The sequence below is a fragment of the Nicotiana tabacum genome, chromosome 8 (assembly GCF_000715075.1).
Source record: "Nicotiana tabacum cultivar K326 chromosome 8, ASM71507v2, whole genome shotgun sequence".
NCBI lineage: Eukaryota > Viridiplantae > Streptophyta > Magnoliopsida > Solanales > Solanaceae > Nicotiana > Nicotiana tabacum.
The window spans coordinates 7478415-7550503 of record NC_134087.1 but is presented as its reverse complement, the minus strand read 5'-3'; the positions used below and the strand labels follow the sequence as shown (position 1 = coordinate 7550503).

The following is a 72089-nucleotide window of genomic DNA, read 5'->3' as shown; positions in this document are numbered from 1 at the left end:
AATGGCCCAGTCCAATTTTCTTCCTATTTTTGTTCTTTTCTTCATTTTCACTAATTAATAAAACCAATTAAAATGCTCATTAATTCCTAATAAGTATTATCACATAATATTAAACACTAATTAGAAGTAATCTCACACAATTAGACATTAAACGCCGAAGAAATTATATAAAAATATAAAAATCCTAAATGCATTTTTGTATATATATATTTTTTATTTTTATTTTATATAAGCCCATGATTAATTAATTCTAAAATGCCACATTAATTCCTAGTTGCATATGCACCTACATTACTATTTTGTTTTTGTATTTTTCCCTATTTAAAATAAAATAAACATGCACAAATAAAATGCCACGAAAAATTCAAAATTGCATACAAAGAAAAATTATTTGTGATTTTTTTTGGAGTAGTTCTTGTGAGGCAAAAATCACGTGCTCACAGCTGCCCTTCTTTGTCCGAAAACACGAAGAGTTTTCGTGCAAAGATAAAGTGAGCGGATACGAGCAATTTTTGCCCGTTTGACTACTCCGTGTGAAGCATTTTTTGAAAATGATTTAACCGAACCTTTGCTTCAAAGGTTTCCTACATATCCCTGACTAAAAGGGAATCAGGTTAGTGTAGTTCGGGAAGTTTTGGTAGCTGGGACTACCATGGAACTGTGATTTTGCCGTTACTGTTGCTGCATATTGTTGCTACTGCTTTTTGATCTCCTTATTACATCGTGCCAAAAGAAAATAAGATGTTAGACTAAACCAGGAATTACAAAATCTTTATCTATCTTCCACTTGCTCTAGTTGCCTTGCTTTCTCGTCGGCCCGTGTTTCCTCTGGTGCTTTTCTTTCGAAAACTGCTGGGGATGACACTGGCCTCTTGCTTTTCTGAACACAAGTTTTATTATTTCGCTCTGTCTGCTGGGGACACTGCTTCCTAAATTAAAGCTTGTTATGTTGGGGATTTATGTTGGACTCCTCCTCATTACTGACTTCTGTTTGATCTTGAAATGTACACCTCTGTTTTGTAGGCGGTCTCCTGACTTCAACAACTTCTTAAATTTTAACGCCTCCATTCTCCAGGCGGGCTCCTGACTTCTTCAACTTCTCAGATTTTAACACCTCCATTCTCCAGGCGGGCTCCTGACTTCAACAACTTTTTAAAATAATTCAGCCTCCATTCTCCAAGCGGGCTCCTGACTTCAACAAACTTTCTCAAAATTTTAACACCTCCATTTTCCAGGCGGGCTCCTGAATTCTCCAACTTTCTCAAAATAATTCAGCCTCCATTCTCCAGGCGGGCTCCTGACTTCTTCATCTTAAATATAACGACCTCCGTTCTACAGGCGGGCTCCTGACTTCAACAACTTCCTCAAAATTTTAACACCTCCATTCTCCAGGCGGGCTCCTGACTTCTCCAACTTTCTCAAAATAATTCAGCCTCCATTCTCCAAGCGGGCTCCTGACTTCTTCAACTTAAATATGACGACCTCCGTTCTACAGGCGGGCTCCTGACTTCTCCAACTTTCTCAAAATAACTCAGCCTCCGTTCTACAGGCGGGCTCCTGACTTCTTCAACTTAAATATAACGACCTTCGTTCTACAGGCGGGCTCCTGACTTCAACAACTTCCTCAAAATTTTAACACCTCCATTTTCCAGACGGGCTCCTGACTTCTCCAACTTTCTCAAAATAATTCAGCCTCCATTCTCCAGGCGAGCTCCTGACTTCTTCATCTTAAATATAACGACCTCCGTTCTACAGGCGGGCTCCTGACTTCTCCAACTTTCTCAAAATAATTCAGCCTCCATTCTCCAGGCGGACTCCTGACTTCTTCAACTTCTCAAATTTTAACACCTCCATTCTCCAGGCGGGCTCCTGACTTCTTCAACAACTTCCTCAAAATTTTAACACCTCCATTTTCCAGACGGGCTCCTGACTTCTCCAACTTTCTCAAAATAATTCAGCCTCCATTCTCCAGGCGGGCTCCTGACTTCTTCATCTTAAATATAACGACCTCCATTCTACAGGCGGGCTCCTGACTTCTCCAACTTTCTCAAAATAATTCAGCCTCCATTCTCCAGGCGGACTCCTGACTTCTTCAACTTCTCAAATTTTAACACCTCCATTCTCCAGGCGGGCTCCTGACTTCTTCAACTTCTTCCTTCAAAATTGGTGTTTTATTCCTCTGAAAATTGCTGTGGATAACACCGATATTTTATTTCATTAATGTGTCATTTTCCTTCTTTAAAGACTATTTCCTTTAAAGTTGGTGCTTTCACTTCCCTGAAACTTGTCGGGAATAACACTGCTGGGGAATTATCTTTCTCCTTTTAATAATGGTGGGGATGATACTGATTCAAAGGTCATTGCTTTTACAACTTTGGGTCATCTTGCTTCTTCCAAGGTTGCTTTTCTCTTAAAACTTGTATCTCCCTTCTCGTATACTGCTGGGGATTTTTCTTCCTTCAACACTTGTGTTGTCTTCTCTCTTTCCCAAATGACTATCTGATTTCAAGAAAATTTTCATAATGAGAGAAAATTTTCTGCCCCAGTTTGATAATCTTCTTTGTGACCCTGTCTTCCTGCGGTCAATAATATTTCCTTTCCCTGTTTCAAATCAAAGAAAAATTTATTAGTTTAAAACGGGGCGAGTGGTCGTGCCACTTCTGCTGATGATGGTTTTTCCCTTTTCTTTTCCTTGCATTGCTACAAAACTTGCTGGGGAGAATATTTATTATTGGGGATGGTTGTCGTTTCTCTTCTTCCCCGCTCCATGTTGTCCGACCATTGTGGAGCTTGATCGAGAATCTGTCGGAGTTGCCTGTATCTCATAAATCTGCTGAGGATCATCTTGGAATTTGATCCATAATTTCCCTTGGAAATTTGGGCCTCTTAGGATCTAGACCCATTCATCATTTGGTCTTGCGACAAACTTCTTTTCGCTTTGTCGCCTTATCTTTGGCTTGTCCTTTTCGCATTTTGCCTTGCACCACTTTGGCAACTGGTAGTAAACTCTGAAAATCCTTTTCAAAAATAAACTGCTGGGGAAATAAAATCTTTTAAACCAAGAAATGAAAAAGTGATAATTTTAAATATAGAAAAAGAAGTCTTTCTGAACAAATGCTGGGGAAAAAGAAAAGAAAAGAACTTATCTGAATGATATAACCAATACCAACGATCATGTCGTGCATTCTGGATTGATCAACCCAGTCTATTTATATAAATCAATCTTTCGGATGGCCTCATCTCGCTGGGGATAAATAAATACTCAACTTTTGCCAAAGGTGGACCTTTTCCGCCAATCTCGCCTTATCGCCTCATAGTGCCCTTCGAGGGGTTTTCACTAATAAGACTCTCTCATTTCTCTCAACTCTCGTCGCCTCGTGGTGCCTGTGAAGGTTTTCACCGATAAGACTCTCTCATTTTATTTTATTTTTCAGCTGGGGATTGGAGCGTTGTCGATATGATGCTCTTTGTTGGGGATTCTTTCGGCTATCAATTCATTTCCAGTTTATGATCCTCTTCTCTACTGGGGATCAGAGTGTTGTTCCCGATTTCCATGAGCATGAACTTGTCACTTGTCGGATACTGATCGGGAGGTCTTTTTTGGACATCAATATGGTTTCTTGTGTATGGATAAAAGGAAAAGGGGTATCAAAAGTTTAAAATAATTTGGAAGGGTGAAACAGTACAACTCTTGGAATCAAACTTTCTTTTCACAACTTTTGCCCCAGTTCTTCTTACTTGGGGATTTTTATTTTTTGGTTACACTATGACCGAGCCGTGAGGCGCCTACGTATCCTTCTTTGAGGAATCAGGTCAAACGTAGTTCCCAATTCCTTTGTTTTTCTTATGATTTTTCTTTTGTCTTTTTTATTGTTTTTCTTTCTTTTTATCTTTTATTTTAATTACTGACTCCAAAAGAGGGATATGAAAGAATAAATAAGGCTCAAAAGGGTAAGTAAAGGTTAAAGTATTTTGATAGAAGAAAGAATTGCCTCCGTCATTTCATTCTCCGATAAATGTCAACCACAAACAAATGACAATTACAATCAAAAGAGATCATACATAATATCTCTTAACTGCGTCGGAATTGATAGCCATGTCGACGCATTTTCCTTCGATATCTGTTAAACATAAAGTGCTATTGGACAATACTCTGGTTACAATGAATGGTCCTTGCCAATTCGGGGCGAACTTGCCCTTTGCTTCTGCTTGGTGTGGCAGGATTCGTTTCAACACTTGTTGCCCCACTTCAAATTTTCTGGGGCGCACCTTCTTGTTGTAGGCTCTCGCCATTCTCCTTTGATACAATTGGCCATGACACACAGCTGCCAATCTCTTTTCATTAATTAAGTTTAACTGCTCCAACAGTGCTTTGACCCATTCGTCATCATCAATCTCAGCCTTAGCGACAATTCGAAGGGATGGAATTTCAACTTCTACCGGTATTACTGCTTCAGTTCCATATACCAGCAAATAAGGAGTTGCACCTACTGAAGTGCGGATAGTAGTGCGATAACCCAATAATGCGAATGGCAACTTCTCATGCCATTGTCTGGATCCTTCAACCATTTTCCTCAATATCTTCTTGATGTTTTTGTTGGCTGCCTCAACCGCTACATTCGCCTTGGGTCGATACGGGGTGGAATTACGATGTGTAATCTTAAATTGTTCACATACTTCTCTCATCAAGTTGCTGTTAAGATTAGCACCATTGTCCGTGATTATCACTTTCGGGATCCCAAATCTACAGATGATATGGGAATGGACAAAATCCACCACTGCCTTCTTGGTTACTGACTTGAAAGTTTTGGCTTCAACCCACTTAGTGAAATAATCAATGGTTACCAGAATAAACCTGTGACCGTTCGAAGCCGCCGGCTCAATAGGCCCAATGACATCCATGCCCCATGCCACAAATGGCCATGGTGCTGACATTGTGTGAAATTTCGTTGGTGGAGAATGAATCAGATCTCCGTGTATCTGACACTGATGGCATTTTCGTACAAAATTGATACAATTATGCTCCATAGTGAGCCAATAATATCCTGCTCGAAGAATCTTCTTCGCTAATACATATCCGCTCATATGTGGCCCACAAACTCCAGCATGTACCTCTGTCATAACTGTCGTGGCTTGACTGGCATCTATACATCTCAGCAATCCCAAATCTGGGGTTCTTTTGTACAACACTCCTCCACTGAGGAAGAAACCGTTTGACAATCGCCGAATGGCTCTTTTTTGATCTCCGGTGGCCTGCTCCGGGTATATATCCATCCTGAGGTACTCTTTGACGTCATAAAACCATGGCTCGCCATCCACTTCTTCCTCTATCATGTTGCAATAGGCATGCTGATCACGAACCTGGATGTGCAACGGGTCAACATGAATTTTGTCTGGGTGGTGCAACATTGATGCTAAAGTGGCCAATGCATCGGCAACCTCATTGTGAACTCTTGGGATGTGTCTGAACTCTACTGATCGAAATCGCTTGCTCAGATCGTGCAAACATTGTCGATATGGTATGATCTTCAAATCCCGTGTTTCCCATTCACCCTGAATCTGATGCACTAGGAGGTCCGAGTCCCCCAAGACCAAGACGTCCTGGACATCCATGTCTGCAGCTAATCGCAAACCCAAAATGCATGCCTCATACTCAGCCATGTTGTTGGTACAATAGAAACGCAGTTGAGCTGTAACAGGATAATGATGTCCTGTTTCAGAAATAAGCACTGCTCTTATTCCAACTCTTTTCGCATTTGCAGCTCCATCAAAGAAAAGCTTCCAACCTGGTTCCTCGGGTAATTCCAACTCATCTATATTCATTACTTCCTCATCAGGAAAATACGTCCTCAATGGCTCATATTCTTCATCAACAGGATTCTCAGCCAAGTGATCTGCCAATGCTTAGGCCTTCATGGCTGTCCTCGTCACATAGACGATGTCAAACTCCGTGAGTAATATTTTTCATTTTTCTAACCTTCCTGTGGGCATAGGTTTTTGGAAAATATACTTTAACGGATCCAAACGGGAAATGAGATAAGTAGTATATGAGGATAAATAATGCTTCAATTTCTGGGCCACCCAAGTTAGGGCGCAACATGTCTTCTCGAGTTGAGTGTACTTAACCTCATATACTGTAAACTTCTTGCTGAGATAATGGATGGCTTGCTCTTTTTTTCCTGTAATGTCGTGTTGCCCCAACACGCAACCAAACAAATTCTCCAAGACCGTTAGATAAAGAATTAATGGTCTTCCTTGCTCAAGGGGAACCAATACAGGTGGATTTGATAAATATTCTTTGATCTGGTCGAATGCCTCCTGGCATTCCGCCGTCCATCCTACCGCGGCATCCTTCTTCAACAGTCGAAAAATGGGTTCACAGGTTGTTGTGAGTTGAGCAATAAATCTGCTGTTGTAATTCAACCTTCCCAACAGACTCATTACTTCTGTCTTGTTCTTCGGCGGTAGCAAATCTTGGATAGATTTGATCTTTGACGGATCCAGTTCAATACCTCGCCGACTGACGATGAATCCCAAAAGCTTCCCAGATGGAACACCAAATGCACATTTGGCCGGGTTGAGCTTAATATCATACCTTCGAAGTCTTTGAAAGAACTTCCTTAGGTCTGCTACGTGGTCTTCCTGATGCTTGGACTTTATGATTACATCGTCTACGTACACTTCAATTTCTTTGTGGATTATGTCATAAAACACAGTGGTCATTGCTCTCATGTACGTTGCCCCAGCGTTCTTTAGACCAAAAGGCATTACCTGGTAGCAATAAGTTCCCCATGGCGTAATGAATGCCGTTTTTTCTGCATCTTCTTCATCCATCAGAATCTGATGATATCCAGCATAGCAATCTACAAATGACCCGATCTCACGTTTGGCACAATTATCGATCAAGATATGGATGTTGGGTAAAGGAAAGTTGTCCTTTGGACTTGCCCTGTTCAGGTTACGGTAATCAATGCATACTCTGATCTTTCCATCTTTCTTTGGCACCGACACCACATTAACCAACCAGTCAGGATATCGAGTGACCCGAATAACCTTCGTCTGCAGTTGCTTGGTTACTTCTTCTTTAATTTTCACACTCATATCCGTTTTGAACTTTCTTAACTTTTGCTTGATGGGAAGGCATGCTGGGTCAGTAGGCAATTTGTGAACCACTAGGTTGGTGCTTAAACCCGGCATGTCATCATATGACCATGCAAAAACATCTTTAAATTCAATGAGCACTTTGATTAGTTCCTCCCTGATGTTTGGCTCAATGTGGATACTTATTTTAGTTTCCCTGATTTCATCTGCATCCCCTAAATTGATGGCTTCTGTGTCATTCAAGTTGGGCTTGGATTTCTCCTCAAACTGGCTTAACTCTCGGTTTATCTCCTCAAAAGCCTCATCCTCATCGTATTCCGACTCATCATCATAATCGGCCTCTTGTGCAATTAATTCAGAATTAGATTGATTATTTAGACTGGGTTGAATATCCATTGTGCATGCCATGTCATTAGAATCAGTATAACGAGAACTGTTCAGAAAGACAAGAAAAGGAAAACAAAATTAAAATGACACAAAATAAGGAAAGAAAATTTTACTTCATAAAAATATGGGATAACAGAGTTTCACACTTTGTCAAATACAAAATAGAACTGGATTACAACTCTGGAATAATCCAAAATAACAAAAAAGAAAACTCAGAGCCCACTACCAAGACTCCCTCCTGGTAGGAAGAGGAGCAGCTATCCAATTGTTGACCTTGACCTTAGGACCCACAAACTGTATGTCTGCCTTACTGGAACACTCTCCAGCTTCTATCATGTTGACGTCGGCAAACAATCTTCCAAAGCTTTCATTCAAATCTCCGTTTGGCCCCATCAGAGGTCCAAGAACTTCCGGGACTGGCAACGTTCTGCACCCTGCTTTGACAAATGATCTGGACAGGCATGGGACTGGTTTAGGAAGGACCCAAACTCTTTTCTTCAATTTGCGGGCTCGCTTCACATCCGCTGCGGTAGGCTTGAATCCTAGCCCAAAAGTTTCCAGGTTCTTGGGCAAAGAAACTGGCTGGATCATTCCCTGCAGATCAACCCCCAGACCTTTTCCCGGTACAAACCCATTATTCAACATTTCTGAGGCTATCATGAAGGTCGCAGATGTGATTCTGGGAAGTGGAAAGCCCCCGCCCTCAGGAATTTTGTCCACTGAGACTGCGTCGAAAACCAGATAAACCCATGGGCCCTTATCATCGTCGGTTTCTATGAAGGGCACAATAGCATCGCTGACGGCATGTGTGCCGTCATCCCTATGTACCACAATCTCTTGTCTATCCCATTCAAACTTGACCATTTGATGCAGTGTAGAAGGCACTGCTTTGGCTACATGGATCCAGGGTCGTCCTAATAAAAGATTGTACGACACCGCCACATCTATTACTTGAAATTCCATGGTGAACTCGACCAGACCAATGGTTAATTCCAGTACGATATCACTCACTGTGTTAGTGCCGCCCCCATCAAAACCTCGGATGCACACACTGTTCTTATGGATCCTATCATCCGCAACCTTTAGTTTGTTCAAAGTGGCCAAAGGGCAGATATTGGCACTTGACCCATTATCAATTAGTGCTCGAGTGACCACCGATTCTTCGCATTTTACCGTAAGATAGAGTGCTCTGTTGTGTTCAGTACCCTCTACTGGTAATTCATCGTCAGAGAATGTCACTCAGTTTACTTCAAAGATCTTGTGCGCTACTTTCTCCAAATGGTTCACTGAGAGCTTGTCCGGGACATAGGACTCATTCAGAATCTTCATTAAGGCCTGACAGTGATCGTTTGAATGGATTAACAAGGATAGCAACGAAATCTGGGCTGGGGTCTTTCTCAATTGCTCTATAATTGAGTAATCTTGTGCCTTCATCTTCTTCAAAAATTCCTCTGCTTCTTCCTCTGTTACTGGTTTCTTTATTGTTTCAGGATTGACCCTTCTCAATTCTGCGGGAGCAAAACACCTTCCCGATCGAGTTAACCCCTGTGCCTCGCAACCGTCTTCCATAACCTCATTCCCCTTATGCGTCACTGTCACTTGACTGTAACTCCACGACACAGCTTTCTCACTTGTTATCGGCAACTGTATGACCGGCTTGATAACAACTGGTTCCACGTGGACCCCTTTTACTACCAACATTGGTTTGTTTGCTACCCCCTGCAACACTGCTCTGACTGACTTTGGCTTCTTCGCAGTAATAGATGATCCTTTCCCTGCTACCACAAAGGGCTTGTCATATACCTTTCCCGACTGTACCACTGTCTTTCCACCGGTCGACTCTTCATTAGCACTGGCGCGAATCATCATTACCATTTGTGAGGGTGTTTTTGGTTTCCCTCCTTCATTCATGTGGGCTTCATGGTGCACCGGTAACGGATTTTCATTGATGTTGGGTGCCTCTGGTGCTTGAACCTCGATCCTATTTGTGTCAATAAGATCTTGTATGGCAGTCTTCAACTTCCAACATTTCTCAGTATCATGCCCGGGAGCACCCGAACAATATTCGCAACTTACTGAATGGTTCAGATTTCTGGGAAGGGGATTTGGCAATTTGGTTTCAACAGGACTTAGTAGGCCTATCTACTTCAACTTGTGAAATAGAGTAGTATAGGTTTCTCCCAACGGAGTGAATGTTCTTGGCTTCTGCATCCTTTCGTTCCTGAAAGCCTGATTTCCGCGGAAGCTTGGCCCTGAAGGATTCCTGTAAGCCCTCGGTGGTGGATATGTGTTTTGTGAAGGTAGATATGTGTTTTGTGGAGGTATATATGTATGTTGGGTAGTAGGTACACGCCATTGCGGACGAGCCGGAGGCTGGGTGTAAGTTTGGGCGTGATGGACGGAAAAATGTTGTTCTTGTGGTGGGTAGTAGGGTTGTGGAGGGTTGTATGGATTGGGTGGGTAGTTTAGATGATGGGGTCTGGGTTGGTAATGAGGGGAAGGACCTTTAGATCTAGACCAATTGCCTGCCTCTATTGTCGTGACCTCCTCTCTCCTTTTCTTTCCGAACACACCTCCCGTGCCGCTCTGAATGGCCTGAGTTGTTGCCTTAATTGCCGAGTAACTCAGGATCTTATTGGACTTAAGTCCCTCTTCTATCATACCTCCCATCTTCACCACTTCATTGAAGGATTTGCCAACTGACGTCACCAAGTGACCGAAGTAAGTCGGCTCTGGAGTTTGTAGAAAGTAATCTACCATTTCTCCCTCTCTCATTGGAGGATCAACTTTGGCTGCCTGTTCTCTCCATCGGAACCCAAATTCCCTGAAGCTCTCTCCGGGTTTCTTCTCAAGCTTTAGCAATGTGAGACGGTCTGGGACTATCTCAAGGTTGTATTGGAAGTGTCCTGCGAAAGCCTGTGCCAAGTCATCCCAGGTGTACCACCTGCTAGGATCTTGTCTTGTATACCACTCCAGTGCCGACCCGCTTAAACTCTAGCCAAAGTAAGCTATCAGTAGCTCATTTTTTCCCCCTGCTCCCCTCATTTTGCTGCAAAAACCCCGCAGATGTGCCATAGGATCGCCATGCCCTTCGTACAAATCGAACTTGGGCATCTTGAACCCTACTGGTAATTGGACATCAGGGAAAGGGCATAGATCCTTGTATGCCACGCTGACCTGGTTTCCTAACCCGTGTATGTTCTTGAAGGACTGCTCCAGGCTTTTAAATTTCCGCATCACCTCATCTTGCTCTGGGCTCTTCGCTGACTTTTCAATCTCCGCCGGGACCTCAAAGTGGGGATTACAGGTATGTGGCTCGGGTGCTTTGAATGTGAGTTCAGGGGGGTAATATTGTGTGTCGTGATCCTGAAACAGCGGCTCACTGGATGATCTGTGCAATGGGGCTGGGGGAGGCGCTACAAAGATGGGAACATTTGGTGGAGGAGGGTTTTGACTGGGTGATGGAGCTTGGGGATCATAGGACTCTCTTCCCTGATAGTAGTGATGGCCTGGGAAACTCGTTGAAGGGCCGGTGGAGGGGTATTCCGGTGTGTTTACTGGTTGGAGGGTAGGAGTAACGGGTAGTTCCTGCCCTTTCTGGGCTCTAGCTAAGGCTATCTGCATTTCATTCATTTCTAGCCTCATTTTTTCCATTTTCTCCAAGGCTTCTTTCAATATTTGATTTGCCGTTTTTTATGAATCCACACTGTTGTCTGAACCAGTCATGCTTTCTGGAACGGGACCCTTCGATCTTGTATGGTAAGGGTAATTTTCCAGGACATTCTAACGAGCTAACTCTTTTTCTTTGATATAGAAAAGAAAACTTGTTAGCGTTAGAATTAACACATATGGTCATTTCACATTTGGAGAATGCAATGTTCCTAGGCAATTTAACCATTTCTAGCATGTGTTTGCTTGGATTGCATGCGTCATTCCGGCTTACCCTTTCCTTTTATTGAATTCTTTTATTTATAACAATTCTTTTAGTGATGGTCGAATCTTATGTGGATTGCCTACGTATCATGTCCCCGCATGAATCAGACCGAGCGTAGTTCTGTGCCATAAGTAAAATAAAGACCCAATTTTACTTTTTATTACCCAACTATGCTATTACAAGCCATCATTTGAAAGAAAAACAAACGAAAATACAGACTCCATACGTTTTAAGAATGTTTGAAGAGAATATAAGGGTAGACAACAGACTCTTGAAGAACAAACAAGTGCAAGATTGAACTAGGGATACATTAAAGCCTTGAATTTTGGTGCCCGCGAGGCATCGTTCGGCCTTTCCGCGGGCTTTGGTGCCAGGCCTCTTTGCAAGCTTTTTAATTCCTCCATGATCTGGTGGACATAACCCATGACTGAGGCAAATAGGATATCACGGGGCATTTCTTCACATGTTAGGCACTTCGTGGTGATGTAGCGCCCAATCTCATTGATCCTACCCCTAATTCTATCCCTTTCTATGCACAACTGTTCTATTCGTTGAGTCTTTAGTCCCAATATTCGAGTATTGTCAATGAGCTGATCTTGGAACTTTTCCATTTGTTCTTCCATTCGGGCTATTGACTCATAGCAGCGTTCCCTATCTGTTCTAGCATCCTGGGCTTGTTTAAGGACCCGATCATTGAGAGTGGAATTCATTTCTCTCAATGTTGTAACACTCATTTCGTAATCCCTTTTCACTTGCCAAAGGTGCTTTTTCCGTGCTGCTGTAACTTTTGCCCACCTGGCCCGCATTCTTGCTATACAATCCTTGGATCTCTCCAAGTCTTCTCGGCTTTTGCTGACTTGATTTCTCAATTCTGCTATCAACCTTTCATCAGAGCGACGTTTCTGTCGGTCGCTATTACTCTTACTGACTTGGAGAATTTGGGCTTTCAGTGCCTGGTTTTCTTTGGCTAATTTGTTCATTTCACCCTGCTCCGAGGCTACTTGCACGTTCTTTTCAAACATAAGCCTTTCAACTTGTCGCTTCAGCTTTCCGATTTCGGCCCGGTAACCTTCCTCTCTCACTAACCAGCCCCACTGTTCCTGCGAATCAATCGTAAATTGTTGGACGTGAGCTCTTTTAGCAGGTCTCTGACGAATCTGGAACCTTTTCCCAAACCAAACATCGTACTTTGGGTCTACCTCACCCTTAGCCAGTTCTCGAACCATAGTCTTGGGCTCAAGGAATCTACATTCGTGCCACAGCTTTCTAATTTTTCCTTCGGGGAACACGACTCCTGAACTCAACTCAATGGCGTGCTTCCTTAGATCCTCATCAGTGGGAATTACCTGAAATCTTCCTAGTTGGCGCAGTACCCGATGAGGAGCATATGGTTGGATACTGCGAACTCCCATCAAAAGAATATGACATTCCTCGGCCTCCATGTATATTACCTCAGTATCAGGCAACCACCCAAATGCCCATTCAATTTGGTCGTCTGTTGTTGTCCTTAATCGTGCAAGCCATGCTTCGACACCTTCAGGGAATACAACGCCTGTCATCCGTTTCTCAAAACCACTGATACAATTTTGTTCGGTCAACCCGTGATTCATGTATCCTACTCGGTGACAAAGGTGTTCTTGCATCCACAGCTGGAGTAACAGATTGCATCCTTGGAAGAAATTGCCTCCTTCTCGGCATATAGTTAAGGCTCGGTAGATTTCGGACAAAATCAAAGGGACCACAGTACTGTTAGTTTTCTTGATTGCAACATCAGCCATCCCTACAAGGCCTATCTCTATTTTCTTATCTTTGCGTGGACAAACCACGACCCCCAGAAATGCTGTTATGAATGCCAAAGTACGTCTCGCCTCCCGCTTGTTCCTGTTTCCAGCATGAGTTAATCCGAGATTCGGCTCTTCAAAACCTCGAGGAACACCATACCGTTGATATAAGAATTGGAGAGCACAACACCCTTTCGACAAGTCATCATTTTGCACCTTCCGACTGATATTTAGCAAATCCAAAAACCCATGCGGAGATATCGGTCTTGGTGAAAGCAAGTATTGCCCCCTTAATTTTCCATTCATTCCCGCATATCCTGCGATTTCTTCTAGCGTAGGTGAAAGTTCAAAGTCGACAAAACAGAATACATTGCGGGTTGGATCCCAGACGGTATTAGAGCCTCGATGATATCTGTCCTTGGCTTGATATTCAACAGATCGACAAAACCTCCCAAAACTCTTTCCACTATCTTTTTACTATCATTTTCCATATCATTCCACCACATGTGGAGTTGCAAAGGGACCTCGCTACAGACTGAGAACGGTTCATTTTGACTTGTGCTCATCCTGCACATTTATTATGGTGATTAAAGAAGGAAAATTTTTTATTTGACTCAAAAACTATCTATATCCTTAATGACTCGGCTTTCAAATAATTTTGAAAACAAAGCATATTAAAATAAAAGACTCATTCCTACACACTTTCTGCTTTTTAGGTAAACAAACAATTTTAAAAATAAAAAAATATATATATTTTTTCAAAATTTCGGCAGTGTTCCGACAGTACTCGGACACTGTTTTTTTCTAAATTAATCATCTAACTCTCCACTTGCTATTTTTCTCTCTTTTTTTATTTTTTTTTTATTTTATTTTATTATTACTTTTTTTTTAACATTCCCGAGATTCAGAAGCCGGTCAACATGCAAGACCGAGCAAATAAATGCACATAAAACAAATAAGATGCATCAGGATGGTCTTTATTTTAGGTTGCTAGTCCTAGACGGACCCAACCCCTGTGTTGAGTCCCCTAAGTCAAAATGCACATGATGCAAATAAGCGTTCCTATTAGGGATCCGGCATGAGGTTGAGTTATTCTAGGTTCAGAACCTGGGTGTTTGTTCTAGACCTGGCTTACCCGAGCGGATAGCTCGAGCCGAGGGGGAGGCAGCGTACCGGGAATACAGAAGCTTCACCGGCTTTGCAACTTATCCAACCTCGTTCTAAATTGGGAATTAGACACTATACAGAAAATAAGTCACACGAGGTGCACCCTTCTTCATGATTTAGAAGACTCAGAGAGGAGATGGGTTTCGGCATAGTTTATATACAGTTCACATTATATCAAAGCGGTAAAAGCAGTCAATTAGCACATTAAGCATAGATCATGTAACAAAATCAGATAAAACCAAATATAACAATTTATATAAGCTCGAATTTCTAACCCTGAACCAGTGGTTCTGGGTTATTTTTCCCCAGCAGAGTCGCCAGAGCTGTCACACCTCCTTTTTCCGCCCCCGCGAGGAGCGTAGGAGTTTTTCCAATTAAAGGACAATCGAAACGAGATTTGTTTGTTTATTTCAGAGTCGCCACTTGGGAGATTTAGGGTGTCCCAAGTCACCAATTTAATCTCGAATCGAGGAAAAGAATGACCCCATATTACGGTCCGCGAACCAGAAATCCGGATAAGGAATTCTGTTAACCCGGGAGAAGGTGTTAGGCATTCCCGAGTTCCGTGTTTCTAGCACGGTCGCTCAACTATCATGTTTAGCTTATTTATCTGATTTTAATACATGGCGTAGCTCATGTGCCGATTTTAACTTTAACCGCTTTTATGAAAATTGAACGTCGTCTGGGACATGTCTTTGGATTGCGCCGCATGAAATGAACCCGCAATCCTGAACACATCTGATTTGACGTTTTGGGATTTGGATTTTGGTCGCATGAAATGCACACCCGATTTTAAGAAGGTGAGATTATTAAGCACGCGCCTAAAGAGACTATCGTGTTATTATTTTGGGGAAAAGGCCATGAAATTCGCTAAGCGGCCGATCCCGAGTTCTAAGTAATTAATATATACATTTGTGAGGGCCCCGCAATTTGTAATTTTTTTTTTGGCGAGGCACGCCTTATTTATTTTAAAGGGTAATTTTAGAGTGACTCCATTCTGCTAATTAAATTTGTCTCTAAAGATGAAAGAGAAAGGTCCTAATTAATTACATGCTTAAACGGGCCGTTGTTTATTATTTACTAACTTACGACCATTGTTGACAAAAAATAAACATCACCAAAATTGAAATTGTAAATAAAGTACAAAATTGACAAGTAGTATTTTTCGAAAGAAACTAAACATCTTATAACTATCCTAAGCCCATTTTTGTTAAATGAACAAACCATGGGTATTAATTACTTACAAATATTGGCAACTAGAATTAATCTTAATTACTAATGCTCTTTTGAAAAAATATTGAACTCCAATATTAGCTCATTATTTACTCGACTCATGCCTATTGAATTAATGTTCTTAGCCTTGCTATATTGATTCACTCTTCAAATATGCTAAACCCGCTAATTCTACAAGTTAAGGATCCCCATGTTTGCCTAAAATTTGCGGGTCTTTGTTACTTAAAGATTCAACAACTACAAAATTGCGAATTACTTCTATTCCTATGTCTGCGAGTTCAAAGCTAGATTTTTGTTAACCGACCAATATCAAATTGATATCCTACATGCATTATTTACCAAAATGATTTCGAACTAAAGTATTTGATAACACGCATTAACAAAACTGACATTATTTAACTATGAAACTCACGCGAGACTTACAAGTTCAAAAAAAAACCTACATCTTACTCAAATTGAACAAACATATTATACTAATTGATGCTCATACCTTTTCAAAGAATTCAGTTCCACAATCTAATGTTACTTATCAATTATTGCTAATAAAATGATCTTATAAAAGAAACAATCCTACTTATACAAATGTCTAACATTTATTTAATAAAAAACACATAATTAAAGTCTATCTAAGATACAAATCTTCTATAACTAATCATGCTAAAATTCTACCATCTCATTTCATCTTCAAAGCGTACATCAAAATGGTTTGTAGAAGTGTACCTGGTATGGACACAAGAAGAAAAGAGGAAGATCAGCAGGAAGTGTGCAACAACAACAATGCAACAGTAACAGTGCAGGAATACACAGAATAGCTCCGTAACAAATAGCAGCAGAAACTCAAGAGCCAGATTCAGATACCAAATAGAAAACTTGAAAACCAAATAGAAACCCAGAAATTCAAACGAAACAACACTCCAACTAAAAGAAAAACCAGGAAAGCCAATCCGAAAATCAGTAGTACCCAATGCAAACAGGAAGCAGTAATAGAATTCTGATTTTCAGCGGTAAAGAAAGGCTTCACTTTTAGTCTTTAACTCTTAAAGAATCAATTTTTAGTTCTGAAAAATCAATTCTTTCTTAATTTAAACTCTGAAAAATTTTCTTTTCTGTTTCAGAATCTTTTCCCTCTAATTCTCTTCTCAAATCAGTTAGCAATCCCCTTTTATATAAATCTGCCCCCCCCCCCCCTCCTTTTTCCAGATTAGTGCCCGACCCTATTCCTTATTTAAATCAGAAGTTTCCACTACAATTCCACTAAGGAAAGATTTTCCTTAATTTCAGCCCCTCCACTCCCTTTGGTTCCCCATTCCCAAATTAATTAATATCCCACTAGTAAAACACTAACACTAAAATATTATTCCAACTGTTTCATTCCTAAATCACCCCTGAAACCCCTTAATATTACTGCCCTCATAACACAAACACTACTTCATTACAGCTTTTAAATCTGAAATTTTGTTTAATCTAATAGTTATCTAAGATTACTTCTGGCCAACAGCTATAACCAATTCAGATTATTCAACTCAAACAACATTTCACACTAGGACTCAAATCAGATTGAGTAGCATCAGAATAGGGATCAAGAAATAGCTATATTGGATTAACTAGAATAACAATTGTCATATATATACAAATCCTAGATACAGAACATTGTAAACACTTTGAATGGAAATATATGCAAAAGATGGTGAATAATTAAGAGAAAAAGGATCAAACACAACACACATGAGACCACTCGGACACTATTATCAACAGGATGCCAAGTGACTCAAATTATATGAACGACCTATTCAATTAATCGATTATATATTACAATTGACACTTAAACAAATCAGTAACAAAGCAACTATCAAACAGTGTTATTGACGAACTTATAGACTAACAGGGAATTAATTAAGCGACGCAATTTAGGACTCGATTTCACAATTTATAACACATACAGTTAAGGCGACTATAAATAATAGACAGAATCAGACCAAATAAAAGGTCCTTTGAATATGAATAGAGTCAATTTGACTAAAAGCAATCAAAATCAACACAGTAAATAAACAGATACGTAAATAATGAAAACAAACACGAAGGAAAGAAAGAAAATACCTCATAATACCCGGACTATACGGACTTAGTCATCGAAATTCTGATTCGGACAATTTGAGGTCGAACAGACCTTAGTCGAAGTGTTCTCAACTGAAAACACTTCGATTAAGGTCGATTAGACCTCAACCTTCTATTCAATTTGGGCAGATTCCATGATTTGGGATTTTTAGGGTTCTTGAAGGTCTAATTTGGGGCTTGATCACTTCTGGTCAGATTCGAACCAAACCAAGTTCGGTTTGGTTACAAGTGAGATCAGGAGAGTGACTGGTGGGATTTTGGGGTACATTAGGGTAGTTTTAGGTTTTGCTCGAATCTTCGAATGAAGATTCGAGCAGTTCCAGGGAGATTCGACCTAAACTACTACCGGATCCATAACGAGGATGGTCAGGAGAAACCATGGTGTTGATTTGAAAGCCATCGGAGAAAGTTGGGTTTTCAGACCAAACTTTGATCGAATATTGGAGATGTTGAGGCCTGATTCGAGGGAAACTAACATCAGATCTGGAAAGAGGATGTCGTGGGGAAGCTATGGTATTAAGATGGGGTCATTTGGACCACCAGAACCGCCGTGAGGCGATTTCCGATGGGCGGTGCACGGTGGCTAACGGTGGAGGTTCATCTGGTCTATAAACCTTAGAGATGAAGGTGGAATTAGGGGTATGGCCTAGGGGGTGTGGGGGTGATGGGTTAGGCTTATATACAAGGGGAAAGATTAAATCCTGGCCGTTTGATCAATTGAGATCAATGGCCTGGATTAATTTATTTAAACAAACGGTGTCGTTTGGTCTCTTTCGAGAGACTGGGTTCACCGAGTAAAGTGGATTGGGTTGTGGAATCGGGTTTGGTCAAAGCTCTGGGAGCCATTGGATCAGAAACAACGAACGGCCCTGATCAAATTCAACCATACGGCGTCGTATTGTTTGTCTTTGAAATTAACTGACCGGGCACCATCAAACGGCATAGTATTTGCCCTATACTACGTCGTTTGATGGTCTTTGGGTTGACAGACCTGGGCCGGGTAAATGCTTTGTTTTGGGCCTGATTTTTTTGTCAATTAAAATGGCCTAGTCCAATTTTCTTCCTATTTTTGTTCTTTTCTTCATTTTCACTAATTAATAAAACCAATTAAAAATTAATTAAAATCCTCATTAATTCCTAATAAGTATTATCACATAATATTAAACACTAATTAGAAGTAATCTCACAATTAGACATTAAACGCCGAAGAAATTATATAAAAATATAAAAATCCTAAATGTATTTTTGTATATATATATATATATTTTTTTTATTTTATATAAGCCCATGATTAATTAATTCTAAAACGCCACATTATTTCCTAGCTGCATATGCACCTACATTACTATTTTTTTTTGTATTTTTCCCTATTTAAAATAAAATAAACATGCACAAATAAAATGCCACGAAAAATTCAAAATTGCATACAAAGAAAAATTATTTGTGATTTCTTTTGGAGTAGTTCTTGTGAGGTAAAAATCACGTGCTCACAGCGCCAAACACAACTTTTCAATTGGCGAATAATTCAACTCGTTAGGTGTCATCATCCTGCTCAAGTAGTACAGAGAGTTTTCTTTCCCCTCACTATTTTCTTGGGTCAACAGTGCTCCAACAGACCTTTACTGCGCCGCAATGTATAGTATCAACGACTTTCCAGGTATAGGAGCTGCTAAAACCGGAGGCTTCATCAAGTAGGTTTTGATACTTTCGAAGGCATTGCTACAAACTTGGTCCCACTTGAAAGGAACGCCTTTCTTCATGAGGCGACTAAACGGTTGGCACCTCCCAGCCAGGTTTGATATGAATCTGATAAGGTATGCTAGCTTTCCTTGCAGACTTTTTAATTCATGGATATTTCGAGGCTCAGGCATTTTCAAAATGGCATCCACTTTGGCTTGATCAATTTCGATCCCTCGATGTCGGACAATGAAACCAAGGAACTTTCTAGAAGTAACTCCAAAGGCACATTTCAACGGATTCATCCTAAGTTGGTACCTCCGGAGCAATTCAAATACCATCCTCAAGTCTTTCATGTGGTCTCCCTTCTCTCTTGATTTCACCACCAAGTCGTCAACATAGCATTCGACATTCTTGTGGAGAAAATCGTTGAAAATATTTTGCATAGCCCTTTGGTAAGTAGCACCAGTATTCTTCAAGCCAAAAGGCATTACCTTGTAGCAATAAATACCCTTGGGGGTGCGAAACGCAGTAAGCTCTTCATCTTTTGGTGCCATGCGAATTTAGTTATAGTCCGACGAACCGTCCATGATAGACATTACCTCGTAACAAGTAGTAGCATCGATCATCAGCTCTGGAATAGGAAGTGGGAATTCATCTTTGGGACATGCATTATTGAGGTCCCTGAAGTCGACGCATACTCGAATCTGGCCATTCTTCTTCCTTACAGGGACAATACTTGAAACCCATGTTGGGTATTTAACTTCCCGAATAAACCCAGCTTCAATGAGCTTGTTAACTTCAGTTTCAATCAGGGGAACCAAGTCCGGCCTAAAACGCCTTTGAGCTTGTTTAACAGGGCGAGCACCATTTCTGACTGCAAGGTGATGGACTGCTACTTTCGGGTCCAAGCCAGGCATCTCTTTGTAACTCCAAGCAAAGACATCCCTGAATTCTTTGAGTAACTCAATATAAGTTCTCTCTTCATCAGCTTCTAGTAAAGCACTTAGGTAGGTGGGTCTTGGTTCCTCATCGGTGCCAAGGTTAACTTCTTTTAAGGCATCAACTGTCGTCTTCACTCCTTCTTCAAGTTCAGGTGGAGCATCTTTTGCATCTTCATCTTCTTGAGGGTCCCCATCATTGAAGGATATGTGATAACACAACGAAACATCCTCCAATTCCACATTATCTTCCATCGAAGACGAAACACCATTCTCGCCTTGTACAGTGATATGATACGAAGAACCTACACTTTTTTCACCTTCGTTACGTTCCTTAGTGTAGACCATGGTATATGGCTTTACCTTCAGTACTTCTTCACATGAAACCATCAGTTTTGTTTGTCACCTCATTCTGGAAGGAACCAAACTTTGGAAATCCTTAGAAATCTCCTGAATTTTGGGTGAAGCGGGTGTTGTTGTATTTCGATGATTTCTCTGGAATTTATTCCCCTTCTTTAATGGACCCAATCTCTCAAATACAGAAGTTCTCACAATTGATTTTCCAAGACGATCAAAGACAGAAGGCCTATTAGAAGCGGCAGATTCGTCTTCTACAGTGATATAATTGCTACTTGCCCTTCTTATTGAGATGCGCACTGGTGACGGTTGCTTGTATCCCAGACCTTCACGGGGTTGCCTCGTTGCAGCTTCTAATGGGAGCTTCCCTAACTTTGACAGCTCATTGAGATTGTATCCAACTTTTACAAATATCTTGTAAGCGTTATGATCAAAATCTTCATCTGTTCGCTTTGTAAGGAGTGCCACATTCTGCAAACGATTATGGGCTACAAACCCTACAAGCGACTTTGAGGGCAAATTTACTGCCTCAATTTGTTTTACCGAAAGAGTTAACTCCCTTAGCGTCTTGGTTTGGATATTATATGATTCGCCCTCGTCTTTCTTCCTTTTAGGGACATATTGGAGCGCGTGACTTACTTTATTTCCATAAGACGCAGTACCCCCTTTATGAGATTTATTCACGTTGGCGGGTATCTCTTCAGTAACAACTTTGGCTTTACCAATAGTCACCTCAGCTCTTTTAGTTATGGGTTCGTCATTCTTGCTTTTCATACCATCATCAACTTTCAGCTCCTTCACAATGCGGTTCTTCAAGTAGAACTTTGCATCGGCGAAGTGTGACTCAGCCTCGGTGAATGGCTCATCATCAGCAACTATCATCTTCTCGACTTCGCCCTCGTAGTATTTCAAACATTGATGGTAGGTAGATGGAACTACTTTATTCTCATGTATCCAAGGCCTCCCAAGCAAAACATTGTATGAAGTCTTCGTGTCGATCACATGCAGCCATGCACTTGATTGCATATCTTCAATAGTGATTCCCAGCCTGATCGCGCCTATGGCTCTTTGCCCCCTTGGTTGAATCCTTGGATCATCACACGACTTTCTGAGAGTTCGTTCATGGGAATACCAAGTTCTTTCACAGTATGGATTGGCAAAATGTTCACTGAGGATCCTCCATCAACCAAAATTCGATTTACCCTTTCATCGCGCATATAGCCAACCAGGTACAATGGGCGGTTATGAGGAGTGTCACCTAGCAAAAGATCGTCATTTGTGAACGTGACTTTTTCCTCACAAGCATTAACTTCTTGAGGAGTGGACTCAATGGGCTTTTCCGAAGGTGGTGCCAACGGTAGGTCATCAATTTTTTCTTCTCCTTTGTCAGCATGGAAACAAGAGGCATCAATGCCCTCACGGGAAATCTTCGTGCGGAACCAACTTGGTAAAAACTCCTCCAATGTCACTGGATTTCGTGGCTTTTGAGGATGGTGCATCTCCACTTTTGCTTTCTTCAAATGCCTAACTAGATTCTTTTTCATAGGTCTTTTTACCATCATCTTCCTTGTTGGTTGTTCTATTGATTCTTTTTTAGGGCTCCTTTTGTGGTGCCTAGGACGAGTCACCAATGTCCAACCTTCATCGTCATCAGGTTGATTGACTTCAGCTTTATCGCTCTCCAGTAATTCTTCATCTTTACTTTCTTTAAAACCACATAAGTCATCCGGACTGAGTGAGCCAAAGGTGATAGAGACTTGGTTTGCGCTTGCTTTCTCATCTTCAAGCACGATCTTCTTTTCGCGAGCCAAGTCCATGACTTTATCCTTTAAGACAAAGCACTTCTCCAGAGGGTGGCTTACAAGTCGGTGATATTTGCAGTAGTTCCGGTCATTTGTTTTCCCAGCTTCATTTGGTCGCTTCATCTCCGGAAGCTCAATGAGATTTAACTCGAGGAGTTCTTCGAAAAGGGCTGGCACATCAAAATCCAGGAATGGGTACTCTTTTTCCTGCATTTCTTTTAGAGTCAACTTCCCACTTGGCTTATCTTGAAACGAAGTGGATTTCATACTCTGCTTCTTGCTCTCCTTCGTCGTGAACTTCACAAGTGATGTATTGACATTCATAGCTTCTTTGCTTTCAGACTTGGGTACGAACTTGCCCCACTTCCTGACTTCTTGCTTGTCATTCACTTTGCGAGGTTCTTAGATGGGTAGCCTTTCATTTCCAGCGGAAGCCATGCTCAATTCCATGTCATGGGCACGAGTTGCAAGTTCTTCAAATGTGCTAGGCTTGATACCTTGCAAAATGTAGCGCAATCCCCAATGCATGCCTTGGATGCACATCTCTATGCCTGAAGCTTCACTAACCTGTATTGCAGTTGAGGCTTGCATTCCTCCAACGATTGATAAAGTCGATAACCGGTTCCCCCTTTCGTTGACGAGTATTTGTGAGCTCTATCATACTCACTGTGCGTCTTGTGCTATAAAAACGATTGAGGAACTCTTGCTCTAGTTGATCCCAACTGTCGATAGATCCAGCCTCGAGGTCCGTGTACCAGTCAAAAGCATTTCCTTTTAGCGAGCGAACAAACTGCTTGATGAGGTAATCTCCATAAGTCCCAGCATTGTTGCACGTCTCAACGAAGTGCGCAATATGTTGCTTTGGGTTACCTTTACCATCAAACTGTTGAAACTTCGGAGGTTGATAGCCAGCAGGCATCTTCAACATATCGACCCTTGCAGTGTACGACTTTGCATATGTAAGGGAGGATTTGGCAGCAACTTCATATTTGTTCTTAATGGTTCCTTCGATGAACTCCTTCAGTTGATCGATTAGAATCATCCCTTCAGATGACACAGGGATAGCCTTAGTGGATGCTGCTTGTCTTGGGGGAGAGTCACTCTCTAGAACTTCTGGGGGCTTGCCGGGTGCATGGGTAGATTCTTCTTCCATCAAGATTCCCACCCTGTGTGTTAGCTTGTCAATTCTAGCCTCTTGATTTTGCATGCATTTGGTCAAGCCAGTGATTGCTTCCATCAAGTTTGCCAACTGCTCCTCCATAGATGAAGTGTTTGTCATCATGGCTTGTATGATTGTCGTCGATGACGGAGAATAGCATGGATTTTCACACAGATTGATCCTTGACTGGGTCACGCTATGTGGTGTAAGTGGGGAGGATCCATCGCTTGAAGCATCATCATCTTCCTTCACAGCAAAGTGCTTGGAGCTGGAGAGGTCAAGCAGAGCAAGAGTTTTCTTGATCTTTTCAGCAACATCGCTTCCTCCTTCAGATGCATTTGTGGATGATCTTGCTCCTTTTGAGGATGAAGATCCGAAAACAGGGGTTGATGCGGACGACACTTGGGGTGCTTGTTGTCCTAAAGAGCTTGCTTTGCTCCTCGTAATTGGTCCGAAGCTTCCAAAGGTGACATCGAGGATGCTTTCCACATCAGCATAGAACCTGGAGTTAGCAGCCTTGGTGGATGTTGATTTGGAGTTGATTTTCTTCGAAGCCATTTCAATGTTCTTGAATTTTGGTGATTGAAAAATTGAGATGAGAGGTAGAGATTGTCCCACTGGGCGTGCCAGAATTTGTAGACAATAAATTTGCATCGAGAAAATAAAATCAAGACCGAAAAATATCACAACAATCATAGTATTTTATTTCGAATATTTGAGTGTAACAATCTCTATGAATCCTCTGATTCTTCTTTTCAATAGTAAATAAATTCAAGGGCCTTTGAGCTTGATCCTGAATATGTATTTGTTGCCTCGAACGATAATCTTGTTCTTGAGCTTGAACTTGATTGCTTGAACTTGACCTTGATTTGTTCTTCGTTCTTGAACTTGCACTTGATTTCTTGAACTTGAACTTGAAGCCTGAAACTTGTGGAGGAATTTGCAGCGTTTGATCCACGAGCTCTTCCTTGCTTCTTGGTATAACTTCTGGTGTCTTTTCTGGGTTATGAAGACTCCTATTTATAGTTGTGGGAGGGAAGAGTTATGATAAGAACAAACTCTTTCCGACCAATCAAATTGAAGTGTGATAAGGCCGCATTTGATTGGCCAGAACATGTCACTTGCACACTTGGCGCGATTTCATTGGCCTTTTAGTGTGACTTGGCATGCCTTGTCATTTTGACATGTGGCATGATCCTATTGGCTCTTCCGTTTGACTTGGCGCGCCACGTCACTTGACACGTGGCACCAAACTGGGCCTCTAGGAAGATGACATCTTGGGCTTAATGAAGCATGCTCATTACTTGTAGCTCAATCAAATGGGCTAGCCCAATAGATTTGGACTTCTTTATTTAACCCATACTTATTGGATTTACATAACTAATCCAATTATATTAGCCCATAATATTTATTTGGCCTAAAATACATTTAATTGAGATTAAATCCAAATTTTATTATGGATTTAAATTCAGTAAAATTTTAATTATCTACAACTCCGTCTCATATTATGTGTCGTGTTTTTCTTTTACACGCCCCTTAAGAAATATTAATTAGGAAAATGATTGAACTATTCTACCCTTAATTATATCTTAAGATATAATCTCTCTTTATTAAATATTTATTCTAGTTATGTGTTATCTTTATTTTCAAAAATAATTATTACTAAGGGTAAAAAAGGAAAAAATAATCAATTTTATTTTGAACTTCTAAAATGACAAATAATTTGAGACAACTTATTTTAGTAACCACAACTCTGTTAATCAATATGAGATGGAGGGAGTACATTATTAAAATGAGAGTGTTAAAACATTTGACATATATTAATTTGGATTAAAGTAAACACCGGTGCAATAAATTTTTACCAGCAAACGCAAATGAGACTAGCCCACCACGAATCCCAATGAAATCAAATACACACTGATAGCTTTACAGCAGTATTTCTCTGCAAAACACTTGGCCATTATAAAAGTTAACCGACTCAAACTTTTATCTTTGCTACAGTAATTTACAACTTGATAACCTTAAGAAAATGAAAAGTGTACTTATTTTTTCCCTAAGAAGTTACCGTAACTAAAGCTTATAAAGCGAGAGCTAGTAGATCATTCTACCAATATTGATTCAATTGACCGAGTAGGGAGCGCTTCCCCCGAATGGATCATACGCGGCGCGAATCCTGATATAATCGAATTCCAATGCGTGTATCGGACATCGGGTGAAAAAAATATATATTGATTCAATTGCGTGAAGACTGATCCAACATTTGAGAAAATCTTTCAATTAAATGAATAAATAAGATGTAAATAAAGGAAAAGGGACAACCACACTAATAAAAAATTTAAAGCACTCAATAAAGCAGAACAACTTGCTTTATGAAGGAATCTAGAGACCTAGTTCCATTGTCAAGTTGTCTTTTAGGACACTTTTGATCTATAGTTTAACTGAGCTTCCCTTTTTTGTCATTTACATCACTTTGCAGAACAATCATTGTTTCTGAGGAATGTTGCTGACTATACCACCATGCCGTTGCATAGCAGCAACTGGTTCACCACATCTGGGGCAACGAAATGATGGAGCTGCAGAACACCTTGTTTGAAGACAGTAGTAGCAGTACCTATAAGATTGAAATAAATAAAACTAAAATTTTCAGAATCACATTTAAGCATAGTAGACTAAGAGGTAGGAACAAGACTGGTAATGCTGTGAAACCTAATGCATGACAAAAGACCCATTAAAGACGGCATCATCATGCGATTTCAAAAAAAAAAAGCTCCTATTTACTACTTACAAAGTTCGAATATTAACGAATATGCACCCATCAGTCCCTCCCTGCCCGCCCCCAAAAAAAACAACAAATAAACATTTGCTTTAACAGCTCCAAATATATATGAATGCCTTGGTTGTCTGTAAAAATAGACAATCATTTTTAAGGGGCAGATGACGCGGCAAGGGCAGTGCAATGATAACTTATTGTGGATATAACCCTGAAGTAATAGTAGTTTCAACTCTCATGTTATGTGAAACCAGTAATATTGGAACTGTACTCAGCACAGAGGTCCAAGGCATATTTCCCTGGAAAGAGCATTAGTAATTAATGGCTACACTAACCTAGGATTGGTCTAGCTGCAATTTCCATGAAGCCAACTTAATCTCTGATAAGGATAATTCTTCGATTAAGTTCCGTAAAAGCATGTTCTTAATAAAGGCATATACACTTATATGAGAATACTTCATTACCAATTTATCGCATAAATGAAAGCAAGTAAACATATATACCTATGCTGACAGGGGATAGCTAGAAATGGAATTGATGGGGTTCCCTGGCAGATGGGGCATAAAGTTTCATCTACTGAAGAATCTGAAGATTTGTCCTTTGAGAATGGACGAAGGAAACTCTTGACAGATGCTGAATTGAGAAGGGGAAGAAGCAAGAGCAGCAGTTCCTGCATATTAGAACATTGCTCAAAATCTAAGTCCCTTCATATTGTGTATTGAAGAACTGAATTGAAAAAGCCTGAAACAAATAGCTTCAATAGTTGAACTGCAAAACAATAAAATTTAAAGCCCACCACCAGAAAGGAAAAAGGGCATGCATATGCGAGATTAAAAGATGATTCTGTTAGCTCTCGGGCAGCATGTAAAACAACTAAAAAACACGTAATACTCTATACTGTTATTGATTCAGACTATCTAGAAGTTTCTCGGCGAGTCCTTTTTTATACTTCCTGAATGTGCATAGGAATTCTGCGAGAAACAGCCAACGGAAGGACAGTTACCGAGAATTCATTCCACACCAACTGACGATTCATGTACTCAAAGCTCACAGCTCGGTTCATATTTGGGCTCCCATAAACAAGCCTAGCTCTTAAAGCTCTCTCAATGAGATTCCTGTACCTGCATGTAGTTGTAATGTGTTAAATTATCGGATAGATCACATGCAGGGGACATTCAGAACAATTAAATGATGCTCTGTTCATATTTGGGCTCCCATACATTTTTGTAGAATCAGCAGTACCAGCCATCTTATGTTCCTACAAAATTAATCATGACGCATGATTCCCTCAATAACTGCGGCAATCAGTCCTCCAAACTAGGAATCACCGTATGTCTGGACGGAGATGCGTGTACTACATTGATGAGAGATATTATGACCATAGCTCACTACAGTTACCAATCAAATCAAGGGAATGATGAAACTTAGAGGCCCGTTTGCTTTTGAGAAGAATAGAAGTCTATCTACATTGTATATTTAAATTACAAATGGGGTTTTTGTTGCAGATTTTCCCGATCCAAGGATGCCCTTTTACTAAAAGTGGAATTTCACACAACGATTGTTCCAAAGAGTTTCTAATAAATAACTGGTTTAAAAAAAAAGAACTTGTAAGTTTCTAACTCGTACTTTTATGTCCTCTTTAAGAACATTCTTCACAGGTTTTTAGGAACTTCACTTCACTAATTTAGTTATTTCCCATTAAAAAATTATCATAAAGCAATACAAGCTCAAATCCGTGCTTCTGTTACCCACGCACCTGTCTGTTGTACTATAGCACAGGTTCAAGCAGTATTACTTACAGCAACTACTTTACGAACTAGATTTTTCCCCTTTCTATTTGGTGGTCATGGCATGCATTAGAAAGAAATAAGAAGCAATTTTGCAGTAAGAGTATACCTTCCTGTGTAAAGAAAGAGAAGTAAATTGCTAAAAGACGCTGCTTTATAGATCCCCTCCATCCGTTGCATTAACAACCATGCTCCACGTGCCAAAGGCCTCTGAAACAAACATAAAATTAACAAGTGACAAACAAATTATATGTCGACACTCTAAAAATCAGTAATATCCAAGTTAGGGGTCTTCGTTTAACTAATACTTCTCCATCCTAGTTCAAAAGACTGTTTGACTGGACAGCAATATCAACATAGGACTTAAAAACCTTACTATTCAAATGCACGTGACGTCCAAACTTAAGATAAACCTATACTTTTTCTCTGACATTGAACTTTCAATGCTTCCTCTCAAGATTCTCAACTCCATATTCCAATTATCCTCGTGAATTAGTTTATGACATTATATTGGACCTAATTGTCCACCTAACTTAATCTTCTGGTCTTACATATTTCCCCATTTAATATTAAGCAATACATTGTTCATCTCACATCTCAATAACCGCAGACACTCAATACAATGTTTATCTAAATAATTGCAGTACCTCAAAAGAGTAACGTGCAGTCCCTACATGTCAACTTATCAATTTCAAATTTTTTATAAGGTCAGTTAAACTCATATTCTAATAAGATAGCTAAAAAGATTCAGTTTAAGGAGAAAAGAGAACTAAATACAAGATAAAATATCAGTATAGTATGAATGTACATGATACCGTTCTATCATATAGTGTATGCAAGTATTTTCCTTTCAAGAAAATACAATTTTGGATGGACAAAAACAGAAAGGCAAAATAATACATTTGGAATATGGATTTCAGACTAGCTCTGCTCTAGTATTTTAAATTGACATTTATCTTTGCTAGTATTCAAGAAAAAAGTTTTCAGAAGTTCTTTAACTATTAAACTGCTCAAGGAAAACTTAGTATTCAGCTTCTTTTTTTATCAGCAAGGAGAAGTAGTTTCATCTGAATATTAGATTTAAAACAAACTGAAAACATTTTCATTTGGTATTCTTTTCGATATGTAGAATATTGTCTGCTGTGGAGAGTCCATGCGATAACAAACCAAGTTTTGTTTGGACATGTTGCTATTGCAAGAATCTCGTTGTTCCTGTCTAAGTGAAAAGTTACTTCTTATTTTCACAAACTGAAAGATCCCATGAAGCATTTCTATTAATATTCTACTCTCTTTTTATAAAAATGGTGGTGTCAGGGCCAGCTTGCATGCACCTCCCACCAGCATATGCATCGGGTAACTCTGTCTACCAAGGCTTAGACTTATAGGAAGAAATCACCTGACTTTTTTTGCCTTTGCGGAAATTTGAACCCTGGTTTGTCATAGTCCATTTAAACTTTATTGACCACAAGGCTACACCCTTGGATGCTTGTTAATACTCTACTCATATCAATGATTAATGTTGATCAGTGATAAATGTCTTTACTGATCTAATTTGAAGCTGCACCTTTTGGAGTTCCAAAGTCAAAAAAAACCTTTCAATTCATATATGCTTAAGCCAAGATAAAATAAAAATAGAAGGAATTCCTGTGCATGGCTAGAAATTGTAATACAAAGTTAGATTTTTAGAGAACTTTGTAACTTATTATCTCTAACAAATGGAGTCAACAACTCTAAAGAATATTATCTATTAGAGAACGAGGAGTATTCTTAGTGAACACAGATTTCTCAAAGTTAACATGGCATGTTAAACAGACAAGTAGAATATGTGAGGCAGAGCGAGTAGTACCTGCTCAGAGTCGCCCCATCTCCGAAAAGCAGAAAAAGATTGTAGACGGGCCCATATATATTGACCACCGACTGTTGCCACGCAGTACCATATCTTTTGAGCAGCAGTAAGTCCGGGTCCCTCTAATCCAGTTCGCACTGAAACAAGCATGGAAAAGGAAAAAGAACTACAACTGAAATTATAGCAGTCGATGCAAGAAACAAGAAATGCAGTTGCATCAAGCTGTCAACATCCGCACTTCAAACACAAAGTACAGACCAACGAGATTTTCCAAGACTCCTCCATCATAGATTGATGTTATACACTTGCTAATTTAGGCATGCCAATCTATAAAACTACAACTGAAATTATAGTGGTTGAGGCAAGAAACAAGAAATGCAATTACATCAAGCTGTCAACCTCTGCACTTCAAAGTTCAAACACAAACTAAGACGAAAGAGATATTTCAAGTCAATCCCACTGGCCCCTCCATCCAAATTGATGTTATATGCACATGCCAATTTAGACTTATCAAACTATAGAATTTAAAACTTTGCGGGGCTCAAGTAACTCAGTTTATCTGTTAGTAATCAAATAGAGCAAGACAAAGAGGATCATCTCACTCAGAGTCAGAGGTACCCTCCAGAAAATCCAAAAGAAACACTTGTTTTCCATATACCACATATCCTCTAAGTGAGCCTTAAGAAGATAAAAGAATTATTATACAGTGATTTCGAGATTAGTTGCCGACTTCTGTAAGAAAAGCAATGTCTGGGAGCCGACAAAGGAAGATGAATAAAGAATATGTCAATATGACGTGCCATTATTTGCACAAAAAATGGCCACATAAAAAAAGGAGGAGGAGAACGAGCATAACGTACAACCGACTTGGCTTCAGAAAAAATGAAGCTAACGCCTCAAAGCTAAACATGAGTACTTAAAAGCTATGTTGCTCAGACTATCCAAAAAAGTTGACGCACCCCTGTCGGATCCTCCAAAAATTCACTACTTTTGGAGGATCCAACACGCACCCAGTGGTATTTTTGAAGAGTCCGAGCAACATAGCTTAAAAGGATATCCAAAGTTCAGAACTAGTATTTTTCACATCCCTAAAGTACAAAACAACATCCACAAATATCCATAGCTTGCAACACGACATGACAATTAAGAACAAATGTCCAAAATTACTGAGATACGGAAAAGGTTGGTATGAGCTACTTATGAAAAGGGAGGAACAAGATTAAGTGAAGATGATTTTCTAACCTTTTCCTCTAATCTCACTTGCACGTTCATCTCTATATCTCAGATTCATGAGAGCATTACCAGGAGTAGGCTTATCAACCCAGATAGAAAATCGCCAGATTAGAAACTCGAGGAAAGCTTCAAGTTCTGGCTCATATTGATATAGCATTCCTGGCTAATCCCAAAAAAAAAAAAACATATCAAACCTGACTGACAAGGTAATCATGAAGACTTGATGAATTCGATGATAAAATAAAAAAGTTGCACGATAGGTACCTTCATCAAAGAAAAGACCTTAACCAACTGCTCCTTTAGCATGGCTGACATTTCAATGTCCAGTCTGCCAGCATCTACCTGATTAACTCTGGATATTGAAATTGGGATCACTGACTGCCAAAAGAAATCATTAACAAGACATTTCAGCAGTTGGGAGCAAAAAAAAACTCAGCAAATAAAACCTCAAAATGCCTAACTCTGTTTTAAACCTTCTCTGAGCCCGACAGATAAAAGATTTGGCTTTTAAGAACTTACAGATAAGGAATGGGAACAGTTTTTGTGTGTTACAATGGAGAAACAAGTAAAATTCAAAGGAGAAAAACACTCTAAAAAACATCAAAGGTTCCTAGAAAATGACTAATCTTTATCTTAAGATGGACTTTTCGTATTTCTAGCCATAATTTATAGTAACAATGAAGCTCCACAATAAAAGATCCTCTCTCTATAATACTTCAAATAATATCATTCTAGGTGGCCTATAACCTGAAGCAAATTTAAGCTAATTCCCGACTGGCTAGGGGATCTAAATTCAATTTTCTAAACCCAGCAAACGAAAAATACAATGTACAAAAGTCAGAATCACAACATTTTTTGAAGAATGTTCTATGTTCCACTAATTTTTCCATAACTGATTTCATCCAATAGAGAGTCAAAAGCACATCCTATTGTCATAAAAACTGAAACAACCTCTAATAATACTTTTGTGGATTAATTCCAATAAGAAAGATTATATTTTGTGAACAATTACAGTAGCAAAAGAACAACTGGACATAAAATGAAACAGAAGTGCGGAGGCAAACGGAAAATCTCCCGGAGCTGATACACAAGTTTAAGTCAGTACCTGCTGTGAGGTAGCAAGAGAGTGCCATTGAGGAATTGAATTTCGATAGGTATTGACCCAAGCATCTCGTTGTGGGGGATGATTGATGGTGGCACCATTATTGGGAGAGGACGATGAAGCTAGGTTTTGCCTATCCATATATTAACAGTGATAATACTGCTAGAGGTTATTCAGATGAATTATAACTATAGAGACATATGCGATGAAGAAATTGGTAATCGTCGCCGGCGGTTGCTTCCCCGATTCCGGCGAGCAACCTATTCCGTTTGGTACTGACTCTAGTCCTTCACTCTTAGACCACGCAGTCAATTTGAGAAATTACAGTTAACGTCTTTATTAGAAAGAATAAAAAGTTGACGTCTTTGTTTATTTAGAAAAAAACATAAATAATCTGAGCGGTTAGGGATATTTGTGAGGGGTAATTTCGTCTCTAAAAAATGATGATTCATGGACGCTTAGCTCGCACTTCAAGATTTGTTGGAAGACTCGTCATAGTGCCCACCACTAGTTTTCTTAGGGGAAGTAAACAATTAAAACCAACGGCAGTTGGATTATTAGAGTTAGGAGTGTTCTTAGTGGGCGTTTGGACATAAGAATTGTAAAGTTTCGAAAAAAAGGTAGAAAAAAATTTAAGTTGAAAATAGTATTTAAAAATTCGAGTTGTATTTGGATATGAATATAATTTGAAGTTATTTTTGATTTTTTTTTTGTATGCTTTAAAGTAAAATTTAAAATTTTTATTGTCAAACACTGATTCTACAAAAAAAAGTGAAAAACTTTTTGAAAAAAAAGGATTCTTTTTTTATGGCCAAACGGGCCCTTAAAACCAAAAGTCCAAATCAAATTGACACAAAAAAACTGACAATATTTTCGTTTGATTTGGTTTTGATTTTACATTTTAAAAATCGACCAAATGTGGTTTGATTTTGGTTTTAGGTAAAAAGTAATCGAACAAAATCAACTGTAAAAATATGTATTTAAAATTTTATTATTATACATATATCTGAATATTTAGGTAGAGTTTTTAAAATTTTATGGTAAATATTTAATCGTTTGCATGCTTAGTTTGTAGTCTATTTTTTCATCATTATAATAACCAAGTTCTTTGTCTTTACATTCTATTTGATGGTGGTTTTATTTTGCGAAGTCCACAAAACTATTTCATGTTAAAAATAACTTATCTTTAATTGAGTTTTTAAATTGATCGTCACTATTTAATTCAATCATATATCATCAATATCTTAGTAAATTAAATGGCAATTTTTCTTAAAGAATAATTGGTTTGATAGTGTTGTGTTAGAATAAAGTCGGTGGAATATGTGCTTGGCAAATGTCTCATATTTAAGAGAAAAATTCGACAAAATCGGCAACAAAAAAAATAACTGAAAAATCGACAAAATTAACATAAACCGAACCTATAAAAAATTGAGTTAATTGATTTGGATTGGTTTTAATATTTGAATAACTGGCTTAATTGATTTGGTTTCTTTTTAGATAAAAATCGATCCAAACTGAACCATGAACACTCCTTATTGGAGTCGTCCCTCTCTTTCAATTTATGTGTAATATATTTTTAAAGAAATGTCATATCTTAGATGTAAGTAATTATTTATTTTAATATTCTTATTTTATTCTCAATATATTTCTTATAGGAATATTATGCCATATTTAAAATAACAGGATTTGTTTTTTTGAATAAGTTATTTATACTTTTAGTTAAAATCACATGATTCAAAAAACTTGTGTACATTCTCATGTTCCGTGTTCAATCAAATTAGACAAATAATATGATAGGAAATGAGTAATTTATTACTATAATCCACATCTTCTATGATTTTCTATCTACTTTTACTAAAGACATACCACGACCTCACTAAAGCAAGCTAACTACTGGTTATATTTTTGTTTTTGGAATTGATTTTCGAAAACAATTGAGGATATAACTTGTCTTTTTGGTTTTGGAACTGATTTTTGAATTTGAATTAAACCAAAAAAGAAATTACAGTTTTAAGGCTTAGGCTTCCTAGCACGTCGAAAACTTTAGTTTGGATTTCCAAACCCTTTGGAATTGGTTTCCTTTTACACTTTTGGGGGTCAAAAGCTTAAAGCAAGACCTTTAAGTAGATGGTTCCAACAAACTGCCTTTATCTTTATTTGATGTCACTATAAGGATTAGTGGATTACGTTACTAAAAAAGTTTTTCTTTTTCTTTTTAGAATCAACATCAACTGGTATTACACATCTGAATTTGTGCAAAATACACTAGTGTAAACTTGAATCTTATATTGGAAGATCCATAGTTATTTTTAATTTGTTAAATGTTTAAAAGTTATTTAATTGTCATCCAAAATCCTTCATAGTGGTAAAATTATATTTATTCAATGTCACGTGTGAGTTTACGAAGTATGATGCAGTGTAAAAAAGACCATGTACAGAAACTAGTAAGAGATGAACCAAGAGGACACAAAAAGCTTAAAGTAATAAAAGCCGTCGACAGCAGGATTCGAACCTGCGCAGGCAAAGCCCAACAGATTTCGAGTCTGTCTCCTTAACCACTCGGACATATCGACGCTTCGCATGGTGTTCGTCAGGATAATTATAATAATATTAATTTGTAATAATATGGCGAGAAATGGCAAATAAATCTTAAGTCTTCAGTTTTCTATGAATTGATATTTGTTACTATATAATTTTTCGGTTTTTCCTGAAGGCTGTCCCAATCAAAACAACAGAAAGAGAAGCTGCGAGGGACATTCTTGGCTCATAATAGTTGTTCGACTTGCACCTTCAATGTGTATATGTAGCTTAACCATGAAGTTGGCACCCTCCGCGCCTTGATCCTCCCCCAATGAAAATGATATAATGTGTTTACTTCTGTTACCCTGCTGAAACTTGAGTTGTTATGGTGCTAGGTGTCCTGTTTATTTTCACTATATGGATTGGGTTTCTACCCTTCCTTCAATCCCAACCGTTTAAATAACTTCCCCACCCACCCACCCCACCCACCCAAAAAAAAAAAGAAAAAAAAATCATTCATCAATCAAACTCTCCAACAACTTGTTCGAATCTTAATCACAAAAACAGGAATCTTAATCTTGCCAACGGGTTGTGGTTAACAGGGATGGCAGTGGGGGCGTTTTTTGGCTCTGTTAAGCAGGTGTACAAATAAGGATACAAGGCAAGGAAACCAGCACTGCTTCTGATGAAGATTAATAAAAGTGATTAGGCAAAAAAGGTACAAGTGACCTATCACTTGATGCATCTTTTTTGATAATTCTTTCTCGCATTAAGAGTAATAGGGGCAAGGGAAGAGCCTCCGAACATCAGCCAAATTTTGCATATATCCTGTGTTGCATACAGAGGATTCATTTTGAAGCCATTGGACTTCTATGAATTCACGTATCTACTGTAGTACTTATAACGACCAGAGCGTAAGCAAATTTCAGTACCATGTGTTAATGGACGTGACAGACATTGGCTCTCAAGAAATACATCCTAAAGAACTGAAGAGAATAGAGAGAAAAGGAGAGATACATGTAACGAACAAAACTACAACCTACATCCAGTGGCAACAAAAATCTCATTTTTAACCAAATCTGGAACCGATTAAGGTTCTCGCAAAACCTGGAGATAGACCATTTGAGTGTAACCATTGAATACAGAAGTCTCAAGTCTAGATAAGCCAAGCCTCTGAAACAATCCATATCTGCCATCTTCAACAATAGGACTTTGTGCACGAGCTGGATCGTATCTCGTCTGATGAGTAAGTGAAGGACCAGCCACAGGAGGGAGCTCCCAGTAAACATCTAACACTGATTCTACAAACCTGCTGTTTTGAAAATGCTCTGCATAAGTAATAGCTTTATTGCTGTGGTTAAAATCATCGCGCATCTGCCCTCTCACACCCCACCAAGCTTCACCGGGACCGCATAGTTCTTCAATATCAACAGCCTTCTCCCAAAACTTCTTCCTTCTTGATCTAATCCTAGCTTCATCACTGTCCTTAAAGCAGCTATGGCCCCCACCTGGTAATCAAATAGAACAATGAATTATGCATACATATACTTCGAGGAGCACTACAACTTCCAATAACGCAAAGAGTTTTGATAAATCAAAAGGGAGGGAAATTTACAATTTCACAGCATATTAAGAAACATTAAGTTCATCCATCACACTAGAAACTAACATTAATCCAATTCTCTGCTTGTATTTGGTGGTGCATGTGGAAGGAAAGGAATACAGATGTTTCGAAGGAAACAACAGCTCTATACTGAAGAGCTAATCAGAATGTATACTTTTGATTTCTTTTTGGAGTAGCTTGGAGTGGATGGATGATGCCGAACCCCTAATGCAGTTCATAGAATCTTTTGTATAGTCTAGGTTTTTGCTGGGGTATCGATCTTTTATTTTTCTCCTTTTGGATGTAATTGCAGCTCTTTCTTAGTGCTAGTTTTGAAATACTTGCCATTTCAAAAAAAAGAAACAAAAAGAAAGACTTCCAGAGAAATTCAAATTAAACAGCAATATTTAAATGCAAAAGAACTTAAATGTCCAATTAGGTCTGAACATATGTAAAAAGATAAAAAGAAGCTGAAATGAAACACACCTCTTATATAAAACTGATCACACATCTGCCTAAAAGAATAGTGGTCTCCCGTGCCAGTATCATAGTTGTCCTCAAACACAAGATGCCTGAACCCTGCTTTTAGTGCTTGCTTTAGTCTGTCAATCAAAGTTCAAAATGGAAAATCAAGAATTTTGCAAAACAAGTGGCAATTGGTATCAGATGAGACAGAACGGTTACTAATGCATTGCAATTAGACAGAACAAATGCCCAAAGAAATACTTCATCAATGAAAACACTGCAAAGAGCGTCCAGTCTGAAAAGCCAGAATACCTTTTCAGTTCATTTTGATGGTCATCGAAAAAGACAAGAACCTCGCTAAGATCCTTGATTGCATGTTTTTTCATAACTTTCGCCCAATCAACATTTCCGAAATCAACAAAGTCTTTTCCAGCAAAGTACGTGCAATTTCCATCAACATAGGCAGGTCCTTTCTTCAGATATTTCTCTGGATGACGCGGTGTAAGTGATATAATTGGCGTATCTGGCATTGCTTGTCTCAAAACCCAAGTTGAGTGTCCCTTGAAAGCACCACTCTCAATCATCAGCTCTGGTTTCAACCATCGAGCCATAAACCAAAGCCCAAAGCTGTGGTCAAAACCCATCCCATACATGTTATTCTTGATAGGCCGTGTCTCGTATATCGGTACAAACTCCTCCAGACCTTTGAGTAAATCCTTAATGGTCCATTCAACAGATTTGCCATGTTTCGATCTGCCTTTTGACAAGGATTAAAATTATAAGCTGCATTGGATCTTTCTATTATCATCTTTAAGTGCTCAAATCCAAAATGTTCAGCTACTACAACTTCTTCTTTTTTTTTTCGGGATAACTGAAAGAAACTTAAAATCGAGAAATTAAATGGACACTAATTCTCTTTTTTAGATAAGAAGCTACAACTGATTGTTATTCATCAATTATTGCATTTACTCTGGCTTCTCCTCATAGATAGAGAATGCACGGCAGAAAGACCTTCTAACATTCCAATGTTGATCCACTTTTTACATACATGTATATATAGAAATATATTTCCGTATGTGTCTATGTATGTATAATGCACATATGTATGCGATAATTACTTCATTTAGTGACACCTAGATCTAAGCTACAGCTTAAGACTCAGTTCAGAAAAAGAAAGAAGAAAAGAAGTGCAATGATGATAAACAATTTTTAATTGGGATATGATAAATTGCAAAGCAGCTATATACACGTAACTGAGCAGTCTGCATTTTTATGCTAAATCTATAATCTCATTTGTACGTGTGAGTAGCATTCTCAAACAGTCCCATAATAGCATTAAACTACAAAAAAAGGACTGCTAATAATAAGTTCCCCAAGTTCATAGCTGAGGGTACCAAATCTTAATTAGACAGCCAGAAATTCAATACACGCTTACAAAAAGTTCCCATTAAGCCATCACACCAACCTCTTCCATTAACATCACACTGTATAGCAACTCTTAGTCATACTTATCTCACCTTATTGGAGGTTGAGACGCTGAGTAAATCATAAACCACGAAAAGACAAAATGCTACTCCAGTAACTCGCACCTTAACAATTCTCCATTCAACCCAATCAACTACGCCTTAATCCCAAACTAGTTGGAGGCTATGAGTTCCTTATACCAAAAAATCCAGATAAATTAGGTAAACTAGACCTTCCGCTTTCTTTTAATCAAAGAAAACTTGACCACAAGCAAAAATAAAAAGCAGCTCCAATCATGCTAAGGAAAACAGACAAACACATCACATTATTTGTTTAATCACGAGATTCAATTGAGCATATATTTCTAATCAGCCAATGCATAATATACAGATCTGGACAATCCTGGATCGCAAACAACAACAACACATAAAAAGGAAATCTCAATATTTACGTACAATAAATAGAAGAAATCCGTACAAAAATTCATATATTTGTTTGCGTCAGTGAGTAGAAGAAATAATTGAGACGAAGAAAAATGAACTTACACCACGGAACACCGAGAGATCCGAAGTCAGTTTCAAGGGCTTGGAAGCCAAAAAATCTTAAGCGAGAAATGTGATCGGAAGAGGAAGCGGAGATACAAACAAGGTCACGCGAGTGGTAAGCGAAAGAAGTGAGGACCACCAGCACAAGTCCTATAAGGAGGAATGGCCAAATATGACCGGTTCGAGTCATGTAATTGGTGAATCTTATCGCCGGAGACAAGTGCTTTCGTGTTTTCGATTCGTCTCCCTCTCCGTCTCCGTCGCCGTCGTCGGTAACCGGCGATGCCCTGCGTAAAGAGAGCACTCTTTCTAGCATCTTCTTCGTTGTGCTTTTTCACTCCTACTCGACTCGCTCTCTCACACTGAATGTGTGAAATATCATTTATTTGTTGGACACGAAACTCCTGAGGGGAAAGAGGGGTAGTTTTATTTTTATTTTTACTTTAAACAAAACAAAAAAGGAAAAAGACCATAAAGTGAGAATTACAAATAAAGTAAATTACACTTTGACCACCCAATTCTTTGTGTGATCAGAGAATGCCCCCAATATTTGCAATATTTTCACTTGTAAAGTGTTACTGCCCATATGGAAAAAGAAATGGTCATTCTACCGATCAAATGTTTACACTCTGTTTGAATTGTCGTTTCCATCATTTCTTTTTTCTTTTTTTTTTTGGTCAAAAGAGAAGCTAATATATAAATTTAAATATTGTTCATACGAGTAGACATGCTCCTTTGAGCATTAAAGTTGCCAAGGTTGGCCAAAACATTAGAGACATCACTAGAGATAGATCTACGATATGTAACTCCAGAAATATTCAACATAAGACTAGGCAAAATAACATATGGTGATAGTACTAAAACAGTAGGATCACCAATTTTTTCAATTTACAGTTCTTCCTTAGCTAGCAAGTCAGCCACTTAGTTTTGCTCCGAAAAATAGTATTTTAATTTTGGATCTCCTAGCTGCTGCCTTAGTATCCTGCAATCATGTAAGATAGATGTATATTGTGGGAGTTAGTTGTGAACATGTTAATAATATTTGTTGAGTCTGTATCAACCTCTAGAGGATGAAGGCCATGAGCATAAGCTAGTTTTAGACCATGTAGAAGTGATATGAGCTCGCCATATGTATGATCAGATTGAGGAATCTGCATGTAGTAGCCTAGCACCCAATCCCCTTTGTTATTTCGGGAAACTCCACCAATACCTCCTGCTCCATCTTTAAATGCTCCATTAATATTGAGTTTGAAGTGATTTTGTTTAGAAGGATGCCATTTGACATGGAGAGCTAGAGTTGGTTTGGTGCTGCTGTCATTTCTTGCTAGAGCAATATACTCTGTAGCTCGCATATGTACCAGATCAAAAGAAGCATAGTTTGTGAGGTTATTGTAAAGGTTGTTATTTCTAATGATCCAAATATGCCAAAGACAAAAGGGAAATAGTTCTTTCCATGTGTATATCGCTTTTGGTAATGTAAGAGGGAGGTTTGCAATATTGTCCAACTAGTGGTGGTGATTGGCAAGCGTCTGAATACTAATAAGACCAAGTCTTTGCCAAAAGGATTTAACAACCTCACAGTCAACGAAAATATGATCAAGAGTTTCTTCACAAAATCTGCAAGTGGAGCATTGTCTATCAATATTAATGCCTATTGAGTTTAAGTAGACTCGGGTTGGTAAACGATTATGATAACATAACCAAATGAAGAATTTTATTTTATTTGGTGTCTTGAGCTTCCAAATCCAAGAGAAGTTAAGAGTGTTTGGTGGCTAGATTTGACAAGTGTCCTAGCAGTTTTTGAGCTGAAACAGCTGGTGTTTGTAGTTTCCAAATTGGCATGTCTTCATGTTCAGGGAATAATGGTAATTGAACACTATTAGAGATATTTTTGAGGTTCCAAGATCCATTTTCATTAAGGTCTACAATATTATTTTTTTGGTAATTATCATATTTTATTACCAAAGCGAAAATTTACAGCTAAAAAAAACTTCACTAAGGCTGGACATCTTCCCAGATCGTAGTATCACCCAATGCTCCCTATACTAATAGCTAACTATCATTCATTGTATCAATTGTATTGTACTACTACTTCAGCATCTTCTGATCACGGATAGAACTTCAGCTCTTCAAGTCTTCTTCTGAGTCTGGTCATCTTATGGCCTCTTCCACATATCATTTGTATGATCTACTTTACCAGTATCTCTTGTTGCCTCTGTTGTGATCTAAAGATCCTCTGGTTTCTCTCTTGTCACACATAGTAGACACATCCAGCTAAAGGCATTCTGTATATCTCATCGTTGGCTTATCTGCTCTTTGCATGGTAGTATGCCCAAGCTACCTCTTGTCTCCACTCCATAGCCTGTCTTGTGATGCCCATCCATTGTAGAAGTTTTCTCCAGATGAATTCTGCAAACGCGCACTTGAAAAATAGATGCTCAATGCTTTCCTCTTTGATATTATATAATGGACATAATACCTCACTTGTCACCCTCCATCTTGCTAATTTGTCCTTAGTGTTCAGCTTGCCCATGATAGCCAAATAAAGAATGAAAATGCATTTTGGCACTCCTCCATTATTGCACATCAGTTTTCTCCATGGGATTTTCTGTTGCTCACTTCTTAGCATCTTGTATAAACTTTTGATGGATAAATTCTTCCTATCAAGAATCTCTGTCAGGTTTATTCCAGCATCAATCATGTATTACTTAGCCTTCGGTATCTTCTTCACTATCTACGAAGCTTGTTTAGGTTTAATTATCCGTATATCTCTACCTCTCCCATAGTATATGTGTATCCACTGCACACATAGCTTGTCTTTTTTCTGAGTTATATTTCATAGTAATTTACATATGGCAGCCTTATTCCACATGGTTATGTCTAGCAAGTTCCATCCACCAGTAACTTTTGGTTGGAACAATTTGTCCCAAGATATTAAAGTTCTCTTTGATATATCAGCACCCCCAGACCATAGGAAATTTCTACATATTGACTCTATCAGTTGTATCACCTTCTTTGGGAAGACAAAGATTTGGGACCAGTAGATTTGAATAAAAAACAGGACACTCTTGATCAATTGAATTCGACCAGTATATAATAAAAACTTTGCAGTCTATAATGTTATTCTACCAATCATTCTATCTAACAATAGTTGAAACTATATGATAGACATCCTTTTTGTACTTAGAGAGACTCCTAGATATCTAATAGGCAGCACTCATTTGGTGAAGCCAAGTTTATCCATAACATACTAAACTTACTCCACCAAAGTATATAGAACTCTTACTTTTGTTTACTTTCAGTCCTAATACCCTAGAAAACTCCATGAAATAGTTATATAGCATGTGAATAGATATTTCATCTCCTCTACAGAACAACAATAGGTCCTCAGCAAATCCCGGCTGGATTATTTGTAGTGTCTCACACCTTGGATAGTAATTAAAGTCTATGGTCTGGAGGAGCTGATTTATTGAGAGCATGTTCAATAGCAGTTAAAGGACCCCCTATAGTAGCTCTAAGACTGGGAGTATTGGGTATGCCAAAAATTAATGCTTTTACCATTTTCAATGATCCAACGGATACCTTGATTACAAAAGTATCATCCCTTAAGAATATTTCTCTAGATCATTGAATCAGTTCTACGTTGATGGGTATGAGTTTGGGACTGAAAGTTTCTATGAACAATATTTATTAATGAGGACTCGGCCCCAAAGGGAATGAGGATTTTTTAAAAGTCGACATGCAAGGTTCGTGTGAAGAGTTAAAATCTTGTTATCAGCACTATCTATACCTAATCCACCATTATTCTTAGTATCAGTCAAGGTATGCCAATTAACAAAATGAAGCTTTGATTTTTCAGCAGTAGATTCCCATATAAAATTACGCTGGGTTCGATCAGTGAGGCTATTGATTTTTTTTTGGGAGTTTGTGGTATTGCACAATATGATTTGGAATAGTATTAAGAGTAGAGGTTGCAAGGGTAGTGCAACTTGCCATATTAAGGAATCTAGTCTTCCAACCTGTAAGCTTCTTATTCATGTTATCAATGATGAATTGGAAGTCTCTTGACTTTGATTTTTGGTAAAAAATGGGAAAAGCTAAGTATCTACCAAAAGTGGAACTTTGCTTAACTTGGAGGGCATGAGAGAGAATTTTCCTGATGGTGGGATCATAATTTTCAGAGAAAAGGACTTTTGATTTATCAAGGTTTATTTTTTGACCTGACAACGCCCAAAAATAATTCATAGTTCTCAAAATGGTGTCACAATTCTTGTTGTCCGTCCGGCCCATCAAGGTTAGATCATTTTCAAAGAAAAGATGAGATAATTGGGGACCAGTTCTACTAATTTTGATAGGGTTCCAATTACCTAGATCCACCTCATAACAGATATTTCTAGAGAGTATTTTTAAGCAGAGTATAAAGATGTAGGGAGACATGGGATCTCCTTATCTGACGCCTCTACTAGGAACAAAAAACTCAGTTTTACTTTCATTGATAAGAATAGACATAGTTGAGGAAGTAATACAAGACATAATAAGTTTAATAAGATTCGGAAGGAACTGGAAAAAAGTGAGGGTGCAACGTATGAAAGACCATTCCAATCGATCAAAAGCTTTTACAAGGTCAACTTTTAGAATCATGTTAGCTTTTAAACTTTTCATCTTTTGGTAGTGGTTCACAACTTCTTGAACAATGATCGAACAGTCGGTCGCTTTTCTATTCTCCATCAAACTAGCTTGATGGGACCAATAAGCTTGTCTAAAAGGGGTTTAATACGGTTTGCAATAACTTTTGTGGCAAGTTTATAGACAGTATTTCAAAGGCTAATGGGTCTAAAGTTCTTTATATTATTGGCATTTTCGAATTTTGAGATGAGACACAAATAAGTATGGTTTAGTTTCGGAGGGATGGTACTAGTGGTGAAAATATTATGGCAGAGTGACAGGACAGAGGGACCCATAATTCTTCAGTATTTCTTATAGAAAAAAGGGTATAAACTATCTAGTCCGGGTGCTTTAAAGGGTTTAAAAGATTTTAAAGTTTCTAAAATTTCATGTTCACAGAGTTTTTTTCTTAAATGTATTTTATCTAAATATGTGAGAATGGGAAAATGATAATCATTGTAGTGATTAACGACGTCAAGATGAACAGTGGAATACAAGGCTTTGAAGTAATGGAAAATATGGGCTTCTATATCAGTTGGTCATAAATCAAGTTACCAGTATCATCTATAAAAGAGATAACAAGGTTTCTTCTTCTTCGATTAATGGTCGAGATGTGAAAAAATTTAGTATTTGTATCTGCTTCAGTAATCTAGTTTATACGAGATTTCAACTTCCAAAACTCTTTTTCCAACCTAAGGATATCATTGAAGTCTTTTATAAGAGAGATTTCAAGACTTTGGAGGAATAAGTTTTCGTCACGACCCCAAATTGTCGGTCGTGATGGCGCCTATCACCATACTAGGCAAGCCAACCCGATCAAGTATCCTTAACAATTTTTTTTAATAAAAAATTATTATAATATTAGTTAAGTCTCAGTTTCTCATAAGAAACATTTAAATCACTGAAATGTGCGGAAAACAGTAAAACATTAAACCAACAGTGCCCAAACATCTAGTGTCACGAGTCTGGAGCCTCTAAATACACAAATTAGACTGTCTATTATATAACAAGTCTAAAGTGCAGAAAAGAGCAAGACAGGAAAGAGGAAAGCAGGACTGCGGACGCCATGCAACTACCTTGCAGTCTCCGGCAAACTCCGACAATGTTGAGGACCCTCACTCTGCCGCTCGGGCACCTGGATCTGCATACAAGGTGTAGGGAGTAACGTGAGTACGCCAACCTAGTAAGTAACTAAAATAAATAAGGTCTGAAAGCAGTGACGAGCAGTTAAAATCGTATAAAGGAGTAAACAACAGAATATCAAGTCAAACTCCACAGTTTAAAAACAAGTTTCATCATAAAACTTCAGTTTCAATAGAAATACTTTGAAATCATTTACTTAGCAAGTTTCAACAAAGTCTCATTATTAAAAAAAAAAAAAGAGTAAAATCAGCGAAAATATCATAAATGGGCCCCTCAGGCAAGGTATCACTCATAAATATAGCCTCTCGGGCAAGCCTCTCAGTCACTCGTGACTCAGCTCTCGTCACTCAGTACTCACACTCAGCACTCAGGTTTAATAATGCCCCATAATAGTAATAATCATAATAATCGCTGCGGCGTATAGCTCGATCCAATATATATATATTGCTGCGATGTGCAGCCCGATCAATATAAGTATCGCTGTAGTGTGCAGCCCGCGCGCAACCCGATCCATATAAGTATTGCTGCGGTGTGCAGCCCGATCCGTAATATTTATAATCCTCACCATTAGGTCCTCAATCTCTCTCAGTCATTAACCTCACAGCCACTCGGGCATAACAGTAGAATTCTGGGAAACTCGGTCCAAACAGTCTTCACATTTAAGAAGAAGAGTGATAAGCCAGTTTTAAACAATAAACAGGTAAAATATGGCTGAGGATATGCTTTCAAATAAATAGAATGAGGGAAAACAGTTAAAATGCCCCTAAGGGTATCAATAGGTCGGCATGAGGCCCCAAACATGGCATACAACCCATAATATAGCATAAATCTCTAAAATACATAATATCATAAGATTTCAAATCAAATACGCGACATAATAGTCGCTACGAGACGGACCAAGTCACGATTCCTACTGGTGCACGCCCACACGCTTGTCACTTAGCATGTGCATCACCTCATTTATCAAACAATACAAAATACCGGGGTTTGTACCCTCAATTCCAGATTTACAATGGTTACTTACCTCAAACCGGGTGAAAATACTACTCCGGATGCCCTTGCCTCTCGACTCGGCCTTCACTCGCGTCGAATTTATTCAAAATCAGAATCATAACGTCAAAATACACTAAGGGAATGAAGCCCATGCGAAATTAATCAAATTACAATACAAATCCCGAAATTAGCCAAACCCGACCCGGGCCCACGTCTCGGAATTCGATAAAATTTACACCAATAGATTCCTTATCTCCCCACAAGTTTGCACATATCAAAAGTCTCAAAATCTGACCACAAATGGCCCCTCAAATCCTCAAGTTAAGGTCTTCAATCTTAAGCCCTAGTTTTTCCAAATTTTAACCCTTAATTTCCATAAATTACAAGCCTAATCTGCGGAATAACACCATAGAAATGAGTTTTCGGTTCAACAAATTTACCTCAACGAAGTTTCCTTGAATTCCCTCTTCAAAATCCTCCAAAAAGCTCCAAAATGGACTTGAAATGGTGAAGAAATAGCTCAAAATCGCGAAGTCCATAATTTATATGTTTTGCCCCAACTAAACCGCTTCTGCGGTCACAAACTCGCACCTGCGGACCCGCACCTGCGGTCCCAGGTGCGCTTCTGTGAAATTCACTTAAACGTACAATGTCCGCATCTGCGATACTTTACTTGCATCTGCACTATCGTAGATGCGCTCACCTAGCTGCTTCTGCGGCTCTAGCTCTCCTTGGCCCCTTCCGCTTCTGCGGCCCCTTTCTTCGCATCTGCGGCGTCGCACCTGTGGTCCCCTATCTACAGGTGCGGAAATATTAGAAGCAGAAAATCTGTAGCTCCTCCAAAACTCCAACCTCTCCCGTCAACCATCCGAAATCACCCTGAGGCCTCCGGGACCTCAACCAAAAGCACAAACACATCATATCCCACTACTCAAACTTGTACCAATCTTCAAAATGCCTCAAACAACATCGAATTAACCAAATCATATCGAAATCAAGCCTAAGATTCCAAAATCTTCCAAATTTTGCTTTCGATCAGAAAGTCTATCAAACCACGTCCGAATGACATCAAATTTTGCACAAACATCCCAATTGACATAATGAACCTACTACAACTTCCGGAATTCCATTCCCATCCCTATATCAAAATATCACCTATCAACCGGAAAATACCAAAATTCAAATTTCGCCAATTCAAGCCTAAATCTACTCCGGGCTTCCAAACCCCGTTCCGATCACGCTCCTAAGTCCCAAATCATCACCCGAAGCTATCCGAACCATCGAAATTCACATCCAAGCCCTATTTCACATAAGTCAACATCTGGTTGATTTTTTCAACTTAAACTCGCTCACAAGAGACTAAGTGTCTCAAATCTCGCCAAAACCTTTCCGAACCCGAGCCAACCAACCCGATAACATATAATACCGATAAACAAAGAATTAGAAGCATACATGGGGGAAATGGAGTGGTGACTTATGAGAAGACTGGCCGGGTCGTCACATCCTCCCCCTCTTAAACAAATGTTCGTCCTCGAACGAGTCAAGAAACATACCTGAAGCCTCAAATAGGTGAGGATATCTGCTCCGCATCTCCCACTCAGTCTTCTAGGTATCCTCCTCTACGGGCGACCTCTCCACTGTACTTTCACTGAAGCTATATCTTTTGACCTCAACTTTCGAACCTGACGCTCCAAAATAACCACTGGCTCTACATCATAAGACAAATCATCGTCCAACTGAACCGTACTGAAATCCAAAACATGAGACGGATCGCCAATATACTTCCGAAGCATAGAAACATGGAACATCGGATGCACACTTGATACGCTGGGTAGCAAAGCAAGCTCATAAGCCACCTCCCCAATCCTCCGAAGCACCTCAAAAGGCCCAATGAAACGAGGACTCAATTTACTTTTCTTTCCAAACGTCATAATACCCTTCATGGGTGAAACCTTCAACAATACCTTCTCACCAACCATATAGGACACGTCCCGAACCTTCCTGTCAGCATAACTCTTTTGTCACGACTACGCTGTACGAAGCCTCTCCTGAATCACCTTCACCTTGTCTAAAGCATCCTGCACCAAGTCTGTACCCAATAGCCTGGCCTCACCCGGCTCAAACCAACCAACTAGAGATCTACACCGCCTCCCATACAAAGCCTCATATGGAGCCATCTGAATACTCGACTGATAATTGTTGTTATAAGCAAACTCTGCGAGCGGTAGAAACTGATCCCATGACCCTCCAAAATCAATGATACAAGCACGTAACATGCCTTCCAATATCTGAATAGTACGTTCGGACTGCCCGTCCGTCTGAGGGTGAAAAACTGCGCTCAACACAACCTGAGTACCCAACTCCCTCTGCACGGCTCTCCAAAACTGTGAAGTAAACTGAGTACCTCTATCTGAAATGATGGAAATAGGAACACCATGCAAATGAACAATCTCCCGAATATAGATCCCTACCAACCGCTCTGAAGAATAGGTAGTACACACAGGAATGAAGTGTGCTGACTTGGTCAACTGATCCACAATCACCCAAATAGCATCGAAATTCTTCAAAGTCCGTGGAAATCCAACTACAAAATCCATAGTGATCCTCTCCCACTTCCACTCCGGAATATCCATCTATTGAAGCAAGCCACCCGGTCTCTGATGCTCATATTTCACCTGCTGACAATTAAGACACCGAGCTACAAATCCCACAATGTCTTTCTTCATTCTCCTCCACCAATAATGCTGTCTCAGATCCTGATACATCTTTGCGGCACCCGGATGAATGGAATACCGCGAGCTATGGGCCTCCTCCAGAATCAACTCCCGAAGCCCATCCACATTGGGCACACATATTCGGCCCTACATCCTCAACACCCCATCATCACCAATAGTCACATCTCTGGCATCATCGTGCTGAACTCTGTCCTTATGGACAAGCAAATAAGGATCATCATACTGGTGCTCTTTGATACGATCATATAAGGAAGACCGAGAAATCACACAAGCCAATACCCAACTAGGCTCCGAAATATCCAACCTCACGAACCGATTGGCCAAGGCCTGAACATCAACTGCAAGAGGTCTCTCCCCAACTGGAATATATGCCAAACTCCCCATACTCATCGCCTTCCTACTCAAGGCATCGGCCACCACATTGTCCTTTCCCGAATAGTACAAGATAGTAATATCATAATCCTTTAACAACTCCAACCACTTCCGCTGCCTCAAATTGAGATCCTTCTATTTGAACAAGTGCTGAAGGCTACGATGATCAGTAAACACCTCACAAGACACATCATACAAATAATACCTCCAAATCTTCAACGTATGAACAATGGCAGCCAACTCCAAATCATGAACATGGTAGTTCTTCTCATGGGGCTTCAACTGGCGAGAAGCATAGGCAATAGCCCTACCCTCCTATATCAACACACACCCAATACCAACTCTCGAAGCATCACAATACACTGTATATGAACCCAAAGTTGATGGCAAGACTAATACTAGAGCCGTGGTCAAGGCTATCTTGAGCTTCTGAAAGCTCTCCTTACACTCATCCGACCACCTGAATGGAGCAACTTTTTGAGTCAACTTGGTCAAGGGCGATGCAATAGATGAAAATCCCTGAACAAACCGGCGATAATAACCCGCCAAACCAAGAAAGCTGCGAATCTCTATGGCTGAGGACGGTCTGGGCCAACTCTGAACCGCCTCTATCTTCTTCGGATCAACCTGAATACACTCGCATGACACCATGTGCCCCAAGAAAGCCACTGAACTGAGCCAAAACTCACATTTGGAGAACTTTGCATAAAGTTTCTCCTCCCTTAACCTCTACAACAGAATTCCCAAATGCTCCGCGTGCTCCTCCTGACTACGCGAGTACACTAGAATATCATCAATAAAAACAATCACGAATGAATCAAGATAAGGCCAAAACACGTTGTTCATCAAATGCATGAATGCCGCCGAGGCATTGGTCAGCCTAAAAGACATAACAAGGAACTCATAATGACCATATCTGGTCCTGAAGGTTGTCTTAAGAATATCTGAGTCCCTGATCTTCAACTAGTGATAACCTAAACGGAGATAAATCTTAGAGAACACTCTCGCTCCCTGAAGCTGGTCAAATAAATCATTGATATGAGGCAAATGATACTTGTTATTGATTGTTACTTTGTTCAACTGTCTGCAATCAATACACATCCTTATCGTGCCATATTTTTTCTTCACAGATAGAATAAGAGCTCCCCAAGGCGACACACTAGGCCGAATGAACCCCTTATCAAGGGGTTCCTGAAGCTACCCCTTCAATTCCTTCAACTCCGCTGGTGCCATACGATACAGTGGAATAGAAATGGGTCGAGTTCCCTACACCAGATCAATACCGAAATCAATATTCATGTCCGGGGGCATGCCCGGCAAGTCTGCAGGAAATACATCGTGAAAATCCCTCACAACAGGAACAGAATCAATACTGGAGTCTCAGCACCGACATCCCTCACAAAGTCTAAGTATGAAAGACAACCCTTCCCAACCATACGCTGGGTTTCAAGAACGAAATTACCCTACTAGGGACAAAATCAGTCGAATATCGACACTCAATCCGTGGCACACCTGGCATAGCCAACGTCACTATCTTAGCATGACAGTCCAAAATAGCACGATACAGAGATAACCAATCCATGCCCAATATCACATCAAAGTCCACCATACAAAGTAATAATAGATCCACTCGAGTCTCCAGACCCCTAATAGTCACCACACACGACCGGTACACACGGTCCACAACAATAGTATCGCCCACCGAAGTAGACACACGGAAAGATAAAACAAGAGACTCACGGGGCATATCCAAATAACGAGCAAACTATGATGACACATAAGAAAAAGTCGAACCGGGATCAAATAACACAGAGGCATCTCTGCGGCAGACTGGGACAATACCCGTAATCACAGCATCTGAAGCAACGACATCGGTTCTATCTAGGAGTGCATAGAAACGAGCCTGACCACCACCTGATCGACCTCCCCCTCTGGGGCAACCCCTAGCTGACTGACCCCCACCCTTAATTCCTGAGTAGGTGGTGAAGTAACTGGAGCTGAAGTCGAGGGCTGACCCCTTTGCTGAAACAAACACTCAAGAAATCGAGGACACTGCCTCCTCATGTGCCCGAACTCTCCACACTCATAGAAACTCCCCGATGTTGGAGATGGGGACTGAAGGGAAACCTAGCACTGGAATGACCAGTAGAAGGGCCTGGCATGGAAGAACCCTGAACTGATGGAGCACGGGACAAACTCTGGGTTGGAAGGGCACTGAGTGATGAATGGCCCTGATGAGAACTGTGAGAACCATGACCCAATGAGGCCCCACAATAACCTGGGCAAGCTGACTGAGCCTGCCTGAATAGACGGCCTCTGCCCTACTGAAACTGACCTCTCGAAGGAGTACTACCAAAGCTACCAGATCCTTGAGGCCTCCCTCTCCTCTCGCTCCTAGCGACGAACTGACTCAATCTCACAGAAGATGTTAACAACCTCCTCGAATGTAGCACCTGGCACCCTCTCCCTAGTCATGAGAATCCGAAGCTAATACGTGAGGCCATCAACGAACCTCCTGATCCTCTCTCGATCTATGGGAACCAACCATACCGCATGACAAGCTAACTCAGAAAACCACATCTCCTACTGTGTCACAGTCATATCACCTTGACGCAACTGCTCGAACTGCCTGCGCAGCTCCTCTCTCCGAGACTGTGGCACATATTTCTCCAGAAAGAGAACAGAGAATTACTGCCAGGTAAGGGGCACTGCACCAACAGGCTTACGACTCTCATAAGCCTCCCACCAAGTGAAGGCAGCTCCAGAAAACTAAAAGGCATTAAATGTTATACCACTGGTCTCAAGAATACCCGCTATGTGAATAATCCTCTGACACTTGTCCTAGAAACCCTAGGCATCCTCTCCCTCTGTACCACTAAAAGTCAGAGGCTGGAGTCTACCAAACCTCTCCAATCGATACTGCTCGTCGTCAAGTATAACTTGTACCACATACTCCTGAGTTGGTGCAACCGGCTGGGCTGGAGGTGCCTCCGGTGTCTGAAGTCCCTGTATAACCTACTCAAATGTGCAAGTAACGGTAGTTTGGGTGCCTCCCCCGGCCTCAGAAGTAACTGCGATCGTAGTAACTAAGAATGCTTGAGCCAAATCGGTATACACTGATAGAATCTGAGCTAAAGCCTCTTGAAGGCCTGGAATCACAATAGGCACAGCTGGTGCCTGAGCAGGTGCTGCTGGAGCGTCCATAACTGGGACCTGATCCTGAACTGGGGCGGTTGGTGGATCTGCAGGTGCTGCCCTAGCTGTTGTGCGAGCTACACCCCTTCCCCTACCATGGCCTCGACCGCATCCTCGGCCTCTAGTTACCCCGACTGGTAGTACTGGTGGTTGTCCATCCTGACCAGTATCACGGGTCCTCACCATCTGTGAGAGAATGGAATAATAGAAGTTTAGTACTCGGATCAACAGATTCGCACGACAAGAATTTCAAGAATATTAAGTTTTTCCTAAAGGTTCTGCAGCCTCCCGAGGATAAGTACAGACGTCTCCATACCGATCTGCGAGACTCTACTAAACCTGCTCAAGACTTGCGAGACCTATGTAACTTAGGCTCTAATATCAACTTGTCACGACCTCAAATTCCTGGTCGTGATGGCGCCTATCACTATACTAGGCAAGCCAACCCGATCAGGTATCCTTAACAATTTCTTTTAATAAAACATTGTTCTAATATTAGTTAAGTCTCAATTTCTCATAAGAAACATTTAAATCACTGAAATGTGCGGAAAATAGTAAAACATTAAACCAACACAACCCAAACATCTGGTGTCACAAGTCTAGAGCCTCTAAATACACAAATCCGACTGTCTATTACATAACAAGTCTAAAGTGTAGAAAAGAGCAAGACAGGAAGGAGGAAAGCAGGACTGCAGATACCATGCATATACCTTGCAGTCTCCAGCAAACTCCGACAATGTTGAAGACCATCACTCTACAGCTCGAGCACCTGGATCTGCACATAAGGTGCAAGGAGTAATGTGAGTACGCCAACCCAGTAAGTAACTAAAGTAAATAAGGTCTGAAAGTAGTGACGAGCAGTTAAAATCATATAAAGGAGTAAACAACAGAATATCAAGTCAAACTCCATAGTTGAAAAACCAGTTTCGTCATAAAACTTCAGTTTCAATAGAAATAGTTTGAAATCATTTACTTAGCAAGTTTCAACAGAGGCTCATTATAAAAAAAAGAGTGAAATCAGCAAAAATATCATAAATGGGCCCCTCAGGCAAGGTATCACTCATAAATATAGCCTCTCGGGCAAGCCTCTCAGTCACTCGTGACTCAGCTCTTGTCACTCAGTACTCACACTCAATACTCAGGCTCAATAACACCCCATAATAGTAATAATCATAATAACCGCTGCGGCTTGCGGCCCGATCCATAGTTTATAGTCGACTACGCTCACTGGGGGTGAACAGACTCCGGAGGGGCTCCTATAGCCCAAGCGTCATATTGTTACGGCGTGCAGCCCGATCCAATATATATATATCGCTGCGGCATGCAGCCCGATCCATATAAGTATCACTGCGGCGTGTAGCCTGATCCGTAATATATACATATAATATTGCTGCTTCGTGCAACCCAATCTGTAATATTTATAATCCTTACCATTAGGTCCTCAACCTCTCTCAGTCATTAACCTCATAGCCACTCGGGCATAACAGTAGAATTCAGGGAAACTCAATCCAAACAGTTCTCACATTTAAGAAGTAGAGTGATAAACCAGTTTAAAACATAAACAGGTAAAAATATGGCTGAGGATATGCTTTCAAACAAATAGAGTGAGGAAAAATAGTAAAAATGCCCATAAGGGTCTCAACAGGTCGGCACGAGGCCCCAAACATGGCATACAGCCCATAATATAACATAAATCTCTAAAATACATAATATCATAAGATTTCAAATCAAATACACGACTTAATAGTCACTACAGGACGGATCAAGTCACGATCCCTATTGGTGCATGCCCACACGCTCGTCACCTAGCATGTGCGTCACCTCATTTATCAAACAATACGAAATACCGGGATTTGTACCATCAGTTCCAGATTTACAATGGTTACTTACCTTAAATCGGGTGAAAATACTACTCCGTGATGACCTTGCCTCTCGACTCGGCCTCCACTCACGTCGAATCTATTCAAAATCAGAATCATAACGTCAAAATACGCTAAGGGAATGAAGCCCATGCGAAATTAATCAAATTACAACACAAATCCCGAAATTAGCCAAACCCAACCCCAGCCCCACGACTCGAAATTTGATAAAATTTACACCAATAGATTCCTTATCTTCCCACGAGTTCGCACATATCAAAAGTCCCAAAATCTAACCACAAATGACCCCTCAAATCCTCAAGTTAAGGTCTCCAATCTCAAGCCCTAGTTTTTCCAAATTTTAACCCTTAATTTCCATAAATTACAAGCCTAATCTGTGGAATAACACCATAGAAATGAGTTTTCAGTTCAACAATCTTACCTCAACAATTTTCCCTTGAATTCCCTCTTCAAAATCCTCCAAAAAGCTCCAAACCCGACTTGAAATGGTGAAGAAATAGCTCAAAATTGCGAAGTCCATAATTTATATGTTCTGCCCCAGCTAAACCGCTTCTGCGGTCACAAACTTGTACCTGCGGACCTGCACCTGCGGTCCCTGGTGCGCTTCTGCAAAATTCACTTAAATGTCCCATGTCCGATACTTTACCCGCACCTGCGCTATCGCAAGTGCGCTCACCTAGTCGCTTCTGCGGCTCCAGCTCTTCTTGGCCCCTCCCGCATCTGCGGCCCCTTTCTTCACATCTGCGGCGTCGCACATGCGGTCCCCAATCCGCAGGTGCGGAAATATTAGAAGCAGAAAATCTGCAGCTCCTCCAAAACTCCAACCTCTCCCGTCAACCATCCGAAATCACCCCGAGGCCTCCGGACCTCAACCAAAAGAACAAACACATAATATCCCACTACTCAAACTTGTACCAATCTTCAAAACGCCTCAAGCAACATTGAATCAACCAAATCATATCGAAATCAAGCCTAAGATTCCAAAATCTTCCAAATTCCGCTTTCGATCAGAAATTCAATCAAACACGTCAGAATAACATCAATTTTGCACACACATCCCAATTGACATAACAAACCTATTACAACTTTTAGAATTCCATTCCAACCCCTATATCAAAATCTCAACTATCAACCGGAAAACGCCAAAATTCCAATTTCGCCAATTCAAGCCTAAATCTACTCCGGACTTCTAAAACCCATTCCGATCATGCTCCTAAGTCCTAATTCATCACCCAAAGCTATCTGAACCATCAAAATTTACATCTGAGCCCTATTTCACATAAGTCAACTTTCGGTTGACTTTTCCAACTTAAACTCGCTCACAAGAGACTAAGTGTCCCAAACCTTGCTAAAATCTTTCTGAACCCGAGCCAACTAACTCGATAACACATAATACCAATAAACAAAGCAATAAGAAGCAGAGATGGGGAAACAGAGTGGTGACTCATGAGACGACTGACCGGGTCGTCACAATTTTAGGTAGATGACTAACATGAGCGTCTGGGAAAATATTAAGCCAATCATCATTAATGAAGCACCTGTCAACTCTTTCAAGAATCAAATCATTCCGAGTTCGTTTATTAGACCAAGTGTACTTTCTTCCCTTAAAACCTAGATCAAATAAGTTGCAGTTGTTTATACATGACCAAAAAATATCTACTCTATTATTATTAACCTGCCTACCACACCCATTTATCATTGGTAGCGAGAACCTCATTTAAATCACCACTAATAAGGCAAGGACCATTATAAGTTTCACGAATAGCTATAAGATTATCCCATAGAATTTTGCGTCAATTAAATAAGTTACTAGCATAAATCACAGAAAAGAGCCAGGGTTGAGTTGAGGAATATACCTAAACCATTGCATGAATTTCTTGGCTAGTAACAAATATTCTGTCAGTCTACTAGACCAAAGGAGCACAATACCACCCGAGCGACTATTAGCTGGCACTTCGATCATATCTATGAAAAAGGAAATTATCTCCAAGTATTTGGTGATTCTCCATCTTGGTCTTTAGGAGGGCAACTAGGCAAGGCTTATGATAGTCTAACATAAATCCAAAAATTCTTCTAAAATCAAAATTATTGCAACCTCTACAATTCCATATGACAAAGTTAGTGTGGCTATTCAGTGGGGCTAATTGATTGTTTAGGTTCACAGGGCTCACAAGTAATAAGCACTGACATGGTTTCATTTGCATGGTGGAAACATGCTTTTTTCCTTGGTTCCCCCCTGAAGATTTAAGTGCTTTGAACTCTGCAAATAAGGAGTTTGGTGAGTTGTGCTCTTATGTTTATGTCTCATTTTTGAGTATCTACTAGTTTTGGTGTTTGTGATATTGACGCCAACACAAGTACGCTTAGTTGAGCTCTAGTTGGTAGTAATTGATGTAGAGTTGGTGAATTTAAAGTGAAAAAAATATGAGATAGTTCAAGATTACTTCTTGGGATAGTGGAACTGCTTCAAGAATCTGCAATAGATGAAGGTTTGGAAGATTGATCTAGTTTCTCTATTATGTTAGATTTAGAGTGGGTCACAAGATTGTGGAGAAGTTAGGGTTCATGTGAAAGGTTAGAGGGTTTCCCCATAACCGAAGCCTTAGGTTTGAGGCTTCTTCTTGTGGATTTTCCTTCTGTAATTTGATAAGATATCAAGGGTCTTTTATCAGCACTACTATTGGTAGATTTACCAAGTTGAAAAGTAAGATTAGAATTCTTTATGGTTGTGGAATTGATATCATTCTCATTGGAATTCTCTTGGTTTATTAATATAGAAGAACTGGGTGGAGTGTGTTCAGGAATGTCTATGGTTATTTCAGGGGTGAGAATTTGTGTTTCAGGTTGTGCTTCGAATATATTAGGCAAACAAATTACAGTAGGAGTGGTTAATTTACCCAAACTTTCACTTTGGTGAACATCTATATGTTGCTTCCCAGTATGGACTGAGTTTGAAACATCAGAAGAAGAATTTTTGTCCATGATTTTGTCTCCAATAATAGTTGATGCAAGGCTATCATTGTGAGCATTGACAGAAATATTTTTAGAAATGTGAATGTTAGCTATCTGGGCGCTCTCTATTTTATCAAAACCAATTGACTGATTGAGAGTAGGGGCCATTAAAGGAATTAGTCTAGATTGTAACTTGGGTCTTATTAATTTTAAGTTAAGTTGCCCCTGATTAGCGAGTTCACTATCGCTTGCTAGCGACTTAGTTAGACCATATTCATGATTTTCAACAGCAGTCAAATTAAGATGAGCATATGAGGCAGATTTTGAAGAAGAGTTAGAATTAGGTTTTTCTTTGTAAGTAAAAGTTTTTTAATCAAGATACTTACTAGTGGTGGTGTAACAACCCGACTGATCGTTTTTAGCTCTAGTGCATCGTTCGGTGGTTTGAGGCCATGAATAGCTTCACTTAAGGTATTACGACTTATACGCGTGGTCGAAATTGGAATTTCGAAAGATCAGAGTTGATTTGGCAAGAAATTCTCATTTCGAAAGCTTTAAGTTGGAAGAATTGACCAAGGTTTGATTTTTGAGTAAACAACCTCGGAATCGGGATTTGAAGGTTCCAATAGGTTCTTATGATAATTTTGGACTTCGGCATATGTCCGAATCGGGTTTTGGATGATCCGGGAGCATTTTGGCGCTTATTGTGGAAGTTAGCATTTTGGAAGAATTCCATAAATTTGGGTTGAAGTGAATTTTAATGTTATCGATGTCCGTTTGGAATTCTGAGCATGGGAATAGCTCCGTATGGTGATTCTGGTCTTAGGAGTGTGTCTGGATGTGGATTTGGAGGTCCGTAGGTCATTTTGGGTTCATTTGGCGAAAGTTGGAAGTTGGAGGTTTTTGGAAGTTTGACCGGGAGTGAACTTTTTGCTATCGGGGTCGAATTCTAATTTCGGAAGTTGGAATAGGTCCGTAATGTCAAATGTTACTTATGAGCAAAATTTGAGGTCAATCAGACGTGATTTGATAGGTTTCGACATCGGATGTGGAAGTTAGAAGTTCTATAGTTCATTAGGCTTGAACCGATGCGCAATTAGTAGTTTTGATGTTATTTGGTATGATTTGAGGCCTCGAACAGGTCTGTGTTATGTTATGGAGTGGGTCGGTGTGATTGGACGAGGTCCCGGGGGCCTCGGGTGTGTTTCGGATTGTATCGCGCTCTTATTTGATGTTTTAACGTCGTTTCTTTGGACATAAAGATACCATATTAATCAAATGACCTTTGATTTATGATTGGATTGAATCATTAGATTCGTATCGTAATTACGGAGCCATAGCAAAAAAAATTGTCAAATTTGGACATCGTATGAGAGAGTTATGCCCATTTCCGTGTTGGAAAAAACTATTGGTTTCTGGTGTGGTCGCAATTGCGACCATCTCTATCGCAATTACGATGCCCACTTCGCAATTGCGAACTTTTTGTCGCAAATGCGACCTTTTCAAGCCCTGTTCTTATTCGCAATTGCGAAGGCTTCTTCGCTTTTGCGATGGTTCGCAATTGATTGCAAATGTGACATGTGCAGCTTGTTTTCCGCTGTGTAACTTGGATTTTTGCTTCATTTTATCATATTTTGAACCCTAGGTCCAAGAGTAGGCAATTTTCAGAGAGGATGTTCGTATCAAATCATTGGGTAAGTGCCTCTAACCAATTTTCAATTATATTTTGTGAATATACCTTAGATTTAATATCAAAATTCATGAGAACCTAAAGGAAAATTCGGGGAAAATTGTAAAATCTTTTAAAATGTAAAATGATGATTTGAAGGACGTATTGGTATTGAAATTTGATAACTTTGGTATGGTTGAACTCGTATCGGAATAGGTGTTCGGGTTTTATAAATTTTATCGGCTTCCGAGGTACGGGCCCGGGTAGTTGACTTTTGTTGACTTTTTGCAAGTTGTATAAGGATCATAGCTTTGTTAATTGGAATTGTTTTCTCTTGCATTGTTTGAAGTATTTAAGTCGTCTTTGGCTAGATTGAGCCGAGCGGTGGTGAATTTGTAAAGGGAAAGCTAAATTGAGTATTGAGTTGGCCGAATTGAGGTAAGTCTCTTGTCTAACTTTGTGAGAGGGAAACTACCCCTAGGTGATATATTTAATATGTGTAACTCGTTGCGGGGACTAAATACGTACAATGTGACGAGAATCCGTACGTAGTTAGACTCATGTTATTGTTTGGGTAGACTTAGGTTCACACCATGCTATACCTGCACTATAGGGATTATCTTTGCTCGCTTAAATTCTTTTATTTCGCATTATGACTTGAGACTAGACATGCGTAGAGTGATAGACTTGCTATTGTAGAGACTTACGAGTTTTATGATTAGTCATGGAACAATTGTACTCCTCTTATGAAATTGTTTCCACGATATGTGTATATGTTTAATTGAAAGGTTTTTCGTTAAAGAAGTTATAACTCACACATTTATTCGTGAGTGGGTTCAAGGACCCGTCAAAGCTTCTTATTCTAATGGGATCGAGCCATTCGCCTCAGCATGATTATGTATTTCACATCTTACGGGATTAGGCCGATCGCCTCCGCAGGATTTATGTACCACACTCTAATGGGAGCGGGTTGTTTGCCTCCATAGTTTAATAGATGCTCTATGGTTTGTGTCGTTCGACCCTCGGCAATGCACAAATTATGATGGGATCGGGTCGTATGCCTCGGCATTTCTAAAAAATATCCTCATGGAATCGTGCGTAATATTTGGCAAGAAGCCAGTGTATCCGTGAGTTTTCCTGATTTGAATTATGACAATCTATTTGAGGAAATCCACTACATCTATATATATGCTCCGGTTAAGATATATATATATAAGCTATATTCGATACAGTATTTGCAAATTGAGAGCTTGAGTTATTGCAAAGAGAAGAATTGCACCACGTATTTATACTTGTTTATTTTGTTTATTTACTCTGCCTCATATTTGTTCACCTCTTTACTGTACCTAATATTATTGGACCACTAGTAAGTATCGATGTCGACCCCTTGTTACTCCTCTGGGGTTAGGCTAGATACTTACTGGGTACACGTTGATTTTTCGTACTCATACTACACTTGATGCACATTTTGTGCAGGTACTATTATGTCTGGTGGTCTTTTGGGCACGGACGCGCGGATGATGCGGAGACTTAGGTGAGTTGCATTCTATATTATGACCCGCAGCCAGCAGAGTCTTCTTCAAAGTATTTATATTTCTTCTGTCCAATTTATATTCTGGATAGCGGCTATATTTTTGTTTTACTTCCTAGTTGATGCTCATGCACTCGTGACACCGGGTTTTGGTGTGCTTATAGGTTGCTCAATTGTTAAAATATTATTATTTACTCTATAAATTCCATCTCTTACTATTTAATAATTAAAGAAATTATTATTTCAAAATATTTAAATAAGAACCAAATTAATTAATTAGTGTTGGCTTACTTGACAACGGTGTCCAATACCATCAGGACCTTTAATGGATTTTGGGTCGTGACAATATGGTATCAGAGCGCTAGGTTCGCTTAGGTCTCACGAGTCATGAGCGAGTCTAGTAGAGTCTTGCGGATCGGTTCGGAGACGTCTGTAATTATCTTCGAGAGGCTACATGGCTGTTAGGAGTACTTTCCTTCTTGATTCCTTATCGTGCAATTTGATTCCTCTAAGGATTGTGCCTTTATCTCTTTCCTATTCAATCTTCTGCGATGTGAAGTGCTTGTTATCAATTGGGAATCGAGGAATTTTAATGGTACTACATATGTGGTGCAAGATGTTTCTCCCTGCGCATTCGAGCAAGTCATTATTGTCTTCTTGCAGAAGGATGTTCTGTCATTTCGGCTCAGTAGTTGTGTTTTTAATAGTCTCGAGGTTGTGTGCAGATAGCTATGATGTTCAGACATGTTATCACACATTGTTAGTACAATGGTAGGGTGCTTGTCTATGTGTCGAGGCAGTGAATGAATTGAAAGGAGGATTGCTCGGTGCATGATTTAGGGGTTCCGCATTTAAATCTAGTGGGGGAAAGACAATCGGTCTACGAATGCTCAGGTTTTAGTCGATAGGGTAGCGAGATTTGATATTCCCGAGTGTGGTGGGATTAATATTTTGATGTGGTGTCATCGTTCTTGTTGGAACACATCGAGGTTCACCGGTGTTATGGTTTTTGTCAAATCTCCTTCGAGCAGGGTAGTGTGAAATGGTATCGGAGAAGCGACTATCAGAGGTCGCGGTGTGCGGTGGTTCAGGATTGAATCAGTGTTCCTGGTGTTGATGACTCGAGATGGATGATCTTCTAGGAGGTTTAGAGTTGGTAGTAATTTATTAGTTCAAGTACTACAGAGATGGATTTTTACTTAAGGTAACAACTGGGCAACGAAGGATGAGAAAGGACATGTGGGAGGTGTCTTGCAGTGGATAAACTTCTAGAAAGCCAAGTATGAAATGTAGAGGTCGAGAAGTTGCTTAAAGGAGAGGGTTTAACCAAAGAGGGAGAGTGACGGAGTAGCATATGGGTTCTGTGGTAGGGTAGCCACACGCCTCGAGGAAAGTTAAGAGCAATTTGGGAATCATGATGGACAGTGACAAGGTCCACGAATTTTATTTGGATGCAACATGACTTCGAGTTTGGAATGCATTGTTGGGCTTTCAGTTGATATCAATGGGAAAGAAGGAATTCTTGGTGGGTCCCAAGATTATGTAATTGTAGCTTCAAGCTAAGTGGGGAAGCCCCACCGTTTACGATTGGGTTGCGTGGTTGTCTGCTTATGTAGTTTCGGGTTATCGGTGTATTGGTAGGTTATTGTGACTAAGGACAGAAAATATCAGTGGTAATTCGAGCAAAGGATTTGAGAAATGTGTGCTATATTTGGGCTTTATTGGTTCATGTTCAAGTTTGGGAAGAATCCAAGTCTATGCTTCGTGTGGATGTGATGTACAAGGAAAGAAATTCAGCCGGTTGCTTCTTTGAGAGGGTATTCATGTGCTAGCATGTGCTAGCAGAGCCTTGGAGTTTATTTTCAGAAACAAGTCAGAGTGGGTGACTCTCAACAATGGTCCTAGTGGGTTCAAAATTAAAGTGTGGTGCCTAAGGATTTCGAGTCCGTGGTATGGATAAGTATCGATCTTTTGCAGTGGATTATGGAATGGGCTTGGAGTATTCTATGTTATCTTCAGTCTACGGTGTAACATTGGAGGAATGGGAGAAAATAACTTCGGAATCATAGGGAACCAATCAGAATGGGTGTACCAGTTTGCGAATATGCGCCACAAGGAGGGTATGAGATGGTTCATGGGTTTTGAGACAACATGGTCTCGTGAAATAAGGTCACTTGGGATGAGTGTGGATATGAGTTCATTATGTTTTTCATGGGGCTATTATTTTTCCTAAGGCAATTCCAGAGTAAATTAGAGGAAGTCGGATCTGTTAATAATGGTCGAATCGGCATGATGGTGGCAATGATCAGTTCCTTTGGCGTGTTAATTCATGCAGGTGATTTGTGCGGTAGGTGCGAGGCTTGACAGTCACCATAATTTGATTTATTTGGAGGCATTCGAGTATTATGGCATGTTATATGTAGATGGATCCCAAAAAAGTTATGGTGGTTTAGACCACTACTCGAGGTTGTATTTTTCTGCGGTCATGAAAATTCAGTCACATGTTGTAATGGTTCTCCTGGAATGAGTAAAGTAAAAGGTTTCTATATGATGAAGTGGATTCCCTATTAGTGGTCCAGGAGTCATGATGAAATTCTTGTACTCTTGCGTGTTGGCATGATTGGGTGCAAGGGGTAGCATGGAAATTGGAAGTTGAAGATCAAGGTTTGCCATTTGGTATTGACAAGAATATCACGAGCTCGTATGAGCAAGAAAGGAATTCAGGTGATTAGAGTAAGCTGGTATTGTCCTTGGCATCACCTAAGATCGGTGTCCTATGTACAAGGCTTTGCATACTGATTGCGGATTCTTGATTTGCTTTATAGCATTAATGTGGCCGGTGGTATGGATGTGCAGACTTGTTACCTGGTGTGGAAGGTTGTGGGAGCGTATTTCACGGGAAGATTGTACAGGTATAACCTGTATTCACTTAATTGATCAAATATTGAGACCAAGTATGGAGATTGTGGTACTATCGCTAATTTGAAAAATTATGCTTGAAGGGTGCTCGGTTTATTTTGTTGAGGACTGGAAGTTGTCCTAGATTAGACGGTTGTTCTTATGTGTCATGGGAAAAGGGGTTACCGTGGATCTTTGGAAGGTTATTAGCCCAATGCAATATGATTGGAATCAACTTGAGATCCGAGGATGGATCTAAATGTGAATGTGACTCTATATCAGGCCGGATGTGTTCATTTCAGCTTAGCATTGTTACAGAGGAGTATTCAGACCTTGGATGTTAATTCTGTCGTCAGCTATTTCATGTAATACTCTATTGTATTGTGTGGGTTGAAAGGTGGTTTGATTATTCACACTCGTATCGAGATCCCCTGTAGTTTGTGGTGTTATATGAGCAGGATGGCTCTCAAGATACAAGTCATTTATTGCACCTTAGTTGTGCTTGATTTTCGTAGCTTATGACGCTATCCGTCTCCCCAGGACTTGCATTATTCACTTCATGTGCTTGTGGTTGATATTCGGATAATTAGATCCGTATCATAATTACAGAGCCATAGAAAAAAGAATCGTCGAATTTGGACATCGTATGAGAGAGTTATGCCTATTTCCGTGTCGGAAAAAACTTCTGGTTTCTGGTGTGGTCGCAATTGCGAACATCTCTATCGCAATTGCGATACCCAGTTTGCAATTGCGAACTTTTTATCGCGAATATGACCTTTTCCAACCCTGTTCTTGTTTGCAATTGCGAAGGCTTCTTCGCTTTTGCGAGGGTTCGAAATTGCGAACCCTGGATTGCAAATGCGACATGTGTAGCTTGTTTTCACCTGTGTAATTCGGATTTTTGCTTAATTTTATCATATTTTGAACCCTAGGTTCGAGAGTGGGTGATTTGGAGAGAGTATTTTCGTATCAAATGTTTGGGTAAGTGCCTCTAACATATTTTCAATTATATTTTGTGATTATACCTTAGATTTAACATCAAAATTCATGAGAACCTAAAGGAAAATTCGGGGAAAATTGTAAAATCTTTCAAAATGTAAAATGATGATTTGAAGGACGTATTGGTATTGAAATTTGATAACTTTGGTATGGTTGAACTCGTATCGGAATAGGTGTTCGGGTTTTATAAATTTTATCGGCTTCCGAGGTACGGGCCCGGGTAGTTGACTTTTGTTGACTTTTTGCAAGTTGTATAAGGATCATAGCTTTGTTAATTGGAATTGTTTTCTCTTGCATTGTTTGAAGTATTTAAGTCGTCTTTGGCTAGATTGAGCCGAGCGGTGGTGAATTTGTAAAGGGAAAGCTAAATTGAGTATTGAGTTGGCCAAATTGAGGTAAGTCTCTTGTCTAACTTTGTGAGAGGGAAACTACCCCTAGGTGATATATTTAATATGTGTAACTCGTTGCGGGGACTAAATACGTACAATGTGACGAGAATCCGTTCGTAGTTAGACTCATGTTATTGTCTGGGTAGACTTAGGTTCACACCATGCTATACCTGCACTATAGGGATTATCTTTGCTCGCTTAAATTCTTTTATTTCGCATTATGACTTGAGACTAGACATGCGTAAAGTGATAGACTTGCTATTGTAGAGACTTACGAGTTTTATGATTAGTCATGGAACAATTGTACTCCTCTTATGAAATTGTTTCCGCGATATATATATATATATATATATCATCAAAAGGTTTTTCGTTAAATAAACTATAACTCACACATTTATTCGTAAGTGGGGTTAATGACCCATCAAAGCTTCTTATTCTAATGGGATCGGGCCATTCGCCTCGGCAAGATTTTGTAATTCACATTTTACGGGATCGGGCCGATTGCCTCGGTAGGATTTATGTACCACACTCTCATAGGAGCAGGTCGTTCGCCTCGGCAGTTTAATAGACGCATCTATAGTTCGTGTCGTTCGATCCTCAGCAGTGCACATATTATGATGGTATCGGGTCGTACGCCTCGACATTTCTATAAAATAACCTCATAAAATCGTGCGTAATATTTGGAAAGAAGCTAGTGTGTTCGTGAGTTTTTCCTGATTTGAAGTATAACTATCCATTTGGCGAGGTCCACTATATATATATATAATATATGTCACGACCCAAATTCCGTTATAGGTTGTGATGGTGCCCAACACCGTTGTCAGGCAAGACAATCCTAATTAACTAGTGAGTTCTCAATTGTTTTATTTAAACATTTTCAATATTCACTTAACTTATTTTTTAGCCGATCGAAAATCAACAGTTTCATAACAATAGAAATGCAACCCAAAATGATAGTCTACAGTATGTGCCAGGAACTAGTGTCACAAGTACTAGGGAAACTAGTAGAATATACAAAATACCACTATCCTACTGCCTGAAATAGAGTAGACAGTACATAATCAGCTACAAAAGAAGAGAACTCCGATATGCTGCAAAACGACTCAGAAGGGGCAGCTAACTGTGGGATCTCGATCAGGAATCAGGAACGCGCGCTGGAGGGGTAACTAGATGCACCTTCCTCAGATCCTGTACAATTAAGTACAGAAGCGTAGTATGAGTACATAAACAACATCTACCCAGCAAGTATCCAGTCTAACCTCGAAGAAGTAGTGACGAGGGGTCGACTTGACACTTTCTAAGTGTAACGACCCGGCCAGTCATCTCATGAGTTATCGCTCTATTTTCCCCATTTCTGCTTCTTATTGCTTTGCCTATCAGTTCTGTACGTGATCAGGTTGGTTGGCTCGAGTTCGGAAAGGATTTAGTAAGGTTTGAGACACTTAGTCTCTTTTGAGAAAGCTTAAGTTGGAAAAGTCAACTGGATGTTAACTTATGTGTTAGAGGGCTTGAATGTGAGTTCTGATGGTTCGGTTAGCTTCGGGAGGTGATTTGGGACTTAGGAGCGTGATCGGAATGAGTTTTGGAGGTTCGGAGTAGATTTAGGCTTGAATTGGCGAAGTTGATAATTTGGCAATTTCCGGTTGGTAGGTGAGATTTTGATATATGGGTTCGAATGGAATTCTGAGAGTTGCAGTAGTTCCGTGGTGTCATTTGGGATGTGTGTGCAAAATTTCAGGTCATTTGGACATGGTTTGGTTGGGTTTTTGATCAAAAGCAGAATTCGGAAGATTTTTGGAAACTTAGGCTTGAATCTGATGAGTTTTGGTTGATTTGATGTTGTTTGAGGTGTTTTGAAGATTGGTATAAGTTTGAATAAGGTTATGGGATATGTTTGTGCTTTTGGTTGAGGTCCCGGGGGATTCGGGGTGATTTCAGATGGTTGACGGAGAGTTTGAGATTTTGTTGAAGCTGCAGATTTTTCTGCTTTTGGTATTTCCGCACCTGCGGATTGGGGACCGCAGAAGTGGAATGGAGATAGGGAGGCAGAAAACCTTTGAAGCGGTTAGTGGACCTCACCTGTGATTGCGCAAGTGCGGCTGGTGCATTGTAGATGTAGATCGGGGCAGAATAAGTGAAACCGCAGAAGCGGTTCTTTGGCCGCAAATGCGGTACCGCAGAAGTGAGAATATGGCCGCAGATGCGAAAATATGTGGGCCAGAAAGTATAAATTGTTTCGTTCGTGATTTTTGAGCTATTCCACCATTTTTAAGTCGGCTTAGAGCTTTTTGGATGATTTTGAAGAAGGATTTCAAGGGAACTTCATTGAGGTAAGGATTTTGGACCTAAAACTCGTTCCTATGGTATTACTTCACGGATTAGAGCTATAATTAATGGAATTTAAGGGTTAAAATTGGGGAAACTAGGGCTTGGTATTGGAGACCTAGACTTGAGGATTTGAGGGACCATTTGTGGTCGGATTTTGGTACTTTTGATATGTATGAACTCGTGGGGAGACGAGGAATCTATTGATATGAATTTTATCGAATTCCGAGATGTGGTCCCGGTGGTCGGGTTTTGGTAATTTCGGAATTTGTGTCATACATTGATTATTTTCGCTTGGGCTTCGTTCCCTTAGCATATTTTGACGCCGTGATTCTGATTATGAATAGATTTGATGCGAGTGGAGGCCAATTCGAGGGGCAAAGGCATCGCGAGCTAGAGTTTGGACCGGATTGAGGTGAGTAATGATTGTAAATGATGTTCTAAGGGTATGAAACCCCGGATTGCACATCGTTGTGCTATATTGAGGTGACGCACATGCTTGATGACGAGCGTGGGGTCGTGCACTGTTAGGGATTGTGAATTAGTCCATCCCAAGTGACTATTTTACCACGTATTTGACTGAAATCTATTTGCTATCATCATTATTAGGGCTGAATGCCATATTTGGGCCTCGCACCAACTATTTGAACCCTTCGGGGATTTTTATTGATATTTCCTCACTGTTTTGACTTTATACTTGAACTCAGTCATGTTATACTCCATTGTTTTCATACTCAACCATGTTTACTCTGTTTTAACACTTAAATGATCTTTTAAATGATATTTTGGGCTGAGAATTATGTTTTACTATTGCTCGAGTGGCTTGTGAGGATTTTGACTGAGTAAGGCCGATGGCCTATGTTGTGAGGAAACACTAACTATGATTATGAGGTCGAGGGCCTGAGATATGTACGCCACAAGGTGGCTTGTTGATATGAGGCTGAGAGCCAAGTGATGACGCCACGAGATGGCTTGATATTGCGCTTGGGCCGAAAGGGGCCCCTCCAGGAGTATGCACACCCCTAGTGAGCGGGGATACCCATTGTGATATGAGATATAGTCCGAGGGGCTGGTATTGTTGACATTGTGCCCGAGGGGCAATCCTTTATGTGCTTATCTGTCCTATTTGTCTGTCATTTGCCTGTTTAATTGTTGAAGAGGCATTTCTAATGTTTAAACTGAACTTATACGATTTTACATATCTTTACTAAACCACTATTCTTACCTGTTTTACTGCTTCATTATAGTCTCTAGTGTGCCTTACGTGATTTCATGCTTTCAGTCTTTATTTATGATTATTACTCACTGAGTTGGAGTATTCACTTTACTCTCTTCACCCCGTGTGCAGATTCAGGCGTTGCTGATCTTACCAGTGTGAGTTGAGAGCTCCTGGCAGACTTCGGAGTCCGTGAGGTAGCTGCTTGGCGTCCGCAGTCCCGTGTTTCTCCCCCTTTATCATTTCTTTCTCTTATCAGATATTTTGTAATAGCTTATAGACTTTTCAAACTTGTATTAGGATTGGTAGATGCTCATGACTAGTGACAACCCGGTATCGGGATGTGTTGGGTTGTATTCTGCAAATTATGCTATTATATGCTACTTTGAGATTTTATTTATTATGCTTTAGACTTATTCCTTATGGTTTAACTGTTAAAAATTGAAGTGGAAAGTGTCGGCTCGCCTTGTCTTCACGAGAGGCGCCATCACGACCGGGCTCGGATTTAGGGTCGTGACGCTAAGGTCAATATCAATAATGATATGTAAGAATTACACTAAGCATGATTAGTATGAATATAATAGCAAGTCTCAGAATTTAAAAGGAAACGATATATCAAACTCAGTCATGTCATGTAATAATTTGCACTTCAAGCATTTAAACAGAGTAATTCATGGAGTTATTTCCCCATATATATCATGCGCACATTATGATGAGGTCGTACAACCCGGTCCAACATAATAATAAATGTGCACTACCAGAGGGTCAAATGGCGCGAACCATAGATGCATCTATTTCTACTGTGGCGATCGACCCGCTCTACAAATATTAATTATTATCAAGAAGGCTCATAAAGGTGCATTTATAGTCAAATGAATCCATACAAGTTCTCAAGTAAGTGCATACGTTTGTTTATATTTATTTTCAATCCCTAACATGTTCTAAGTGATCTCACTAGAAAATAAGAACATAAGCATTTGCAAGTATGGCATGATACGGGTCCTAAACTATCCAGACAATTAGCATAATAGTAGCTACGTACAAACTCTCGTCACCACGTACGTACGTAGCCCCCACAAACAATCACATACATTTATTAGATTCACCTAGGAGTTTATTTCCCTCTTATGAGGTTAGAAAGGAGACTCACATCGCTCCAAAACTTACTTCCAATAGCAAGAACGTGCTCAAACCCTCAATTTGGAGCCGAACGATCTAAAACTAATTAAACGGGGTAAGAACTAGTCAATACAAGCTCAAGAGTTCATATTCTAACTATTCGAGTAATTTCCCAACTCTAAACAACTTTCCTAAAATCCATCCCAGGGCCCACGTGCCCGAATTCTGGAAATTTTTAAGGAAGTTGTTACCCATAACCTAAGTATTGAACTCACATTAAGTAGAAGTAACTTACCTTACAAGTGTTAGGTTGAAATCTCTCTTTGGAAGCTCCCAAATCGCCCAAACAATGAATGAAATGTGTCAAAAATAATACACTCTTGTGTTAAACGAAGGTACTGCCTTCAGCGATTTCCACACCTGCGGTTAGGGGACCGCTTCTACGAGAGAAATTCCATATCTGTGGAGTTGGGCTGGGCTGGCTGGGACCGCTTTTGCGGTCTGAGGGCCGCTCATGCGGTTCCGCTTCTGCGAAATAGGAGCCGCATCTGCAGTTCCTGGGTTCCTCCCCCGGGCCGCACCTGCGAAGGCTGGACCGCTTCTGCGGTCTCACACTTGCAGCTGACCAACCGTAGGTGCGGTTATGATAGATACCAGGAGCTTCAGCTCCTTCCAAAACTTTCTAACTTCACTCGAGCCTCGTTCGATTGATGCCCGGGGCCCCCGGGCCCCGCCCGAACATACCGACAAGTTTAAAATCATAAAAAGGACTCACTCAAACCCTCAGAACACCCGAAACAACGCTAAATCTAAGAATCACCCCCTAAAACCAATTGATCCAAACTTATGAACTTCAAGTTCTTCAATTTACATCAAATGCGACGAAACACACTTATACCACTCAGATTGACACCAAATTTTGCGTGCAAATCTTAAATAACAATACGGAACTACTCCTAGTCTCGGAACTACATTTGGACCTCGATAACACAAAAACCGCTCCAAGCCAATTATTCAAGAACTTCAAAATCCTTAAGGAATCAACTTTCACTATTAGGCGTCAAAGCGCTCCTGGGTCATCCAAAACCTGATCCGGACATACGCCTAAGTCCGAAATAATCATACAAACTTGTTGGAACCTTCAAATTTGGATTCCGAGGTCGTTTACTCAAAACGTTGACCGAAGTCAAACTTGGCCTTTTAAGCCAACCTTAAGGAACCAAGTGTTCCGATTTCAACCTAAACTCTTCCAAATCCTGAACCAACCATTCCCGCAAGTCATAAATCAGTAAAAGCAAGTACGGGAAGTCTTATCTAGGGGAACGTGGTTCTAAAAACGCAAAACGACCAATCAGGTCGTTACAGGAGGGATTTGCAAATTGAGAGCCTGAGTTATTGCAAAGAGAAGAATTGTACCACGTATTTATACTTGTTTATTTTGTTTATTTACTCTACCTCAAATTTGTTCACCTCTTTACTGTACCTAATATTATTGGACCACTATTAGGTGTCGATGTCGACCCCTCGTCACTACTCCTTCGGGGTTACGTTAGATACTTATTGGGTACGCGTTGATTAATGTACTCATACTACACTTGCTGCATATTTTTGTGCAGGTACTATTATGTCTGGTAGTCCTTTGGGCACGGAAGCGCGGATGATGCGGGGAATTAGGTGAGCTGCATTCCATATTACGACCCCTAGCCAGTAGAGTCTCTTCCAGAGTATTTATATTTCTTCTATCCAATTTGTATTCCGGATAGCTGCTGCATTTTTGTTTTACTTCCTAGTTGATGCTCATGCACCCGTGACACTGAGTTTTTGGGTGATTATAGGTTCCTCAATATTGGAATCGTAAAATATTGTTATTTACTCTGTAAACTCTGTCTCTTACTATTTAATAATTGAAGAAATTATAATTTCAAAAATATTAAGATGAGAACCAAATTAATTAATTAGTGTTGACTTGACTGACAACGGTGTCCGGAGGGATCACAACCTTTAATGGATTTTGGATCGTGACAGGTGGCATGATATAATTTAACATTTGTACCTTGTTCCGTTTCTTTTCTCACCGGCAGTGGGCGACCGGGGGCCGTCGCTTTAGAGCTACTTCTATTTCTTCGTCTGGGGAAAATAATAGTGTGCCATGCATCTTCCTCGTTGTAAGTAAGTGGTGGGGTTTGGGTTCCCCTACCATGTTGAGGTTTGGTCTTTCCCGCTCGATCTCTGTTGGTAAAGTTATTATCTTATAGGAACAATTTAGTTCAATATGCCCTAATCTGCCACATGTTTTACATAAAATATCTGCTCCTTCATAGAAAAGATTTTGTTTGTGACTTCCGATAGTGATGTGTGTTTTCACTGGTATTCCAATTAGGACCTCAACATAGATACAAGCGTATCTGTCCCTTAAAGTTGCAGATGTACAAGTATCAATTTTCAGAAGACAACCCAACTTGCATCCAATCTTAGATAAAATAATTGTGTCATAGAATTCAGTAGGGAGTTCTGGCAAATGGACCCAAATAGCCGAGGAGGTGACTTCTGCCTCAGAGGCAACAAAATTTGGATGCCACTTTGTAATTGACAGAAATAAACCATTAATAATCCAAGACCCGTTGTAAAGTGCTTTTTACATACTTTCTTCCTTGAGAAATTTGACTATGAAGTAGTCAAATCCAAAATCGATTAATAATAACTCTTCTGAAACTTTCCACATATCTTTCAATTTAGATTTAAGATATTGGTGAATCATTCATTTTCTGAATTATTTGATAATAACTGAAAATTTCCAAGGGAGGTACAGTCTATTCTTGTCTTCCAGGGGTAATAGTATAGTATCATCATCATTAATTTCATCACCTTAATCGTTCTCTATCTGTAACTCTTTGGTATAGAACATTGAATTCGCGTTTCTTGACCCAACAATGGAGGAAAATGGGTTAATTAGTTTTTATTTAAAAAAAGGTTGGTTTAGTGTCTCATCTAGAGTCATAGAGGTTAAATCAACTGGTTT

General features: G+C 39.8%; 2 protein-coding genes and 1 non-coding gene across 3 annotated transcripts; all 3 read right to left on the bottom strand.

Moving 5' to 3' along the window:
* Positions 1-25955: 25955 nt before the first annotated feature.
* LOC107801117 (peroxisome biogenesis protein 2) lies at positions 25956-32731 on the bottom strand. The gene is made up of 8 exons (XM_016624398.2): positions 32396-32731; positions 31555-31668; positions 31300-31453; positions 30058-30194; positions 28321-28421; positions 27428-27545; positions 26928-27094; positions 25956-26265 (listed from the first exon to the last, which is right to left on the bottom strand). Exons 1-8 carry the CDS (start codon positions 32531-32533, stop codon positions 26136-26138), a joined length of 1059 nt encoding a protein of 352 aa, XP_016479884.1. The 5' UTR covers positions 32534-32731; the 3' UTR covers positions 25956-26135.
* A 2152-nt stretch (positions 32732-34883) lies between these two features.
* Positions 34884-34965, bottom strand: TRNAS-CGA (transfer RNA serine (anticodon CGA)). Its single transcript has one exon. It is a non-coding gene; the product is annotated as a tRNA-Ser (tRNA).
* A 742-nt stretch (positions 34966-35707) lies between these two features.
* Positions 35708-39403, bottom strand: LOC107801118 (uncharacterized). Its single transcript, XM_016624399.2, has 4 exons — positions 38990-39403; positions 37293-37737; positions 37002-37117; positions 35708-36420 (listed from the first exon to the last, which is right to left on the bottom strand). Exons 1-4 carry the CDS (start codon positions 39303-39305, stop codon positions 36002-36004), a joined length of 1296 nt encoding a protein of 431 aa, XP_016479885.1. The 5' UTR covers positions 39306-39403; the 3' UTR covers positions 35708-36001.
* Between the last annotated feature and the right edge of the window lie 32686 nt (positions 39404-72089).

Excerpts from the sequence above, each read along its gene's own strand:
- LOC107801118 (XM_016624399.2), bottom strand. The coding sequence starts at position 39,305 with ATGCTAGAAAGAGTGCTCTCTTTACGCAGGGCATCGCCGGTTACCGAC. Across the intron at positions 37,738-38,989 it reads ATCTCTCGGTGTTCCGTGGT|GCAGATCGAAACATGGCAAA; the intron begins GTAAGTTCATTT and ends CCTTGTCAAAAG. Across the intron at positions 36,421-37,001 it reads TGATCAGTTTTATATAAGAG|GTGGGGGCCATAGCTGCTTT; the intron begins GTGTGTTTCATT and ends TTTGATTACCAG.
- LOC107801117 (XM_016624398.2), bottom strand. The coding sequence starts at position 32,533 with ATGGATAGGCAAAACCTAGCTTCATCGTCCTCTCCCAATAATGGTGCC. Across the intron at positions 30,195-31,299 it reads AAGTGAGATTAGAGGAAAAG|TGCGAACTGGATTAGAGGGA; the intron begins GTTAGAAAATCA and ends TGCTTGTTTCAG. Across the intron at positions 27,546-28,320 it reads CTCTTTCTTTACACAGGAAG|GTACAGGAATCTCATTGAGA; the intron begins GTATACTCTTAC and ends AACTACATGCAG.